Raw genomic sequence first — 68,490 nt, 5'->3', positions numbered from 1 at the left:
GCCGAAGGCTGACCCCTGCCCAGGCCGCCTCGCGCTGCGAGCTCCGGCACCTGGCCCAGGGAGGTGGCAGCATGCAGGTCTGCGAGAGGTGGGAACTGTTCTTTCGAGTCATCACTTTGAAAAGCACCATTGAGAGAGAAACAGGTGAAGAGGAAATGCATGACAGGCGTGACGTGGGACGAGAGGGTAGAACCGGGTGCCAAGGGCAAGTCCGGACCCCTGACCTCCTGCCTGACTTTCCGGAAGGGGCCGGTTTCTATCACCCACACTCCTCTGCTTCCCAGCCTGACCCTGTCCCAAACCCAGGCTGGATGGTCCTTCGTCCCAGAGTGGGAGGGACAGCGTCGCCCTGCCTCTGTGGCGGGGGGTCGGGCGGGGGCGCCTGGTGTGTGAGACGCGTGCTCCCTGGGCTGGACACCAGCACGGCCCGGTGACCAGCGGCCCGGCCCCCGCCCCAGCCTTCCCCCTGGCGAGCAGTGCCTGCCGCCGGCCGCAGGCAGCAGAGGGAGCTCCGTGGCCTTTGGTGGGAGGGGAAGAGTGAGCCCCAACCCAGCCGCGAACTGCATGCAGCCCCGCAAGGCTGCAAGGCTCTGGACGCGGAGGGGTCGGGGGCTTCTCCGGAGCAGTTCCGAGCTCGGTTTTCCAGTTTCTGTTTTAAGCCAGGTCGTTCGGCCTTCTTTACAAACAGCACCTTCCAGAAACTAGCAGGCCCGCTCAGCCCCTGTTCTGGGAGTCTCACCCAGAGGGGACCATTCCTGTCAAGAGCAGGGGGGGCAGTGGGGCGGCAGCTGCTTGCTGGGCACTGGAACCTCAGATGGAGCTGGGCTTCTGGTGAGGGTGTGGGGGCACCAACATAGGGAGGGGGCACCCCCAGGTGCTGAGGGCCCGGGGAAACTTGGGCCCTCAGGCCCCTCCCCCTCCAGGAGTTTGAATTAATTCAATCCCACCAGCACCAGCTGCGCCAGAAAAGCTGCCTCCTAACCGCTAGACTTGTCAGGAGGGGAGGACTCTCCCTGCTGAGTGGCCCCAAAGGAGCTTGGGGGGAGGGCATTCCGCAGACCCAGGTTTGAGGACCCACTGAGCCCTGAGCCTCCTGCCGTGATGGGACCCGGGGCAATAATGCAAAGCCCCAGGTGTCCTGTGGGGCTTGAGGGGGCTGCTGCTCTCAGCGCCTGCCCCCCAAAGTTTTTGGATGTTCTTTTTTCGCTTCTGGTTTCTCATGGGTGGCTCTAATGGGCCTTCACGGCCCCTTTGTCGCCCACTGCAGGCCTGCGAACGGGACGTCCAGTGCGGGGCGGGCACTTGCTGCGCTGTCAGCCTGTGGCTCCGAGGTCTGCGGATGTGCACCCCACTGGGCCGGGAAGGAGACGAGTGCCACCCGGGGAGCCGCAAGGTGCTGCTGGACCTGCACGGGCGCACGGCCAATGGGGCAGAGCTGGGGCTGGAACCTCTCTTCCTACTAAGTGCCTGTTGCATGTTTAAGCCTCTTTGCAGCCATAGGTAGAAGGCTCTGTTACTAACCCATTTTGCAGATAATAAAGTTGAGGCTAAATGACTTGTGAATCGTCACACAGCTGGTAAGTGGCAGGTCTGGGGTTTGCACCCAGGCAGTTGGACACTAGCTATGCTCTTCATTGCTCCTGTTCGACGCCCCCGAGGGACCTCGGCTGCTTGGCATTCCTCCGGGTGTGCATCTCAGGGCAGAGACTGCGTCTGTCCTGTCCAGCGGCTTTCCCAGCCCCCAGCGCAGCATAGTGGGTGAATCATAAGACACATTCATTCAAGGAATGCGTGCGTGAGCGTGTACGTGCAACTGTGCTGGGGGCTGGGTCAGCGAGGGACAGGCGGTGTTGGGGGCGTGTGGGGGTTCAGTGTGGGAGATGAACAGCATTGCGCTGTGGCCGATCCTAGAGTCCTGGGAGCCAGATGGCCTGGGTTCAAACCCTGGCTCCTCCACAAACCAGCTGTGCCATCCTGGCACGCTGCTTGGCCGCTGTGTGCCCCAGCTTCCTCCTCTATCAGGGGTGCTACTGTCGGGTGGGGGCGGGGCCATGCGACCCTGGTCAGGGCTGGAGGCCCACGTCCCTTTGGCGAAGGTGTCCTCCTCCTCCTCTCTCCCCAGATCCCCTTCTTCAGGAAACGCCGGCACCACGCCTGCCCCTGCCTGCCCAACCTGCTGTGCTCCAGGAGCCTGGACGGCAGGTACCGCTGCTCCATGGACTTGAAGAGCATCAACTTTTAGAGCCTGTCTGGTCGCAGGACCCCACCAGCCTTCTTGCTGACGCTGCCTGGGATGGCCTCTTATGGACTTTTCTTTCTGCCACATGGCCCTGTCCCCGCCGCCCCCAGCTGCCCCCGCTGCCACGCCCCACACCGCTTACCTCGGTCCCTCCTCCCAGCACACACACAGCCCGCATGCTGACACACTCTGCCCAGGGATGAGGTCTGCTGCGCTGGCCTGAGGGTGTCCCAGTGCGGCTGAGGCTCCGGAGGTGGCCTGACCGGTTTTCCTGGCCCAGGCTGCCTGAGGGGCTGTAAGTAACTGGAAAGGTATTCTCTCCCTTGTCCTTGCCTGGCTGCCCTTCTGCTCCTCAGAGGTGAGCATCCTCCCAGGCCCTGCCCTCCACCCCCCGCACATGCTCTCCCGCCTGAACCCCACCCAGCACAGACCCTGGAGTGCTCGGCGTCACCGTCTGGCCAGAGCCTCGGGCCCTGCGTGAAGCCTGAAGGGGTCCACCTGCGGTCGCCTTCCTCTGACGCACTAGTTCCTCAGCCCCACCCAGAGGGGCGTGGACAGTGACCTCGACGCAGACTGAGGAGCCAGGGAGGTCGGTGGGCCCGCAGGGTGGCCTGCCTGCTAGGCCAGAGTCACAGGGCCTCCAAGGTCCCCGTGCGCACACTTTGCGGGTTCACAGGGACGTCCCCAATTCCCACTGCCCCCCTAGGAGGCCAATGGTGGGGTTCGATCTGATCCGTATTTGAGGAGGTAATTACGTAGTTTCCTTAAGCAGCTCCTTTCTAAGGCTCAGGCCCTGAGAGCAGGTCTGTGACCTCGAGGAGGATGGGGGGGCGGGGGGGCCAGACAGGGGTGCGGGTCTGGGCCCACAGCCAGGACGCACGGGCCCCACGCCCGGGTACGCGTCTTGCTCTAGGCAGCAAGGGCATCTGAAGCTCACAGCGGCCTGCCTGGGAGCTGTGTCGCTGGCGCCCCCTCTCATCTAGACCCCCAGCCCCACTAAGCACCTCACATCATGACCCGGCCCGAGACTCCCTGGGGACAGGGTGGTGACACCAGATGCTGTGCTCCCTGGCCTGCCCGTTGCGGAATAAAAGCATAAACAAGGGGAGAGTGTCCGTGGTGTTCCTGCTAGGACTGTGTGGGGCCTGGGGGCAGGGATGGCTGGGCCCGGGTCGGGGGGACCCATGTCACGGTGCGCCTCCGCCCAGCCAGGATGGTTTCTTGGAGAAAGCGGATCCGGTTCTCTCTGAATGTAGGATGAGAGGCAGCTCAGCAGTTCGGGCTCAGATGCGGTGATGGGGAAGGCGGGAAGGGAGCCATGACAGAGACCTGGGCGGGGGGGGGGGGACCCCATCGGTGACACCTGGAGGGGGCGCAACCCCACTTCTGCACCTTTGTCCCTCAAGCTCAGTGTCAAATACGTGACGCCTCCACATGTGCAGGAGGAAGTTGGTCTCCAGGATGCGCGCGTGGGGCCCTGAGCCTGTGTCTGGCCCCAGGGGCGGGAATGTCCCTGAGTGCCCTGCTCTGGGTCCCCTGGCTCCTTCCTACTTCAACTTCTAGTCTAGAAAAATGCAAAACGTAGGGCGAGGCGGAGTGTCTCCCTGTTCCTCAGAAGCCTCCTGAAGCTCTGGTTTCGGAGGCCCGGGGCGTTTCTTTGTTGGGGGCAGGGGATGCCCGGGCAGACTTTACTCCAGGGCCCACTCAGGCCGGGCCTGGGCCCCCACGGGCCGCCTGCCCTGCCGACCAGCGCCCGTCCTCGGGGCCTGTGAGTCTCGCTTTCAGGCTCAGGTACCGGATGTGGGTTCCTTTTCATGCCAGGGGTTCCCCCAGGGGCTGCCGGCGGCTGCGGGTCCTGCCGTGCTGGGTGCCCCCTCTGCCCGAGCAGAGCCGCCGGGCGGGGGGCACGGGGTGGGGGCAGTGGCGCCCGCCTCAGCGCAGCAGACGGCAGGTGTCAGTCGCAGACACAGGGCGCCTGTCACCTGCTCTCTGGCCAGTCTGCAGATCCGTCCACGGGCCGAACCACACGTGCGTCCTGACCGGGCCGGGCCCCACATTTCTGTGTCAGAATGTCGAGGTGTGGAGCTTTGGTTTCTGCCCCAGGTCCTGTTGCTTCTCCTGAAGATGGAAGAACAAAGGGGGGCTGGGAAGCTAAGAGAAGTTTATTTGTGTGAGTTCTTTATATTCAGGACTATATTTTTCATATGTGTAGATATAAAAAGAATCTACTTATAAGTAAAATATTTCCATAATAAGGATGTATCTTAGAATAATTAAGTTAACTTAGGATTGCGTGAAGTAGACACCCCTCAAGATACAGGCCTTGACGCGCGGTCTCCATGCACCCCAATCCTTTCACCCCAATTGCGGGAGTCTGGTGCCATCTAGTGGCTAAAGGGGAGATGGCGCAGAAAACGCAGAAAATGGAAAAAACCGAAAGCTTCAGAAGGACGCAACCTTCTCAAACCAGATGGGGACCTGTCCTTGGATAATCCCAAGAGTTAGACTCGCTCAGAGGTTTAGAGGGGCAATGCTTCCACATGTGGAAAGAGGCTTCCATTCTAAGGAGCACAGGAGAAATGCTTAATTGCCCCTTTGGGTCCTGCCCCACGCTGGGTACTTCTTAGAAGCCACTGTCCTCTTCTGGTGAGACACTGCACACCCCTTCCCTAGGATTAGGAAAGTGGAGGTGGGCGTGGTCAGACAGTGATGATTGGGTGTCCCTCCCCATCTATCTGTGTGCTAGGCCTGTATGTTAGGGTCTCCACCCCCCCTTCCCCATATCCAAGTTCAAGGTCAGCCTAGATTTTAATTTCTCCTACTGTCCCTTCTTCCTGAGCTGCATGCCACAGAATATTACTTACCCACAAAAATGGAGCCAAGCACCTTGAAAACACTATGCTAAAAAGCCAGACACCAAAGACCACATCTCACCTGATTCTTTTTATGTGAAATGTCCACAAAAAGCAAATCGATGGAGACAGAAGTAGCTTGGCGGTTGCCTAGGGCTGAGGGCAGGAAAATGGAGAGCGACTATTAAGGGGTCCAGGGTTCTTTCTAGGGTGGCAACAATGTTCTAAAACGGTGTCTAAATCCTAAAGACCATGGAGTGATACATGTTGAATGGGTGACTTGGTATGGAATGCGAATTATATCCCAATAAAGCTGTTTAAAAAAATAAATACTAAAATCCACACATTAAAAAAAAAAAAAGCTCTCCAATGTCGGCGGGCAGGGTGAGGCTCATGCTCCGAGGCTGGAGAGCAAAAGGCCTAAGGCCGGAGCCTGTCTCGGCACCGCTCTCAGCCCGATAGATGGCCCATCTTTAGTGGAACCGGGGCTCAGCTCTGGGGACTTTGGGGCCTCCAGGCACCCGGGAGCCCCAGGTCTTCGGTGCAGCAGGTCTGAGGCATTGTGGGCTGGCAAAGGGTTTGGTGTCCCTTTGCGCCCTCTTAACCCTGGCTTTGTGGGCTGGGGAGAATGAGGTACCAAAGACTGCATTTGCCACGTGCGGTCTTCTATACCAGACAACTTGAATCCGTTTACAACATCGGTAATAAAAAACCCCTCACCGGCAGCACAAAAGCGCTGTACCGGCACTGTGCCCTTTGGGGCTTCCGTCTGATGTGATGGCTTCTTAAAATGTGTGTCAGTTGGCCTGGACGGACAGCTACGTTGGTGGGAGCATCATGGTCCCGTACACTGAAAGGTCTTGGGGTTTGATCCCCGGTCGGGGTGTGTATGGGAGGCAACTGATCGATGTGTTTTCCCTCTCTCGCTAAAAAGAAAAAAAAATCAATAAAAACATATTCTTGGGTGAGGATTTAAAAAAAAAAAGCGAGTCAGCTGGCGGCACTCAGAGCCCGTGGAGCTGCACCTTGCGCCCCGCAGGTGTGTGCTGGAGGCAGGCTGTCTCCTGCAAGAATGTTTTCAATTTTCCCACGGGGAGGCACTGCCCAGCTGGCCAAGGCAGAGTAGTTCCTATGGTGGCCACCGGGGACTGTCTGGGTTTCTTTATGAATTGCACCCTGAACCAATGACCCTGGGGAGGAATGAGGTTGTTGAACTAGGCACCGACCTCTCCTCATCCCAACCCCCTCAGCCCTCCTGAGGCGCCTCTCAAACTTGACAAAGCCGGTACTGAGGCCTTCCACTCACAGTTCATAAAGAAGGTTCCAGAAGGAGCCTGCGACCTGCCACAAGCCTGAGGGAACCATGCTGGGGCCTTAAGAAGACCATTTGGCCCAGGCCGTGGAGGCATGGCCTTCTGTCCAGAAGATTCTTTCTTGTCTCAGCTGTTGGCTACTTGGAAGGCTCTGCGGCCTATGGTCACAGGGGCATTCCTTTCATTTGTGACTTGGAGGAAAAGCATGGGTGTGGTTCTTACAAGGGATCAGAGCTGCTGGCTCCCCGCCTTGTACAGGGCAGGAGAAGTCTCTGGCCTAGAGAGACAGAGGGGACTTCATCTTGAGGTCAAAGATCAGTGAGGAGGGTTAGCTGGGCCTAAACAGAGAGACACTCATGGGAACGAGGCCGCGAGCAAAGTTCTGCCTGAGACAAGGTGCAGAGGGGCCTGTGACATTCCATCACAAAACAGCCCTGAAAACTAAGCAAACACATGTGTCAGGTGGCAGCGTGACAGGGTCTTGTCATTTTGCATTTCCCTCGGTTGACATTTCTCATGGAATTACCAGCAAAGTCACCTTGGTGACGTTGTCCCATGGGTGGGTTGCCCAGTGGTTAATAGCTCAGACTATGTGCGTCTGAACTCTGCTCAGGCCTCTTACAAGGGAGGACTTGGACCAAGTGACTGAACCTTTCTGCCTTGGTTTTCCCATCTGTCAAATGGCACTAATAACAGTAACCCTGTCCCCTAGGGTGGCTGTGAGTTAACTCGTGCATGCAAAGTACTTAGGATGGGCCCAACACGCGCGAGAGCTATTGGAACGTATCGTGCTTCATTTGGTTATTTATGAAGACATCGTGGACAGTCAGCACTGGGATTCCTGGGCCTCCGGGAGCTGGCCCATATGCCAGCCTCACCTGGCGTCTCCTCCAAGTGGGCAAAACGGAGCAAGCTGCCAGGAAGTGACGAAAGCCTTCACGTGGGGGCGCTTCGAACCCCCAGAGTTCACACATGGTGGAAAGAAAATTGTTGCATGTCCAGATTGTGTCCTGTTATTGTTAGGAAGTCTGGAAGCACAGGTTTATGTAGGCAAAGCTCCAAAACCACTCCGTTTGGGAACATAGATATGCCAATCTTATCTAAGTGCCTCTCGATACCTTGCTTAAACACATGAGTCATTGTAGCGTAGTAAAATGGAAGTGTTTGCTCATGATCTGAATCCTGCGCTATTCAATTTCTTTTTCTAGAAAAGACAGAAGGAGAGTGGGCTCTGAATTCTCTCCTAGCTCTTCTCGGATTGTGTTCAAATTAAACCTGTGAAAGCGCGCATGTCCCCTCAGACAGGCGTCGCCGGGAGGGGTGGCTGTCCCCCCGGAGCTGGAAGTGTCAGGAAATGTCTGTTTTCCAAACTGTCGTGTGCAGGAAGCACCAGAGCAAGGGCCCAGGGGCTGATTGCTGGGTTACTGCAGAGACTCCGATTCAGCGGGGCTTGGGAAGCGCTCTCTCAGCTGTGACAGGTGCAGGTGGTCCCCGCGCCTCCGCCCTGCGAGAAGCATCCCTGCCCCAGCTCCAGAGGAAATCAATTAAGCAGAGAATAAAAATCCTTGTTTTCTTCCCAAGGGGTAGAGAGGCAAGTTCCCATCAGAAAAGGCTCCAGTCAAGCTAGAGTGTGGTCTTAATGTTAAACCAAGAACTAGCAAGACAGGAGAAGGGGGCAGGCGGCGGAAGGGGGCGTGTGTGGCTGCACCTGGGTCTGCATCCACCCAGAATTAGGTTTCAAAGGGCGGCGACTGTCCCTGTGGACACCTCGATCACCGAAGTGGCAAAGTGGAAAAAGGATACAAAGGGAGGGAAGACCGTGGAGGAGAGAGAGGAGGCCCCCCTTAGGGGCCATCATTTCTGCTCGCAAAGGCCCACAGCTGGGCCAGCAGCTGGGGGCTGCAAAGACCTGCAGGTGGGGAGGCTGTGCTGGCTGCCCCGAGGCCCCAGCCAGCGGGCAAACATGTGTCCTAGTGGGTCCCAGCTCCCATCTGAGGCCCAGCTGGGATGCTCGGAGCCTGGAGGGGGTGTCAAGGAGTCAGGGCTATAGAGAAGGGGCCCATTTCCCTGGGCTAGGGGCTGCCCTGCCCTGTCTGGGGGCTGCTGGGGCAGGTGAACTGGTAAGTGGCCGCACAGGCAGAAGCGGCCCACAGCTCCCTGCCAGCCAAGAGCTCCCATGGCCAGGCTTGTCCTACCTGGCCTCGTTGGCCCCCAAGGAGAGACACTGAGCAGAGGCTCTCAAGTGGGGCCAGAGGAGGAGCCACACGTGTTCTTGGGGAGCTGAGCCCTTGGGAGGCCTGGTCCCAGCAGGGCAGCTGAGCTCGGGGCGGGCGGGCAGGTCCTCGCCTCGCTTCTGCCACAGGCGTGGGTGGGCCACATGGGCCCAGGGCTCTTGCAGGCCAGGGGCCTGTGAGGGTCTCTGACCGGGGGGAGGGGAGGCTGCCTGGGGCCACCGGAGCCCCGACAGCTGACACCCTCCCAGGAGCCCTGGGTGGGGGAGGCCCACGGAGACAGCCTGACTGCAAAGCAAGGGCTCAGCAGGGCTTCGCCGGGCGGCCCCAGAGACGCCCTGAGCCCTTGGGGACCTGGGGACAATCAGAAATGGGGCCGTGTGCTGCCCGCAGCATCTCCTGCCCCCCTCCCCAGACGCTGCCTTCCCACGCCCCACCTGCGTTCTCCCCGCCACGGGGGCTCTGCCCTCGCCCTGCCCTCCTCCTGGCGGTCCAGTCCCTCCTGTGGCGCTGGGGACAAGGTTCAGAGGCTCAGCTCCCTGAGGCCTGGGCGGCTCTCAGAGGCTGTTTCCACATCTGACACGCAGGGACACTAATTCCTGCCACCTTGTGGGGTTGTCATGAGGGGTCCCCATCACACTGGTCGTGGGCACCTCCTGGGGTGCTTGTTAGGTACCCAGAGGCCTGTCTCCCGTCCCAAAGCTGCTGGATCCTAATGGCTGGAGAGGGGGCCTGGCGCACTCTCTTTTTTAAAAAAACATATTAAACACCCCCTCCCCTACCCCCGCAACAGACTCCTCAGGACTTCACTGCACAGTGTAACCACCTTCATTCTGCAAACCGCGGCACAGAGCCAGCCTGTTAGTTCAAGGTGAAGGTTTTTAACTCGGGCTATTTATAATTCCCGCCACCCCACCGGTGTTAGTTTCAAAGCCATCACGCCAGATGTCGACTCCGAGGTTGAGAAGGAGACAAACGTTCTCATAAATTAATATTACCAGTGACTAACACTTGATATTTTTAACGCACGTTCAACGCAGAGGGGGAAAAAAATCCTTTTTTGATTCCCGCTGGGTTTGCGCAGCCCTCCCCTTGGCGAGGGATCCCTGAGACCTTTGGGTGTCGCTGCAGGCGAAGGCCCAACGAAGGAGATGAGTGAGTCCCCAGTCGGAGGCTCTCGTGGGGCCTCCGGCTCTTCCTTCCCTCCTCCCACCCTTTCTCCTTGTACCTCACACTCCCGTTCCCGCGGGTCCAGGCTGGAGAGACCCCTGGTTAGCGACATCGGGCCTGTGAGCCAGGGTTCACATTTCCTCGGGGCTCTGCCCGCAGGTGAACTGGCTCATTCCAGAGGCCGCCACTGGGGGGCGTGCTGGAGCCCACCACTGGGGGACTGGCCGGCAGACCTCTCATTCTCTCCGCACCTTGTAAAAAGAAAGGGTTGCCCTTCTATAAAAGTTGGTGTATTTCCCCCGAAGCCGCATTTCCTGTGTCTCTTGGACAGTGGACAGTCCTGGCGTCCCGGGGTCGGGCGCCCACAGTGACACTGACTGACCGTGGTGGCGGCCAGCCGTTGGTGGTAGTTTGGACGGGCCTGAACCTCCACCTGCCACCACTGCCGGGCGCCCAGCACACCTGCCTCTGACGGCCACCTGGTGGTTTGGCTGGGGTTTGCAGCCGCCCCGCAGATAATTTGTCTGGTCCACACAGTGTGGCGCGCATTATGCATAAAAAATTTCGAAAGTTCTGCCGGCCATATGGCAGCGTTTCGAATGTCTTATGTTTGATCCTCTCACGACCTGCTCAGGATCACTGTCTCCACGGAAAAGGAAACTGAGGCACCCAGAAGTAAAGGGACTTGCGCGAGGTCACAGCACCATGTGGCGGACCCAGGGTTTCAGCTCACGATGGTCACACCTGCACTTTCCAGCCAGGGGCGGGGGGCCTGTCTCTTCAGATCACTGCTCCAACCTGTCCCCACCCGACTTGTGGGCTCCCTAGGGGTGGAGATAATGTCGGCTCCACGTCTCAGGGCCCAGCGTGAGTTTGTAGAAGACGCTCAAGACACCGAGTTGAGCTGGCTGCGCCGCTGCTCAGGCCGAGTGGCGCTCACGAAGGCTGGGTACCCAGGAGAGCTTGTCCTGGGCCGTGACTGTGTTTTAGCCGCTTTTGTGGGCCAGTCCCCAGGCACCAGGAATCTAGACTAAGTGGAGGCGTCCCCATCTGGCGCTGGGTGATCAGTAATGAAATCTTATCGTGCTTTTCTAAAAGCCTTTGCAGTCTTGGCCTGCGCCCCCGCCCTCCACCCAAAGCCGTGGCGCGCGGTGCATTGTGGGGCCGCGTTCCCGATAGCGGGCACTTGAGTGCGGTTAGAATGATCCCAATCTTGTGAACAAACACAGAGCAGCCGGTGCCAAGGGGCCTTTGTTTCTTGGTTTTGAGGGTCACCTTGCAGGGGGAGAGGTGGCTGAGCCTCACTTCCAGGGTTCATTGCCCAGGAGTGCCTGCTGCGGGGTCAGCCTGGGTCACCGCGACAGGGAGCAGAGCTCCTGCCTGGTGTCGCTGACCCCCGAGGGTCCCGGCCCCAGAAGGGCCCGCCGCCCATAGGTACGGCTGTCCTAGGCGATGTCCAGAGGCTGGGAGGAGTGAGCAAGGGGCAGAGCTGTCCCCGGACTTGACACTGTAAACTGATGGAACTCCCGGTGCGTGCTTAGCCCTGTGGGTTCCGTCAGGGCAGGAGCCTCGTGGCCGTTCAAGCTCTTCTTCATGACGGACAAGCCCTTTAACCTCTCTGAGCCTCCCTCTTCTCATCTGCAGACTCAATAAATATGCCTCAGGAGGGGAAACACGGTTCATCGATTCACTGGCTTAACCCAACATTTGTTGAGCATCTACTACTATGTGTCCGGCTGGGTGCCCGTGTGTGGGAGGAAACCAGCTCAGACACAGGGCAGCCGGAACAGGGAATGCTCCTTGGGAAGAAAACAGGAAAGGAGCAGTGCCATTCAGCGTGTTTTCCCCAGCTGCTTCCCTGGCTTCGGCAAAGGGCAGGCGTCATGAATACAGTAGCATGGGCTGCGGCTGCTTCCAGGGCCTGCAGAGCCGCAAGGTCCTGGCTGTGGGGGCAGGGCTGGGGTTGGGGCGCTGCGACAGCCAGGATCGACCCCCCTGGCTGCCTACGTCCTGTCCTAAAACACTCAGCTCCCCGATGACAGGCCTCCTGAGGCTCCCTCCAGAAGCCCTCCCAAGTCAAATGCTGCAAACTTCCAGTCTGTCCCTTTCCGTACCCCTGGTCTGGGGGCCCCGCACGTGCCCCCCTGCCCGGCTGCCCAGCCTGTCCTCTCTGCTCCAGGTCTATACGTGCCTCTTCCACCGCCACCAGGCCTCCTTGCCAGGCAGACGTCTGTCCTGCCGGGGTCACAGGCCGGCACTGTGGTCCCCTCACACCGTGGTCTGAAAGCCCCTGCCTTGTTATCCTGACTTGGCCCTGATTTCCAGTTTATGGCCTCCCCTCACTTCCGTGAGGTGACGTCCACTACAGCCTCCTGGCTCAGTCTAGTTTCCCTTCTTACCCTATTCTCGGGGTGCAGGTCTGAGCGTCTGTCTGGCCCAGCCCCCTCTACTTGTGAGTGTCCCAGAGCTGGACCCCTGTCTGGGACTCGGATGCCACGTCTTGGCCTCACCTGTCCCTCCTTCCCCACACGTCCACCTCCCCATCACCTCCGTCACCTCCTCGGTCCTCCCAACAGCTCATGGGCACCAGCATCTACCCCTCTCCTTCCCAACTGGGGACCAAGGGCCACAGTCCTAGGGGTGCAGGAATCATGGATTTGCTGTCTCTCTTAGATCCTGGCGACAGACTGAACACTCTCTATCTTAGATGCCACTTTGGGAGCAGACTGAGTGTCCCCTGGAAAACAGGGGAATTCCTGGACAGGCCTGGCTGCCGGCTCCCGTGGGATCAGGCCCGGGGGTGGCGGGAGGGCAGCGAGGGTGGGCATGGGGTCCTTTGGACCAGGGCTCTTCACAGACCACAAGGTGGAGCACGAGAAGACGGGCTTCTGCAGGTGGCCGCACCTGTGTTAGCTTAAGTCTTGTTTGGAAGGGGAAGGCGGATCAGGGAGGCTTTGAAGTCTGTTTGCTGTGGAATGGGGGCCTTATCGGAGTGGGTGCCGTCTTAATGTGTTTGTGGAGCGGCCTGAGGTCCGGCGCTATCGCCGCGGCCTGGGCTTCCGGCCAGGGGAGCCTCGCGTCCTCTATAAAGGCTGGGTGGTGGGCGCTGGTGGCAGCAGTGTCCTGCTCGCCGTCCAGGATGAGGAGCCTCGTGGTGCTACTCGCAGTCCTCGCTCTGTCCCAGGGCAGTGGGATCAGCAGGTGGGTGTCAGGCTCCGGGGCAGGGGACAGGCATCTCAGGCGTCTGCCCTGGGTGGGTCTCTCCCTGGCCGCGCAGCTATCGGGCCCCCTGGGGAGTCTTTGGGGGAAACGTGGCAGGTCCCCAGGATGAGCACTCCTTGTCAGTCTTACTACTGCATTTTGGGACCTTTTCCTCTCAGTGCCACCTCAAGGTCGGGCAGGTGGGGACAGCCCGGGACATTAAGGCCATGACTTTTGAAGCCAGCGATCAGATCCTGGGCAGTCCGATTCAGGGCTTCGGGGAGCCATGGGAGTGCCACAGACCGGCTCCCGCGGTCGCCCCGGTTGGCCCTCCACCGTCATCCAACACCTGAGCTCTGCTGGGAGCTCCCCAGGGACCAGGCTCAGTGCTGAATCCCTCGGAAGGGTTTCCTCCCACCGTGCGCCGCTCAGAGAGCGAGCAAAGGGTGGGAGTGTTGTCATAGCATTGGCTAGAGTGTGGGGGACAATGTGCCTTATTCACTGTTGTGTCCTGGTGCCCTGTATAGTGTCTGGCACATAGTAGGTGCACGGCAAGACTTTGAAGACTGAGTGATCATGTGTTTAGTGCCTCTTAAACCTCAGAGTTGCAAAACTCATTAGCTGGTTATAAAATACCTCTATTGAGTCTCCACCAGCATTAAAAAAAGAGAAAGAAATAGAAAATAGAGGGCGTTGCATTTACTAAGGGTAGGTGTTGATTTGTGAACGGAGGGGGAGTATGTATTTTTTACTCTGGGTTATGAGAAGTAGCTGGGGGAGTGGATTGGAGAGCCCAGAGCCTCCGGGCTCCTGCTGGAGGCCAGGCAGCCCTGGGCAGCGCGCACCTGCTCATGCATCCTCCCGTCTCCTCAGGATCCCTCTGCACAAGGCCAAGTCGATCAGGAAGGCCCTGAAGGAGCACGGGCTCCTGGAGGACTTTCTGAGGACACACAACTACGCCGCCAGCAGCAAGTACTCCAAGTCTGGGCAAGTGGCCAGCGAACCTCTGTTCAACTACCTGGATGTGAGTGACCCTGACAGCCTCCCAGCAACGATTGTCACCAGGGGGTGATGGACACCTGCAGCCCCGCCCAAGCCCCCACCTCTCAGTTGCACAGACCCTCGGGCAGCTTCGCAGCGCCGGGCTCTTGCCTTCAAGGCTCTCAGTGTCGCTGGTGGAAGGGTCTGAGCTCAGACGAGCTTCCTGTAGACAACACCCCTCGGTCGGTCTCCCGCTCCCACATCCCCGCTCTCACCTGCCTAGGCTCACTGGCCTAGGGTCTCCTCGGCAGGGATGGGGCAGCTGGTGGCCGGTCCACAGCGGCCCTGACGAGGCAGGAAGGTCCCTCGCTCCCGACCCCTTCCGGGAGCCCAGCTCTCTCATCTGCCGCTCGTGCAGGAAACAGCCAGCCTTCCGTTCTGTGCTGGCTTCCTCATCGAGGTCTCCCCACGCCCTGCCTGGGCTCCAGTTCCGACTCACAGCGAGAAGGCACTGCTGGGTGGGACTTGGGGCTTGCACCTAGCTGGTCTCTGTCCTTGCTCCCGGCAAGGTGGCCAGTGTCCCTCCCGGGCGGGCCTTGAATTTTGGTCTAACGTCCGCTTCTGGGGCTGATGCCCTCAGTGTTGCCGGGCTCCCAGGAGGGGCAGGCCAGGCGTGGCCGGGGTGGGTGCCTGGTGTGGGGGCGGCAGGCCCCTCCCCAGGGAGCCTCCTGTTTCTTCCCCCTTGACCTTCCGGGTCTCCGGGTGGAAAGCACATATCCTCCAAAACTGAAGAGGCTCCTTGTCCAGCGTCCGCCCTCACCTGCACGCAGCCCCTGCCCGGGCCCCTGACCCTGGGCCTTCTGTCCTCAGTGCCAGTACTTCGGGAAGATCCAAATCGGGACCCCGCCCCAGGAGTTCACTGTGGTGTTTGACACCGGCTCCTCGGACCTCTGGGTGCCTTCCGTCTACTGCAAGAGCGAGGCCTGCCGTGAGTGACCCACTTCCCCGAAGCCCACTCTCCACGCCGGGGCCCAGCAGGGGTCAGGGTGGCCGGTGGGCCACATGAGGTCACGGGAGAGCTGGCTTTGACGTCCCAGCCTCCCTGTGTGTCCCATCTGCTTGCTCAGCCCTGGCGAAGGGCCGCAGACCGGGAGGTGTGCAGGTCCCGGGGGGGGGGCTGACGAATGGAACAGCAGCTGGCAGTGAGGGGGGCGTGGTTTTGTATTGTCCCCATCAGGAGCCAAGACAAGGGGCTTACTCACCCGGGCGCTCGGTTTTTCTTTCTATAAAACGGGGCCACCACCTGCCAGCAGGTGCTGGGCGAGGGAAGTGAGGAGGCCTCTTACTGCTGAGAAAAGACGTCGAATAGATGTTATCATTTATTTCCCAACAAGCCTGGGAGACCTGTGCTCTTTTCAGCGCCATTTACCAGATGAGGCAACCAAGTTCAGAGGAAACAAGAGGCTGGTCTGAGATGGCAAAGCTGATAAAAGGGAAATGTCCCGGGAAACCACCGGGATGGCTTTTTTTCTTTCTTATTTTTGTTTGGAAGCTACACAGGTAGCACTCAGGGTCAGAGAGTTGGGCTGAAAAGCAAAGACTGATTTTCTTTATCAAACCCCGTGGGCTCAAGGGAGAACAGGCTGCCTGTTCTTCACCAGAGAGAACGGTCTGTGCTCGGGCCGTGTTCTTACGAGGCCCGGTGAGGCGCCCCCTCACCCTGGGTCTGTGTTGCAGAAAAGCACCGCCGCTTCAACCCATCCCGGTCCTCCACCTTCCGGGACCTGGGCGAGCCTCTGAGCATCCAGTATGGCACCGGCAGCATGGAGGGCATCCTGGGCTCCGACACCGTCACGGTGAGTGGGGCCGAGCCAGCCAGCGCGCACCTTCCCCTCCCCACCTGCTCTTCCTCCCCAGGACCCTAGCTCGGGCGGCTGCCTGCCCCTCGGGCCAGTGCTGGGGGGGGGCCCTTTGGGTCCTGCCCTGCCGCTGCCAGGGGCCCAGTGGTGGGTAAGAATTCTGAGAAGGATTTTGGATGCTTTCACTTGCCCACTGCGGGCGGCGTGTGGGACGAGGAGCCTCAGGTGGGGCCAGGCCCCGCTCAGCTGTCTCCCCAGAAGTGAGGGCAAGTTGGGGCACCTGAGGAAAAGAAGGAAGACTGATGTGGGGGAGTTAAGGGGCAGAGGAGGGAGCAGAGGTGTGAGAAACAGGAGCAGAGCACCAGGCACCCCAGGACGACGGCTTCGCCCTGAGTCCCACGCGGAGTCTCCGGAGGGCTGTAGCAAGCCGTGACGTGACTTGACCTCCATTTTCAAAGATCGCTTAGGCTGCCTGTGTGGAGGATGGGTCACTGGGGACAGAGCGGAAGCAGGAGCCACGGAGGTGGCTCAGAGGAGGCTGAGGACGAGTCACCCTTCCAGAGACGTGGGCAGCTTAATAGGCTATTTTGGAGTTAGCACTCCCTCAGCAGTGTCAATAAGTGTTCGATGACCAAACACTCAGCAAGTGCCGGATATGTGGTCAGCATTAGCGTTGCTCAGCGTGAGCACTGCCTGGAGAGGCAGGTGTTACTGTTCCATGACACGTGTGAAGACCGAGGCTGCAGAGGCCTCGTCCCAGGCCACCCGGCGCATGCACATGAGGTCTTTTACAAGCAAAGAATGCAAGGAAACACATCCGGCTCTTTTAGATGCAAAATGCGAGTGTGCACTTCCCGCCCACTCTCAACTGTTCCTTGGGAAATGTCCCAGAAGCAGCTGATCGGATGCCTGCCCGTTGGCCGGGGCCTTGGAGCAGCCCCCCGCCCCACCCTCTCCTTTGGGCTCTGTTGCCCGCCCTCCGCCCCATTGAACAGATCCCCTAAAACCAGAGTGCAGAGCTGGGAAAGGAGGGGCTTCCCTGTACGTGCACAGCACCCCTCCGCCCCGCAGAGGGTGACCGGGGCCCTGCTGTGTCTGCCCGGAGGGCCCCCTGGTGCAGGTCTCCGTGCCCCCTGCAGGTCTCCAGCATCGTGGACCCTCAGCAGACCGTGGGCCTGAGCACCCGGGAGCCTGGGAGCGTCTTCACCTACTCCGAGTTCGACGGCATCCTGGGGCTGGCCTACCCCTCTCTGGCCTCCGAGTACTCGGTGCCCGTGTTTGACAACATGATGAACAAGCACCTGGTGGCCCAAGACCTGTTCTCGGTTTACCTGAGCAGGTAGGGGCTGCACCCCGCCGGCCCGGCTCCCACAGCCTGGCAGGGCCATGGCTGGGGACAGCGTCCACACCTCGGGGACGCTGCGACTCCGGGGCGGACCCAGCATCCAGGCCCATCCAACCTCTTGTCCAAAGGCCCCCAGTGCAGTCACTGATGGAGTGGGAGTCCCTGGGGCCGGAATTTAACTTTCGTTTCCGGCATTACAAAAAAAAAAAAAAGCCATCTCTGCATAGGGGCTTGTACACTTTTTTGCCAAAGTGGCAGGCCCCGGCCATCACCTGCTGATGGCACTGAGACTCACAGACATTTTAGAGCTGGCCACAAAGGAGCCCTACCTCTTCCTGTCACAATTTGGGAAATTGAGGCCGCAAGAAACAACTCCCCGGGATCTGGTGGCCGAGCCACGCCTGCAGCCCAGGGTTCCTGACCGCAGTTAAGGGGCCCCTGCGTCCCCACCTGCCCCTGGGGGGGCGCAGCTCAGCTGGACAGAGCGGCGGGGGCCGGGCCGGGAGGAGGCTGGTGTCAGGGGAGCCCGGGCCAGGGGCCGATTGGCCCACCATTCACTCACTCACTCACTCGCTTCTTCACTCAGTAGCGGACTGTGGGTCCTGGCCGTGTGCAGGGGAACTCTGAACAGGGGAAACAGACAACACACAGCGCCACACACGATTCTGACAAGTGTGGGGAGGACAGCGGGAACGTCTGCGTGTGGCAGAGGCTGAATAATGACGGGGAAGCCGGTCTCACGGAGGGGTGTGGAGGGGCCGGGAAGCCCCCTGGGGCCCCAGTGGGGGCTGTCCGGGTGAGACAGGGACAGCGCACTTCAGGCAAGGGGACAGCGTGTGCTGGAGCCTGGAGGTGGCACGGAGCTAGATGAGGTCTAAGAATGGGGACAGCGGAGTGGGAAGCTGGTGACTCCAGTGCCCGTGTCTCCTGGCTGTGACACAGCCTCGGAAGGAGCAGAGGGGTTTCGGCTGAGGTGGCAGGTTTCCTCCAAAGTGTGTGCGACTTTGTTGATGACCTTCATCCTCATCGCAGCCAAAGGCCCCGGGGCAGCAGGCCTTGGGTGACGGGGCTGTGGGGGATGGGGCACAGGGTGACAGCTGGGAGCAACCGAGGGCGCTCCGAGCGGAGCCTGGCAGCCCCGGGTCCCGTGTGGCAGCCTGCTTCCCAGCGTCCCCTCACTCAGCCTTGGCCGGGGGGCCACCGAGCTGGGGGCCGGGGGCCACCGCACGCCTGTCCTTGGTTTCAGGAACGGCCAGGGGAGCATGCTCACGCTGGGGGCCATCGACCCGTCCTACTACACAGGCTCCCTGCACTGGGTGCCCATCACGGTGCAGGAGTACTGGCAGTTCACCGTGGACAGGTGGGTGCGCGGCGGCGGGGGGTCTGCTCCAGGGCTGGGGCGGGGGGCCCGGGGCGGGCAGCTCGGAAGCCCGGGCCATCAGATCTAGGAGCTCCCCGGCCGTGGCCTCTGACAGACGCCCCCACAGGCTGGCTGCGCTGGTTGCCCGCTTACCTGCTGGGTGTTGGCTGAGCGCCACTACGACGGTCTCGACGGTCTCGTCTAGTCCTCACTAAAGCGCAGTGAGGTTTTATCCTCGTTTTCTGACTTTCTAACATTGAGTTTGAATGTTGCAACCGTCCCTTAAGGAAGTGAAGGACGCGGTTGTTAACGTGCCCGTTTTGTGGGTGAGAAGCCTGAGCGCAGGAAGGTGGGGTAACTTGCCCGAGACGCGCAGCAAGTAAATGGCAGGGAGGAAACTTGGCTCCTCAGGCAACTGACGAGCGCTCATTCCACCCCGAATGCACGTGCTTTTGCTGTTTTGGTGCAGTTCCTGCTCCACTGGACGTGGGCCGCTCTCGATTTATCCACTGAGTTGGGAGAAAACAGTTCCAGGTCTTTTCTCTGAGCTCAGGAAGTTACGGGGACTCCAGGGAGGGGCCCAAGGGAACAGTTTTGGCCAGGCTCCCGCCCAAGGGTCCTGGCAGGAGAGGCTGGAAGGGACCCATAGATGGGGGCCGGATGTGGGACACATCGCGAGGTCACCTGTCTGCCCTCTGCAGTGTCACGGTCGATGGTGTGGTGGTGGCCTGTCACGGCGGCTGCCAGGCCATCCTGGACACAGGCACCTCCATGCTGGTTGGGCCCAGCAGTGACATCCTCCACATCCAGAAGGCCATTGGGGCCACGCAGGACCAGTTCGGCATGGTGAGGCCGGGCCCTTACGCCCCTTCCCAGGTGCCCCTGAAGAGGGGACCCCTTTGCACGTGGGAGACATGACAAAGGGAAAGGGCAAGGGGCCACGGGTGCCAGGGTGTCTCAGGAGGCCTTGCTCCCAGGGCTCATGGAGCCGTCGGGGCCTGACCTCCCGTTCCCTGAGCCTGACCTCTTGTCCCCAGCTGAGGTTGGTCCCCGGGCTGGCTGACAGCTGGTCCCCCTCCATGTGACTCTTTGAGGACCGTGGCTTGGGACCAAGCCCCAGCCAGAGAGCCTCCTTGGGGCCCCTCCCGACCGCGTGGCTTTCAGCACAGAGGACGGGGTCCCAGCCTGGGACCTTCTCTGTGGCTTCCAGTCACACCCTCTTCCCTTTGGAGAGGACGTCCCTCTGGTCTTTCTAAAAAATAATTTTAAGTTATTTATTAAAGTCTAGTTGGCATACAGCATTATATTAGTTTCAGGTGTAAAACACAGTGATTCGACACTTCTCTGCCTCACGAGGTATTCACCTCAATAAGTCTATGCCCATCTGTCGCTGTGCAAAGCTATTACGATATTAGTGACTGTTTTCTCTATGCTGGCATGACACCCCATGACTTATTTATTTCATCATTGGGAGTTTGTACCTCTCCACCCCCTTCGCTGTGCTCACCCATCCCCCACCCTCCCCTCTGGCAGCCGTCCACTTGTTCTCTGTGTCTGTGAGTCCGTTTTGTTGGTTGCTTTGTTAGTTTGACATCAACTGCGGGAGCCTGAGCCGCATGCCCTCTGTGGTCTTTACAATCAACGGCAAAAAGTACCCACTGCCGCCCTCCGCCTATACCAGCCAGGTACGAATCTCAGTGGGCGGAGCCCCAGGCTCACCCAGCCCCACCCCACACTGGCCTGGAAAGGCAGCGAGGCTGGTGATTGGTGGCTGGGCCTGGATGGAGAACGAGGGACCTGTGTGTAGACCACCTGGCCCTTCTGGGGGGCCCCATGGTCCTTGGGTCTCCTCTGTGGCTGCCGCAGCCTTGTCCTGGGAGAGACGGGGCAGACGGGAAGGACAGAGCCCACGGCTTGTCGGGAGCAAGCAGGGCCATCGCCCCCGGTGGGAACCTCCACCCCCTGACCTAGCTTCTCAGCCCAGGGCCTAGAGGTCTGTCTGGGATTTCTTAGACAGCCTGGGTTTTGCGGGGACCCAACCCTCAGCCCCGCCGATCTGCTTCGGCCTAACCTTAAGCACCCAGACTGGCCAGGCCTCGAGCCCCAGGCCTGCTCTGGCGGCCCCAGGGCAGCAGGTCGGTGCTGAGATCTGGGAGGCGGGTGCTGGCCAGAGCAAATGAGGGGGAGGGGGGTCATTCCCGCACTGAGATCTTGGAACACCGGCCGCTTCACCTGTTGGTGAGATGAATCCGATACTTGATTGCCTGCCTTGGCAGGTGGTTCCAAGGCTGAGAGGGGATGGCAGACGAGGGAGCGGTGGGGGCGGGCGAGGGAAAGGCCTACCTGCCGGCCCGGCACGGGGCGGGCCCAGCCTCACCGCGGCCTTGCCTTTCCCAGGACCAGGGCTTCTGCATGAGCGGCTTCCAGGGCGACGACAGCTCCGAGCAGTGGATCCTGGGGGACGTCTTCATCCGGGAGTACTACAGCGTCTTTGACAGGGCCAACAACCGCGTGGGGCTGGCCAAGGCCATCTGATCGCGCCGCTGGCTGCGACCCTCGCCCCCCCCCCGCCCCCGGACACACGTGCACGCGCATGCCTGCATGCTTGCACGCACGCGTCCCCACATACAGATCAGTTCTCAATAAAAACCATGTCTCTGCAACGCCTGGCTTTCCTTGGGGCTGAGCCCTGCCCCGTTGTGAGGTGTGACTGTGGTGTGGTGTGTCTGGCAGAGCTGGGACCCCGAGGGCTGGGGTGGGTGTGGCTCGGGGACTCTGTTGACGGGTGAGACTTTCACCAGGGGACCGGCGGTCTCCTGCTTGGGTCGGGTAATAGCTCCCCGTCCTGCTCCCCTACGCTGGGTCTTTCTGGGGACAGGACACAGCTGGGGAGCCTGCGGCAGGACGCTTGCCACTGCGGAGCAAGGGCTGGGGGCATGGGGCTGAGCAGAGGACTCGGACCGAGAGGAAGACTCTGGTCTGTGAGGACAAGGCCTTGCCGCCTCTGGGAGGAGAACTTGGGGCAGTGGGCAGAGGGTGTGCAGGACAGCGGAGGGTCCTGAGGTCCCCGGGACCTGGGGTGGGGGGCACAGTCCCTCCTCAGTTTCAGAGGCTCTGCACCAGACCCACCCGCGCGCAGAGCGCCTCCCTGGCTCCATGGGAAAGGCTGGTCTTTCCTCTCACAGGAGACAGTGCAATCCCTCCGGCTTCTGTCCCTCCCGAGTCCCTGCCCACAGGGGCCCTGCCCGCAGCTGCGGAGCAGGCACGGTGCACAGCAGCCTCGGCCGCCTGAGGCCACAGGTTGGCCCGCTTCTGGCGAGGTGTGTGCATGTGTGTGTGTGTGTGCGTGTGTGTGTGTCTCCCAGCGGGAGCTGCAGACGGATGGGGGGCCAGGGTCTGGGTGACCGGTCCCTCCAGGGGCATCTTGTGGGGTCGTTCTCAGCTATGCCTCAGGACAAACAAGAGGAGGGGCCTCGGGCAGAGATGTTGTCTGAGGTGCCAGTGCCGGTCACAGGCAGGGGGACCGCTGCCAGGGAAGGAGCAGGGCTGGCCGGGGGGAAGAGGGGCTCCGCTGCGGTCTCCGGGGAGCCCAGGATTCTGGGGTGGCTTCTGGCTGAGACCACAGGAGAGGGCTGCGGACCCCCAGGATGGGGGACAGGGCTCGCAGGGTCGGGGGGCACGCGTGGGCCAGGGAGGGAGCCCTGCCCTTGGGTGACAGCCCTAAGCCTCACGTGCCTCATCCAAGACCAGTGCTGTCCGTCCGCCAACAGTGAGACAGAACTGGGCCACTTTCATTATTTTTAGGCTTCTTGTAGATTTTTAAAAAAGTGCCAAACAGGCTCACAGAAATCGTGTTCTATTTCAATGATTTATGCTTAACAAATCGTGTTTTAAACATCCGGACCTCGACTGGAGATAGAAAGTCTAACTATGATGACTTCCATAAACCAGGAGCTTGGGCCAAGTGGCCCCTCGCCGCACCTCGGCCCCCCACCCCCTGCCCCCGGGGCCCTGGCGGCGCCCTGTCCTGAGAGGGCGCTGACCGCACCGTGAGGCGGCTCCTCCGGAGCTGACGGGACGTGGGCAGCCCCATACTTTGCTCCTGAGGTCTCTCCTGGCTGCCGGGAAAGTGCTGCCTGGAATGTTCTCCACACCCCAGCCCCTGTGACCTTTAATTGTCCTTCAACTCCCCCCCTGCCTCGGTCCAATCTCTTCAGGATGCTCCTGGCCAGGCTGGGGCCTCCTGTGCTCAGTGTCCTAACCTTTGTGTCCTTGTCTGTCTCCCTCCTGGGGACCGTGCTCCTCTCGTTGGGTATCCTGGGGGCCTAACTCACGGGAGGCCCTGACTCAGCTACGGTTGGAGGAACAGATGAACGAACGAACGAACGAACGAGTCACTCAGGGAGGTCCCTGGGAGTCCCAAGGCTGGCTGCAGCCGCTCGCCCCTCTAAGGCCCCTGTAACTGCACCTCCCCTTCCATCCCTGAGCCCGGGACACGCCCAGACCTGGAACATGTCCCTGGGCGATGGCTTGGTGCGCTTCAGGAGGACACAGCAGGGGAGAGAAGGTGGCTGGGCTGTCCCCCCGGTTTTAAGGTCCTGCCAAGAGGCCCTGCCCCTGGCGCAGCTGCCTGCAGGGCCTGTGAGGGAGCAGGGAGCCTCGGGAGGGGCCGTCAGCACACCTGCTACCTGCCCGTAGAGAGGGGCAGCCCGCAGGCCCGTGGGGGCCGGAGGGCCCTGCTGGCTGGGCTGACTCACTGCCCCGTTCCCCACCAGCGTAGGGAGAGGGCGGCCCGGGGCGCCTCGTGGTCAGTCTCATCCACCCCCAGCCCCGTGCATTTGCTGCCATGGAGCTGCTGCCATGGCCGCACCGAGCGCCCTGCCTGGCTGGCCTAGCGCCTGGCTCAGGCCCTGTCCTTTGCCCGGTGCTCCGTTCCACTCCCTGTAGCCTGAGACCTGCTCCCCACCCTCCAAGACCAGCTCTGTGTCCTCTGAGGCAACACCCCTCTTTCCACCCGACTCCCCACTTCCCACTGCCTAACTGCTCAGCATTTGTCCTGCCCGAGGGTCTGCTGGACAGCACGCCCCTCTGTCCCCTGCGTCCTCAGGACCCAGGAGAGCTCCCGGCTGCCCTTGGAGGCCAAGTGGCCGCCCAGGGGGAGCTCATGCCCTGTGATGGGAGTGGGCAAATCTCCGCTTGAGTGGCGGGAATCATGGGTGCTGAGAAACATGGGATCACAAAGACACAAGGACACACAGACACGCAGAGACACACATAACATACAACACACACACACATGCACACATACAGAAATAGATACACACACATAGACGCACATATGCACACATACACAAATGTAGGCAGGCAGACACACAGACAGACAGACACACACACACAGTGCCCCACCAGTGCCTGCCCGCCCAGCACCTGCCCTGCCTTTGCAGAGACGCCGGCGGGGGCCTCGGTCCGGAGCCCCCTTCCCCGCCTCCCCCTCCCCATCACTCATTCTTCCTGCCAGTTCCTCCTGCCGAGGAGAGGAAGCATTTGGCCAGAGAGCAGCTTGGAAAGGAAGTCTTTGAAATGGAAATGTTATGACAAAATGATGGATTGTTTTCCGAGCTGCGCAGTTTGTTTCTTGCTCACAGCGGCAGGAGAACGGAGCTGAGACAGGTTGCCCGAGTCGGGAAGCCCCCGGCAGCGGAGACTGCAGGTGAAGCGCAGGCGGCAGCAGTGGGAGCCCAGGGTGGGGGACGAGGCCCGGCTACCGTCCAGCAGCCCGGCTCGTGCCGGGGGCCCCGAGCGGCCGCGTGTGCAGCACCCTCCAGCTGAGGGGCACCTGGTCTGTCCTGCCACAGCCACACCTGCAGGGCTGGCCTCGGAACCTTTGCTCCTGCCGCCCCCCTGTGCTGCCCCTGCCCACTGTCTCTAGCCTGGGGACTGCTCCTCATCCCTCAACTCCAGCTTCGAGGTCGCCTCCCCTGAGAGGACCTCGCTGCATGTGACACCCACTTCACCCAGACCCTTCAAACCACAGGGGAATTGCTGGTTGGCTCCTGGCCACCGGGTTTACTTGGGACTATTTAGAATGGCCACCGGTCTTATTTATTAAAAAGTATGTTTTGAGTCCCTACTGTGTGGAGCACTGCGCTGTGTAGTGTTCGTCAGAGAGCACAGAAGAGGGAACGCCCCTCTCCCAGGGTGCCGGGGGGGAAAGGACAGTGGAGGTGATCAATGTGTGACATGTCGCATGGCTTTAAACATCATGGGAAGGAGCAGAGGGGAATGAAGATGGCTAGGAGCGCTGAGGAGGGAAGGCTCCAGGAGAAGGTGAATTTGAGCAAAGACACTAGAGGGTGAGGTGTGCAGACAGATAAGACAGGAGGGAGAGGGCATCACAGGCACCGTGTGGGGAGGTCAGCCCGCATTTCATACACAGAAGTTGCCAGTAGCCAAACGTGGATACGTTATTTTTTGTTGACATGTCTCATCATTCTACTGAGATGACCCAGTCGCTGAGGGCAGGGGCTACATAAAGACCATTTTGTAACCTTCATAGCACTTAGTGCGCAATTCATTGCTCAGTAAGGGTATTTGAATGTGAGGGCTGCCAGGACTCAGCGCTTGTCCTGGAGCGCCCTCTGGTGGTCAAACCTCAAACGCCAGCTTTGTACGCCCTGTGTTTACATCCTGCGCGTTCCTCCTCCCGACCTGGGTTCCCAGGGCAGGGCCAACGAAGAGGATTCGCTGAGTGACTACTGTACACAAGGCTCAGGGTCAGCTTGGGCAGGAGGCACAGACCCAGAAGACATGGTGCCGGCCCTGGAACCCTTCACTCAGTGGACATCTCGCGGGTTAGACTTTTCTCTCTCTGTCCTTGTTCCCTGCTGTCCTCCCTCTCTGATCTTCCTGGATCATCCGCGATACCAGACTTCGAGTTCGGACTAGAGCTGCCCCGGCAAGGATGGCCTGCCGTGTGTGCCAGAGGGGCTTGGGGGCAGCGTTAGCCCCCCGAGTTGGTGGAGTGGCCCTGTGCCCCCAGGAATTGCAGCCCCAGGGAGCTTGGAGAGCAGCCAGACCGGGTGCATTAGACACGCCCTGCAGTTTCGTGGCTGAGGCTGGTGAGGTGCAGACCAAAGCAGGCTCCCCGTTCTGGCCGGTGGAGCTGTGCCTCCTTTTCGGGGACTGCTCACAGCCCGGCCCCCTCCTCTGAGCTGGCGGCCTCAGTTTCCTCAGTGCCGGCGCTGAAGCTGCCCCTGCAGGCACCGAGCCTCTCCCACCCTACGTCTTTGTTCTCTCTCCTCTGGCCCCAGCCACGAAACTTGAGAGTCCCTTTCTTTCCCAGGGCCCCACTAAGTACGGAGACCAGAATAACTATGTCCTAGGAGCTTTATTTTTAGGGTTTGTGGGAGGAAACAAGGAGCCTCTGGAGAGAGGCCTCTCGCGTGGCAAGAGGTGTCCTGTGGGGAAGCAGCCACACCTCCTGCAGCTCTTAACCGTGGCCTGGAAAGTCCTGCAGGATCAGCCCCAGATCCTAGCAGCCCCCGAGGCTGCTCCCCGGGGGACATTTCTCATCGAGGGAGAGTCGTTCATAAGCAATGAAGGGTTCTGCGGGCAGTCTCGGTGTCCAGATGGGCAGGCCTGCGTCCATGGGACTCCCCGGGTCACTCTGGGGAACTTCAGAAATCATTGCCTTGGGCCTGAGGGCCGGTGAAGGAGCTGACTGTCAGGTGGGTGCAGGAGGGACCGTGCAGATATTCTAGTTACTTGGTGGCAGCAGAGCTCTGGACTTGGCCTGGGTTCCAAGGGTTTATTTAGACCCAAGTAGAGAGGAAGGGTTTCTCCTGCCCAGGGGCTCCTCCCCGGCAAAGCTCACCAGGCCCCTGTGCCGTGTCTCCCGGCCCCTCGCTCCTCTGACCACTCTCACTTCCGTGTCTTCCTCCTTGTCTCTGGTGGTATGTTAGTCAGTCTGGCGACGATAAGACAATACCACCGCTGGGTGGTATAATCAACACACATTTACTTCTCACAGTTCCGGAGGCTGGAAGCCCAAGATCGCGGTGTCGGCAGGGTGGTTCTCTCCGAGGCCTCTCTGCCTGGCTCGCAGACGGCCGCCTTCTCACTGGGCCCTCCCGTGGCCTTTCTTCTGTGCCTGCACAGCCCTCCTGTCTCTTCCTCTTATGGGATTAGGGCCCTGCCTTTATGACATCAGTTCATCTTAATTGCCTTTTTAAAGGCCCTGGCTCCAAATCCAGTCATGTCGAGGGTTAGGGCTTCCACATGCGGATTCTGGGGGGATCCAATACTGTCCAAGGAGGGACATCCTTTGTCCACGCGGTCGGTCAGCCCCACACCACCCTTCTGCCCCTTGCTCGTCCCCATTTTGTGCTGAGAAGCAGCCCCGCCCCCAAGGCTAAAGTGGCCCAGGCCCGTTTGGAAACACCCCACTTGTTCTGGGACTGGCTGGGCCCCGAGGGGTGTAAGTCCTTGGTGAGATGCAGCACATGTTTCCCTACAGTGGCAGAGAGTCACCAGGCAATCCCCTGCCCCCGGGGAGGTACCTGAAGTAGACAAAAGGGGGTGATGGGCGCCCTCTGATCTTCCCCGCACAGCTGGCCTCCCTGGCCTGTGGCCGGGGACAAACGTGTTGCGCCTTTGCGTGGATCTTACTGAACTGAGCTCTCTCTCATCAATGCCTTTGAGTGCACTTAGCACGAGGTGCTGCAGCCACAGTGGGGAGCGAACCACGCTCTTTAGCCCCACAGAGCTGTATGGGGGCGACAGTCATGTCATTGGGAGCCTTATTATGGAGAGATTTGCTGGGAGGGGCCATAGTTTAGACTTTCAATATTCTGTTCCTTGACTCTCTTGTTTGATTGCAGCATCCTAAACAAGCTGGTCATTCTGAAATCAAACTCTACCTGCCAGACGTTTTCTTACACCAATGAGTGTTCTAGGTTCTGGTCCAGAAGGTATGATCCCCCCTCGGCCTGTGTTCCTGAGCCTCTGGGGAAAGGGAAGTGGCCCCGGGCACCGGGAGACCTTCCCCAGTCAGTCTTTGTGGCCTTGTGAAAGCCTGTCCCTCCCCCAGGCCCCTCTGCCCCAGACAAGCCCTCTGGACTTCCCAGCTTCCCCCGCCTCCGCCCCAAGGGGCGGCCTTTCTAGTCCCAACAGGCCATGCCGGAGGATCAGAGAGCTGAAGCCAGAGGGCAGCCACGAGCTGTGACGGGCCAGGGATGGCGGGAAGGGGGGTTGCCCAGGGCTGGCTGCACAGAGGCTCAGCAGGGCTCCCGGGCCAAAGCTGAAGGCTGGCAGGGGAGAGGCACCGTCCTGAGGGCTTGCCCTTGAAGCTTTGACTGTCTCCTTGGGTCCACTAGTGGCATTAAAAACAAGACAGCAGGCCCCAAATGGAGCCCCTTAGGCTAAGCTCCAGGTCGGTCACCAAACGGAGACTTGACTTAATGACAGTTTTGGCTGTCCCAGAAATGGGATCTTAAACCAGTCCATCAGGAACCACCAGGTTAGCACTAGTGAAGGGGACCTGCCTGAGAGTCCCCTGCCATCCTGTAAAGGACAGGGACTTTGCGACAACCAGCCTACTTTCCACTACTGTAACTTCCTATTCCCTCTCCCTTCTGCCTATAAAAGTCTTCATTTGTGTGGCTCCTCGCAGCCTCTTCCTGTTCGCTAGATTGGAAGCTGCCCAATTTAAATAGACTTTTGTTCAAATGAACCCTTTAGAAAAGTTTGAAAAGATGTCTCAGTTTATTTTTCTTAACAGTTTGCAGCCCCCAATGTCTAGGGCCGCAGAGCTGAGGACTCTCTCTGGGCCACCGCCGGGGGATTTTGTGAAGTGGGGGCCCCAAAGGCCGCGGCTTCTCTACTGGATGAAATAAAGGCTGGGCCTGCAGGCCAGATGCGGTCCAGAGGCTCTCTCCGCGGGGGCTGGGCCTCGCAGCCAAGACACCTCTTCTTCGGGGGCCTCTGGGAATGCCCTGCCGTCCCCACATGGTTCTGTGAAGGGTGCTGCTGCTTCAACTCTCTGGCTCGAGTGTGGGTGCACAGCTCCAGGGCCTGGGCTCTGGTGACTCAAAGGGGCATGAACAGAAGGGACATGTGCCCAGATGGTCAGATATTTATTTGTTTATGTTTAGGGGGAGGGGAAAGGGGGAGAAAGAAAGGGAGAGAAACATTGATGTGAGAGAGGAGCATTGATCTGTTGCCTCTCGGACGTGCCCCATCTGGGGACTGAACACGAAACCCAGCACAGGCCCTCGCCGGAAATCAAACCGGCAGCCATTCGCTTTGCGGGACGATGCCCAACCCACTGCGCCACACCGGTCCCGGCTCCTAGCGGATTCTTTACAACAGATGCCAGCTATATTAGTTTTCTACTACTGCTACAACAAATAATTGCAAACTTAGGGTTTTGCAATGACACAAATTTATTATCTCAGCTCTGCTGCTTTCTTTTGGGGGCTTACCGGGACCAGCCCTCCCCTTGCCTCTCGTTTCTACAGGCTGCCCCCGTTCTCTGCCACGCGGCCCCTGCACTGCGACCTCTGGCCCATGTCCCAGCTCTGGCCTCTGGCTTCCCTCCTGTTAGGACCCTGTGATTATCTTGGGCGCACCCCCATAAGCCAGGAATAAACTCCCACCTCCAGATCTTTAACCCAGTCACATCTGCAAGGCCCCTTTTGCCATGTTAACAAAGTCGAAGGTTTCGGGGACCAGGCTGTGGGCATCTTTAAGGGATCGTTATTCTGCCTCCCATGTCATCTCGCTGCCTTCTGCCCTGAAGCTCATATCCAGACAGTTCCCTGCTTGGGGTCGAGATGCAAGACAGGGAGGTTCTAGCAGAGGCAGGGGCTCCCCCTCCACCTGCCCAAGGCCCTCCTCTTTGGGTGACTGACACCAAGAATCCACTTCCTTTAGAGTGCACCTGGTCCTCTTCCTCAGGGGGTGGCCTTTCTCTCTGGCTGCTGCAGGCAAGTTCCTCAGAATGCCACTCAGCGTCTGCAACATCGGTACTCCTCCCTCCAAGCCACAGCAGGAAGACCTCCTTGAAAAAACTCAGAGAGCCAAGGACTGAAGCCAAGACATCACAGCCAGACACTTGTCCCCCCGCCCCCAGTCCCATGCCCTGCCCACCCAGCCTACTGTCTTCTTTACTGAGAATTGTTTTCACGAAGGGAAGGAGAGTGCTTGGCTTACAGACATCTATGTTGAGTAGGAGGCACTCCTGCAGGGGGGAAGAGACAGAAGGAACCACCTTCACGCCCTGAAGCTGCGGATGCCAGGGCCCCCCCTGAAGTCCCAGTTGAGACTTGAGGCGACTGAGCTCTGGCTGACATCATGGGAAACTCTGAGCCAGTGGGTCTAGCTGAGCTGCCTGGACTCCTGACCCCCAAAACTGTGAGATAACAAATGCAGGTGGTCTTAAGCTGCTAAGTCTCGGGGTGATTTGTTATGCGGCAATAGCTAGCTCATGCACACTGCAAAATATCAGTCAACACCGAAGGATCTCAGTGTCATCACACTTTAATTCAGTAAATCCCACTGAACGTCAGCTCTGTGCCAGGCACGTAGTACAGGGGTTCTAAGGCTGCAGTGATGGGCCAGGCCAGACCAGACCTCGCCCTCCCAGAGCTCCCAGTGGATGGGCAGGGAAACGGAGCACAGGCAAGGGGAGAGCAGAGCTAGCGTCCGGAGGAAGGGGCATTTAGGGTGTCTTAAGGGATGGCTAGGATGTCAAAAGGTAGGAAACCCCCTGGGCTCAACCATCCAGGCTCCCCTGAGACAGTGCTGTGAGCAGAGGTGGCTTGGGGCAGAGACCTGCACTGCAGACCTGCAGCTTTTCCTCTGGGTTTGCATCCCGCCCCACGCCCTTGCTAGCGCCGTCTTGGGCAAGTTCCCAGACCGCTCTGTGCCTATGTTGCCTCATCTCTAAGACAGGGCTCAAATAGGTGCTAAGCGAAGTTGGTTCATTTACAGTGAGCACCTTAGCACTGTGCCTGGCATACAATAGATGGAAGTTATTGTTATTTTTTCAAGGCACACAGTCTGATATTTGTGCCATGTCTAGTTTTCTTATTCTTTTTTTTAAAATTTTTTTTATAAAGCTTGATTTATTGATTTTTTTTTTTTTTGAGAGAGAGAGGAAGGGAGACAAAGGAAAGGGAGAAGGAGAGAGAAATACCGATTTGCTGTTGTGCTTATTGGTGCATTTGTTGGTTGCTTCTTTTATGTGCCCTGACTGGGGATCAAACTCACAGCGCTGGCACATCAGGATGACGCTCTAACCAACTGAGCCACCTGGCCAGGGCTCTCCCTCCCTGTTTTCCTTCTTTCATTTGTTGAGCATCTGCCGGGCACCATGCACTTCAAGGCACCGTGTGGCCCTTGAAGGGCTTACCACCTGCGAGCCAGTTCTCATCGGCCTCATCTATATTCACCCTATTTTGTATCCATGTTGTACCTTTTGCTACAGAATTTCATATATTATCTTATTTAATCCCCACGATCACCCGGGCAGCCTGACGTTATTATTTCCATTCTATTCGCATGCATTATGTCTGTTACCGAAGAACAACAGGGTGGCGGTGGAGAGGAGAGGCCCGGCGTGGCCCTGCGGGCTCAGAAGAGAAAGAAGATCCACCCAGAATTCCTGATGAGTTCGCTGTCACCCTCTCAGAGTGCATCTGACAGACACCTCAGTGACAGTAAAGCAACGTTCATTATCTGGTGACATTTCGCAGGCGGCTTTCTCCCCCTGCTTCCCCTGAGAAGCGGTAACAAAAGTTCGTCTGATCTTCCTGGGCCCACCTCCCGAGCCTGGCCACCCCCATTCCTTTTCATCCTGCGTCTGAGGCAGCCGCTCTCTGTCTCCAGGATCTGCCGCCAGGCGACACAGTGGGCCCTGGGGAGCCCAGGGCAGCTTCCTTCCTCGCTTCAAAGGCCTTTGGAGAGCTGCCCTGCGTGGGGTGAATGCATTTTATTTCCTAGGAGGCTGGGCAGCTGCCGAGAGGGGCAGGGGCACCTTGGGTATCCCCCTCCCTCCATCCCCAGGATCTAACAAGGAGGAAAAAAGGGGGTAAAGGCTGGGACCTTGTCACTGCTGTGATAGTGGCTGAGCAGGACTTCCCGGGGGCCAGACTGGGCCAGTGCGGGGGGCCTGGCTGGACAGAGCCTGGGCTCCGGGGAGCTGTCCACGGGACCCTGGGAGGCGGGACTTCCAGGACGCTGGTGGAGAAGGGCGGCCTTTGGAAGGCCCAGGTGTTCCCCTGGGAAGCTGGTGAAGGGGGCTGGCATCAGATCTTGCTGCAAACAGGAGGCTGGGTAGGCAGCGGGCGAGGGGCCGCCGTAGCCCGGCGCCGCAGGCTGCCTCGGTCCTGGCGTGCAGGGGCAGGAGCCAGTCCCGCGGCGGCAGGGGCAGGGGATTCTGCAGCCTCACCGCCTGGGACTGGCAGAAGGCCGACCGACTGGCCCCCTGGAGGTTGTTCGGAGGGCTGGGGGCTGTAGCGTGGTGTCTCGCAGGGTTGTGTGGGCGGCGGAGCGTGTTCCTGGATTGAGTGTTGTGGCGTGTGATTTGGGCCTTGCGGGGTTACGCAGTGACCGGAGGTCGTTGTCACCTGTGAGGTGTGGCCAGATGTTGAGTGCTGGGCCCAAGGAAGGCAGAGGGCCTCCTCCCTCAAGGGAGCGGATGGGGAAGGACGGAGCGCAGGCGTCCCAGCTCCATAGCGCCACTCCCTGCTCCTGGGAGCTGGGTGGGCCGAGCGGGGTGCTCTCCCAACAGGGCAGTCCCCCGGGGGGCCTGCCGCAGCCACCCTCCTCGGGGAGGCCCGGCCTCAGAGCACACGTCCTGGCCTCCTGCTACCGCGTCCCCGCTGCCGCACAGGTCAGTCCCTGATGACTCAAAGGCACCGAAGCCCGAGGCAGAGGCCACGACCGTGTTCCCGGGGCCGACCTCCAGGGCACGAGGTGGACAAGTCTTCCTCCTCCTCACAGGAGGACCCAGCCTGTGCGTGAATTCAGGGAGTGTACCAGGGGAAGAGCGTCTGGAAGCGTTTCTGCTCAAGGGAGGAAGCGAGGAGCTGGGGGCCAGGCAGGCGCTGCCTTCCCAGGCTGTGCGCAGCCATGGGGACCCCCAGGGACCAGATCTCCTGCCCGAGGAGGGTGCTGCCGGAATCCTCCAAACACAGACCCCTCGGCCCCTCCCCGCAGTTCCATCGCATCCATTAGTGGGAGGAGCACTAGGCCAGTAGGTAGAGTCCCTGGTGACTTTCAGTGATTGGCTGCCCTTCGTTTGTTCATCTGCATAAGTGTTATGGGGATAGTAATTGCCTCTGCTCTACTGGTCATTTTTTAATCCTCACCCAAGGACACGCTTATTGATTTTAGGGGGGAGGGCAAGGAGGGAGAATGAGAAGAAGAGAAACATTGATTGGTTGCCTTTTGCATGTGTCCTGATCAGGGACCGAACCCAAAACCCAGGCATGTGCCCTGACCAGGAATTGAACCTGCGATCTTTAGGTTTACGGGACAGCGCTTCAACCAACTGAGCCACACTAGCCAGGCTGTTCTACTGGTTATTTTGCGATGCAGTGAGATAATGTAGGGGAGAGAGCTTTAGAGAATGTACGCAATGCCACACGGAGGGAAGGTATTATTGCTAAACCATCCTGAGTGCTTCCTCATGGCTCATGGGAGTTCCCGGCCCTTCGATGTGCTTCCTCCAAGGAAGAGCAAACCCAGAGCTTCTTTATCTTCCTCATGAAAGTGAGTCACCTGGGAGCTGGTTAAAATGCAGATTCTGAATCGGTGGGTCCAGGCTGGGCCTGGATTCTGCCTCCCCCCACACCCGGGTGATGCCTCTACTGCCGGGCTCAGGACCTGCCGGTGAGTAGCAGGGAGTTGAAGTATCCCCCTCCCGAGGGAGGAGAAGGAAATCTTTCTGTGGTGAGTTGACGAGAAACAACTTAGAAAATGCAGTGGCAGAACATGTTTATTGAAACAGCTGGCAGTTAAGGATGGCCTGTCGGTCACAGCCCATACACGTTGGTCTTAGGAAAAGCAGAGAGCAGGAGGCAGGGGGAGGGAGAGAGGCAGAGAGACACAGGGGGCCAGGGAGCTCGGGACAGATCACTTCCTAGACTTCTCCGCAGAGCAGCCACCGTTGGTCTTACCGAGAGAGTCCGTGCTGCCCATTTGTGAATCCCTGCTGTGCAGGATTTTGTTGATTTCTCTCGGGATGCTGTGCCTCTCCTCGTTTGCCGTCTCCCGGTGGTAGAAGTAGTTGAAGTTGGAGACAATGACGGGCACGGGGAGGGAAATGGTCAGGACCCCTGCGATGGCACACAGAATGCCCACTATCTTGCCTCCTGCAGTGGTGGGGCACATGTCGCCATAGCCCACTGTCGTCATGGTGACCACTGCCCACCAGAAGCCATCAGGGATGCTTGAGAAATGGGACTCTGGCTCGTCCACCTCGGCAAAGTAGACGGCGCTGGAGAAGAGGATGACCCCGATGAAGAGGAAGAAGATGAGCAGCCCCAGCTCCTGCATGGACGCCTTCAGCGTCTGCCCCAGGACCTGCAGCCCCTTGGAGTGGCGGGAGAGCTTGAAGATGCGGAAGACACGCACCAGCCGGATGACCCTCAGGATGGCCAGGGACATGTTCTGCTGGGCCGTCGGTTCCGTCTCCTGGACCAGCTCGGTGATGACAGTCGCAAAGTAGGGGATGATGGAGATGATATCGATGAGGTTCATGATGTTCCTGAAGAAGCCCGTCTTGCTGGGGCAGACCACGAACCGCAGCGCCAGTTCGAAGGTGAACCACACGATGCAGACGGACTCCACCATGAAGAAGGGGTCGGTGAACACAGAGTGCGAGAGGGCGGCCTTGCTGGCATTGCGGCTGGGCTCCCGCACCACCTTCAGCTCCCGGTCCTCTCGGAACTCGGGCAGGGTCTCCAGGCAGAAGATGGTGATGGAGATGATGACCACCAGCACGGAGACCGTGGCCACGCCACGGGCGGCGCTGGAGCTCTCGGGGTACTCAAAGAGGAGCCAGAACTGCCGGTGGAAGTCATTGCTGGGCAGCGGCGTCTCGGGGTCTTTGATGAAGCCTTCGTCATCCCGGAACTCGCTCATGGCCTCGCTGCCCAGCTCGTAGAAGGTGATCTCATCGGCGAAGACGTCTATAGGGACGTTGGCCGGACGCCGGATTTTCCCACCAGATTGGTAATAATATAGGATTCCGTCAAAACTGGGCCTGTTCCTGTCAAAGAAATACTCGTTCCTCATGGAGTCAAAATACTGCATCCTTTTCTCCCGGTCTCCCAGCAGGGTCTCTGGGAACTTATGGAGGGTTCGGAGCTGGGTCTCGAACCTCAGCCCAGCGATGTTGATGATCACCCGCTGGTTTCCTTCGTTCAGGGCTGCCGGCTCGGGCTCGGCGGGGTCGGGCAGGTCGCCTGGGAGCTTGCAGAAGGCTGTCTCGTGGCCAGTGCTGTCACTGATGAGGACCCTCCAGCTGGGGAAGGGGCTGCTCCCAGGCCGGCCTTTCAGGCTGGTGGGGTTCAAATCTGCGGCGTAGCCTGGCCGTTCCTGGATTTCGTCTGAGTTATCGAAATCCACCAGAGCGACCTCCATTTCTTTCCAGCCACATGCATCCATCCTGGGGGACTCAGGGAAGCAGCATCAAGACCCGCAGTCTTCCCAGCCTGCTGTGAGCTGTGGAGAGGAAGAAGCCCGTCACACAGGAGCTGGGACAGGGGACAGCTGGCCCTTGACCGTTGACGTAAGGCATGTCATTGGATTAAGGAATGATTTCTGTTTCACTGGGGAAGAAACCTCATGGCTGTTTTGGCAACATTCCGCCCTCGGTACCAGCTCACCCCCCAGCCTCCCCCTGCCCCGAGCCTGCACGTGCTAGTAACTGGAAGGAACTGCGTGCAAAGAGCCTGGCTGAGAAACGAGAACTTCCTCCAGCTGAGGAGGGTCTCCACACACGACAGCACACCGAGGCCACAATGAAAGAGGGAGCTCATGTTTCTTTTTTTTTTTTTTTTACAAGATTCAATGAAAATTATTTGGAAGTTCATGTTTCCAAATAATAAAACATATAATTTTGCCTTTGCGTGAAGTCCTCCAGGGCACCCAGCGCTTTTGTGCGCGTCTCCCGCATGCCCTTCCTTCCTCTCACACTCGAACGCCCGGCCCTCACGTGTTCTTTTGGTGGTATCCTCAAACTCTGTCTAGAACACACTCATTTCTCATCGCCTCCGCCACTGCCTCTTGGGCTGTGCGGTGGGGCGGCGTGGGTACCTGGCCCCGTTTGCTGTTTCTGGGAAGGGAGGGCGTGAGGCTGCGGGCCAGGTGGGCGCCGGCCATGTCCTCCGCGGCTGCCGCTGTCCGTGCGCAGCGCCTGCTCTGCAGGGGGCTCCGGGGCCTGCTTTGAGCACACAGCGGATGAGGTAACATATATTAAATGCCTGGCGGGACGATCATCAAATTGTAGCTGTGGTTTGAGCCAGTTTCTCCACATAACAGGAAATTCAGAAGCCCAAAGGCATGTTTTTTTTTTGTTTTTTTTTTTTGCCTAAGTCCAGGATATTTATGGGGAATGATTTGATTTCTAAGCAATCATTTCAGGCAGGGGGGAAGTGGGCGAGTGTGCGTGTGTGTGCTGGGGGTGGTTACGGAGAGCGTGCCCGCTGGGCTAGGGTGCCCGCATCGCCCAGGGCCCCTTCCTCAGGTCCCCTCGTGTTTTGATTTCAGCTTCAGCGCACTGAAGGCAGGCCGGCCGGGCTGAGGGCTGCAGCCCGGGGACAGACAGCTGCCCTGACAGATGACGAGGACAGCCTGCAGCCTGGTGGTCTTCCCAAAGCGATGCCACGTCCACGTTCGCTTATCTTAGTACTACGTGACAGTAATCTACTAAGTGACAATAGCTGTGTGAGCCAAGACTGGAGTTGGCTCTGTCCCCGCTTCCCTGCTGGGCCCTGGGAGGAGCTGGGTGCTCTGGGTGGGGACACCCCGAGAGGGTGGGGCTGCGGGGCTGGGGCTTGGGGGCGCTGCTCCCATTGCGCTGGCCAGGGCCCCGGATGTGCTCAGTCTGCAGAGTGTGGGGTCCTTTGTGGCTTCCCCTGAGTCCTGCACTTCCTCCTCTGCCCAGGAGCCGAAGGTCTCACTGCTCTCGCCGGTACCCAAGGCTGAACTCTCCTCCACAGCTGAAGTGAATGCCACATTCAGGAATCTTCTGCAGCATCTGATTCCACTCAGACACCCCTTGCTTGCCTGGCACAGTGCAGTTGAGACCTTGTGTTGAGTTAGAACAACCTCTTTCCCCCTCTGAGCATTGTTGTATTTTCCTGTTTCCAGACCACTATTTGTGCAGGTCTAATGTCACCTGAAGATGACGCTCTCCCTAAGGACACCAGGTGACAGCAACCTTGCTCTCCTGAGAATCCCCAGACAGGGCTTTGACACATTGTTTGATCATCTCCCAGAGCTTTGTCATCTTTGTACATGGGGACAGGCTGGTCCGTGCACGGGCACAGTGGAGCTTACACCCCAACCTTTGCTCGCTCCCCTTCCCCTAAGCAGGTCTGGGTTTGGATCTCCGCTCTGTGCTCGCTGGGCATGTGGTCTTGGGCTCTGCTGTCTTCCTCTCTAAATGGGTCTAATCACACCTTCCCTCATGGTTCTCAGCGGGGAGGAGGAGGTAGTGTGCGTTGCGAATAGGGTCCCTGGCACACAGGAGGTGTTCCTAGATGGAGCCGCTATCCCTTCCAGCCCTGTTGGTCCTGGGAAGCTTCCCTGGCTGCCTGTGTTCGTCTCCAGAGACCAGTTGCTCCTCGTGCTCTGTCGCACTTCCTGTTTGGGATGCGTGGCATCGTGGTGCAACTTCCTGCACTCAGGGTCTCGCGGGGGCTCCATCGTGTGCCTCTCCCATAGCAGCTGTCCTGCAGCCATCCAGGCTGTACGTCTGGCCTCTCAAGGTCACAGAGCTATACGGAACATCCGTGTCCCGAGCCCCTCCCCACCATGGCCTTTCCCATCACTGGCCTTTGGTTGCTTAGCAACCTCAACCCCTCCTACACACTCAGGTGACTGGTCTAGAGGGCCCCAGGGATGGGGATGCACAGCTGTGCAGAGGGTGAGCCCAGAAGTCACAGGGCTGGTGCAGAGGGGGGACAAGAGGCTGGAAACTGGGCCTGCTGTGGGCAGGGGGTGAGTTCCCAGTGCCTGCTGTTGAGTGCAGGAGAGGACTGCGGGAGGAGGGAGTGGCTGGAAGGCCGACCTCGGGCTGGCCTAGGGCTGGAGAGCAGAGGACGGTCCATGTGACTCAGGCCAAGTGGCCTTCCTGGTACCTGCCTCCTAAGTGCGGGTGAGGAAGTGATGTTACCACATAGAAAGTTCACAGCGGGCAGCAGGTGCTCAGCGAGTGCTGGTAGCTTGTATCGGCGGGGCCACGGGCTGGCATTTGGGGTGGGGTGGCTGTTTCTTTGTTCCTTCTCCTGGCACTAGTAAAATGAGAGGTCACATACCTACCGGTGCCATAGCCCGGCCCTTTCAGAGGCTGTCCCTGCCCTGGCGGAGGCCACTGGAGGCTGGGGACAAGTTGTATGGCTTGAAGGCTCAGCTTGTCTGCCTGTGGTGAAGCTGCTTCCTCTGGTCACCCTGTCCCCTACACTCAGGCTGGCCAAGTGTCCCCACACAGGATCGGAGGGTAGCTGCGGGTCATCGTCCCCACGGAACAAAAGAGGAAACTGAAGTGTACAAGGCGTGAGACTGCCCAGAGACTTCAGCCGCTCCATGATGAAGTCATGACTCAAACCCAGGTGTTCTAGCCCCAAAGCCAACCTTCTTCCCAGTCAGTCCCGCAATAGCAGACCCACCACCACACACGGTCCATTCTCATCCAGCCCGGGACTGCGCCCAGGACACATACACACAGAGACGTGGATGCACATACGACCACACATGCAGTCACACACAGAGACACTCAGACACACATATCAAGATGGTGACACGTGCCTACTCACACAAATAGTCACAGCCACGTATGTGCTGCACATAAAATTACCACGACAGTGGACGCATGCATAGATCTGTGCTCGTGTGCAAATATGCAGAGATGCCTGTGGGCTCCGTGCACGAGCCTGCAGCCCCAGAACCCACCCTGGTTCACAGGAGTCTGTCCAGGTGGCCCTGACTCTCCCCTGACCCAGTCTGTCTACCTCTTGGAACAAGAGGGTGCTCATCACTGGGAGCAACTGAAAGGCGACAGGGAGAGCTGTGGCTTCCTTCCTGGTTAGAGGGGGGTGGCCCGGGGCGGGGTGGGGGGAGGGGCTTGTCTGTCTCTCTCCTTGCTGGTGGCTCAAGGACAGAGCCATTGTCCTGTAGAGATGGAATGACAACAGTTCTTTTGTTTCAAACCTGAGCAGGGGCAGCAGACGCTGAAAAGAAGGATCACAGGATAATTCACTGCAGCCCAGACAGCGGGCGGGCTTACAGCTTAGCCGTGCTTCCTCTCGGAGGCTGGAAGAGCCGCCTCCTCCGACCCTGGGGAACCGCCTTGGCTGTGAGAGTCAGCCCGGAGGCAGCACTCGCGGGCCTTTTCCCGACCTCCTGATTTTGTGCACCAGCAAGGCCTGGTATTGCTCTCCTGTGGGCGCATAACCATAGTTACAACCTTGACTCCGGAGTCTGCGGGCCTAGACTTGCACCTGTGACCCACTAGGCCTGGGCAAGGCATTTAGCCTGTGCCTCAGTTTCTTCACCGGTGAAACGGGGCGACTCCTGAGGTCACAGGCTGCCGCGATGATTCAGGAGTGAACGCTTGCGCTGAGCGAAGGTTGGTTCCGTGTGTTTAGGAGCCCGAGCCCGGTGGCCCCGGCAGCAGCGGCCTGGCCCTGGCCTGGTTTTGAGAGCCTAACGGGGACCTCCCTTTGGGCTCCTGTTTCGTCCGAGTGCACGTTATCTTCTTCGAACCCCACGTTGTGCCCAGTCCTGTTCTCTGTTCAGGGAGAGGTATCCCTCTCCCCAACCTTCCCACCCCATCAGCCTCCTCATCCTGTGGGATCGGCTGGCCTCTGTGAGATCCTGTGTCCCCACCGCAGCCCTGCCCCTCTCGCAGGGCCGGTCGGCTCAGACCTCACCCCTGCCCGATTGCTGCCGCAGCTGCCCCACGTGGTTACCGGATGCTCCTCCTCATAGGTGGGTCCAGTCTCCCCCGCATGAGGCCTCCAGCACTTCCTCCGCACCCCGATCAAAGCCCCCACCATCCTCAGCCTGGGACTGTGTGCGCCTCTTTTCCTCCCAAGCCATGGCGGGACCCTGGCCTCATCCAGTCTCTGCAGGGAGTTGGGGGTCTGTGGCCCCGCGTGGTATCCTTCGGGGGGCTGGAGTGGGGAGGGGACCCTGCTCCAGCTGGCACTCACCCACCGGACCCTCCCCCTCCCCTCCCTTTCCTGCACAGGCAGCCCAGGGCTGGCAAAGCAGGCCTTGTGTTTAAATGTTGACACCGGACAACAAAACGTCACATACCCGCCTCTCCTTTCTTCAAGCGCCCCTGGCCTTGAGTTATTTCCTTGGGATCCCCTCCCTAAGGGACCACCGCGGAGCTGTGTTCCAGGATGTACTGCATTAAGCTGTATGGCCTTCGCAAAGTTTCCCACGCTCTCTGTGCCTCAGTTCCTGCGGTAACAGCAGAGTCTACAGGGAGGCTTGGGGACGGATTCCTAGCCTGTGTCACCCCAGTACCTGCTATGCTGCCTTGCCCATGGGAGACCCTCTGTCAATGCGTGCTGAGTCATTCGTTGATGGGAACACGAAGGCCCGTGTCGGGTGGTGGCGCCAGCGGCCTGTGTGCCTGACAAAACCCCAAGGAAGTCAGGGTCTGCTCTCCCGGCGAAAGCCCTTCTGCATCTGCCTCTGGGCTTGTTCTTCCATTGGCTCTTATGTGAGCCACTGAGCAGTGGGGACGCTGGGGCCTCCTTAAGCCCAGGAAGGCTCCAGAATTTCTGGAGCAGAAATGGGCAGAGTGGGTGGGGATCTGAGGACAGCCATCCTCTGATGCAAAGACAGGGCCCCGGCTCTGGCGGGAGACGGAACCTGGTATTCTAGAAGGCTCTGAGCTGCATGAGCTGGGCATGTGGGCCATAAGAATAACACGTCTCCCTGAGAGCATGCTGGGAACTGAGTCTTTCTGGGTAGCTCATGCTTGTTGCTACGCTCCCAACTGAATTTCCCCAGCACGCGTCAGGAGCTCGGGGAGAAAGGTGCGGGGCCCTTCGAGAGGGAGGTTCGGATCCAGCCGCAGGGACGGGGGAGTGACGTGCAGCCAGCTACTCACCGGCAGGGCAGTGGAGGAGACAGCGCTCCCCGGTGGGCCGTGGGCGCTCCAGCCGGGTCCGCTGTGGGTGGCCGAGGGGACCTGCCGGCGTCGGGGCAGGCAGGAGCTCTGGCAGGAAGAAGCCTGCCAGCTGATGCCTGGATTCAGAAACCCTATCCCGCCGCGAAACAGGATCGCCCTCGCCATCTGTCTCTCGCTCTGGAGGGAGCCGAGAGGGGATGGGTCACGGTCGGTGGGCGGGCGCAGGGTGTGGGGCATCGGGGCAATGTGAACTCAGGGCAGGGCGACCCTGCACCCTCACAGCGGAAGGAGCACAGACCAGGAGGCTGGATTCGCTGCTGATTCAGGGCCCGTTTCCTAAAAGCTGGTGAGCACGTGCTGGCACAGAGGGCGGCGGTGGGGGCTCGCGTCTCCCAACAGCACCCCCAGCTTGTCGGAGACCTGGCCCTTAAGTGGGTGGTTGAGTCCATCCTGGCTCTGCTGGGGCTCCTCGGTGACGGGTCCCCAGCACTGCAGCACTTGTGACAGGGGCCTCGACCGGGTCTGGGCCTCTCCCTTATACCTCAGAGCAGGGCCAGTGTAGGGGTACAGCTGGGGGCTTGCTTAAACCCCACTGGACCTGCAGGGCAGGACCTTGGCCTGACCCACTGGGGACAGGGTCCCTTCTCCTGCTCCAACTGGACACCCTTCAGGTTCTCTGGGAAGGTCACGGACGGGAGGCCAGCTGGTGTCAGGGAGAACACTGCAGAGAGAGGACCGCTCGCTCCACAGGGGACAGCAGTGTGCTCCCTGACCTCACTGTCCCGAGGGGCTTTGTCTGCCCAGGCAGCAAGCTGGAGTAAAACTGCGCTGGTGTCTTGAGACGTGACATGGCCTTTCACAACGTTCGCCGGCTGGTCGCCCTCATCACAACACACGGCTCAGCACAGGCCCTAGAGCCGATCGCCTGCCTCCGGGTCGCGCTCGGCACCCAACTGTGGGACCTTGGGCAAAGTCCCTCACCTCCCTGGGTCTTCATTTCCTCATCTACAGCGTGAGGATGAGAAGAACATCGGCGCCGGCGTCTCCGCAGCACCCTGAGGTTGACTGATGGACCCTGCGGAGAGCAGCTGGCCTGGGAGGCAGCGGAGGGAAGCGCAGCTCAGGCTTTCAAGGCTCCGCACTCAGCGCCTTCCCCCGCCAGGGCCTCTCGGGGTGGGTGTTCGGTGGCCCTGGGAGAGACCTTCCGCTGTTTTCTCACGGGGGCTGGCCGGGCAGCCTGTGGGCGTGATGGAGCGGCGAGAGTCACAGCTAAACGATACAGTGCCGTGAACACCGACATTTATCTTTTTTTTAAATTTAAATTTAAATAATTTTTAAAGAAATACTTTTTTTATTGCTGTTCTATGACAGTTGTCCCAAATTTCCCCCATTGCGCTCCCCTGCCCCAGCCACCCCCCACTCCCACAGTCCATCCCCGCCCTGCTGTCCACGCCCATGGGCCATTTATACTTGCTCTTTGGCTACTTCCCTTCCCCTTTTTCCTTCCCTTCTCCCCCTCTCCCCTCCCTTCTGGTGCCTGTCAGTCTGTTCCTTGTTTCCATGTCTCTGGTTCTATTTTGCTCGCTTGTTTTGTTGATTAGGTTCCACTTACAGGTGAGATCATATGGTATTTGTCTTTCACTGCCTGGATTATTTCCCTTAGCATAATGCTCTCCGGTTCCATCCATGCAGTTGCGGAGGGTAGGCGTTCCTTCCTACCTTCTGCTGCGTAGTATTCCATTGTGTAGATGAACCACAGTTTTTGATCCACTCATTTACTATTGGGCACTGAGGCTGTTTCCAGCACTTGGCTGTTGTAAATAATGCTGCTGCAAACACGGGGGTGCATAGAAACACCAGCATTTCTATGGGTAGCAAAAATGAGACTCCCCTGATTGCTGTAAAACTATTTTAAAAATCATCTTTCTCATTTTTTCCTCTCTTCCCTACATTGCTTCTCTTCTCTACTCTCATTGGCACAGGAATCTGTCATTTTTGTCCAACGAGTAAATGGAGACAAAAATGCAAATAAATATCCTTGGTGGGTGGGAAAGCCACAGAGTGGGGAAGGTGCAGGGGACAGGCCTGGGTGCTGGACCACGGGGACATTTACAGCAGTGCCACTTATTAAGGGCTTACCCTGCCAGGTCCAGATCTTGTGCTTCAGGTAGGTCTCACCTGATCTTCCCAGCAACAGCAGTGGATACGAGGGCTATCTCGTTTGGAGAAACCACATCACAGGGATGTTTGTTTGCTCAGGGTCCTGAGATGGCAGAGCTGAAAGGTGAACCTAGACCTGCAGACCCTGCCTCAGCGTTGCAGGTGGGCGCCACGGCCGCAGGTGGGGGAGGGGCGTGTGGGTGTTGGTGGACTCACTCTGTCTGAGGAAGTCAGGGAGGGCTCCCGGGGGAGGTGGTATTTGAGCTCAAGGAGGAGGCTCAGGCCGAGAAAAGGACATGCAGGTGACGAAGGCCGTCCACGGACAAGGGACCTTTCAGTGTGATGGCGTGAAAGCTCCGAAGGATGTCTCGTGGGAGATGAGTGGGGGGCTGGAAGAGAGGGGTGAGTCAGGGAGCGCGTGCACGAGCCACACAGGCTGTAGAGTGATGCTGCAGATGCCGGGGGTGCCTGGGAGGGCGCTTTCCCCGCTGGGTGACAGGGAGGCAGAAGGAGTTGAGGTCCAAGGCACAGGGCATTCATAATCCAGGGCAGGGCGAGTCTTCCTCGCTTCAAAGGAAATGTTGCATGAATGTTCAACCCGTAAAACAAACAGACAGCAGCTGCTCTGCTTGAGGTAGAGGTGGGGTGGGGGTCTTGAGCCTGCCTGCTGGGCCCCTGAATTCCCTGCTCCTGGGAACCTCCCCAGGTCCCTGGGACACAGCCTGACACCCCTCGGCTACAGTCCTGTTTCTCATGCTGCCCCGCCGAGGTCTGACCTCCCAGTGACCCTGCCCTTTCCCCCACCTGGACATGTCCTCTGGCCCCTTCTCCCCAGTGTGCAGGCTAGCGACGCAGTCCAGTTTGGTCCCTGCCCATGAACTTGATCTCCTTGCTCTCCACTCCGACCTCCGGCTCCGTTGCCAACCCCGGCCGGGAGCAGGGGCCAGGGCCGGGGGCCTCCGCCCGATCGAATGGACACCGAGCGTTGAAAAACAAACTCCCTTATCACATCCTGGGGCCTCTCGGGCTCTGGCCTGGACTTGCCCTTCTGACCTAAACTCCTGCGCTCGTTTCTGGGGGACAAGGACGAGCAGGGCAGTGCACACTCAAGGGAGCCTCGATCCTGAGCCATATTCATGGCTCACCCCCATCGACCCTGGGACGAGGCTTGGCAGGGAGGGAGAGCGCAGCAGCCCAGAGCGGGGGAGGGTGAGCCAATGGGTGCAAGTGAATAGAAACTGCATCAGGCCTGAGTGGCCCAGGCTCACATTTCCACAGCGAGGACCTGCTCCATCTTTCAGCACTGAGGACAGCAGCCAGGCAGGTTCTCCTGCTGTGAGGCCGGCTGGATCGCTCAGCACCTGGTGTGTGCCCCTCACCGTGCTCCGTGCTGGAGACACAGATGTAGTGCGGGGATGGGGCCAAAAGCAAAAAGATGTGGACGTGTGACTGTAAAGTGGAAATACCAGGAGCTGCCTCCCAGGAGGCGGAGAGGACTCGGTGGCTACTGGACGCACAGGACATAGCTCTGAGCCGACCACGGGCAGGGGTGGGGGGTGCCTAGAAGCCTGTGCTGTGGGAGCACAGGGAGGGAGAGCTCACTCTCACCTGGGCTGAGTCTTGTAGGATCCTGAGGGCGCAGAGAAGAGAGTACGAAGAAGGGCATTCCAGGCACATGCAAAAGAGCATGTGTGAAGGAAGGCTGAGTGCACGTGAGAGCCTGGCTGAGTGCACGTGCAAACTCCAGGCTCAGGAATGCCCTGCCGATGTGAGGCACGATATCGAGATCCCTTCCAGGCAGCGTCTCACAGTGGAGAGCTGCTCTGGGCTCAGATAGTCGTGGGCTCCTCGCGGTGTGGCGCGGGGGCTTTTCTGAGCCCCTCTGAGCTGTGGGTCCACGCCTTTTTGCTTTTGGCCTTTGTGAGTTCCCCAGCTGTAAAGGGGAGTGTGTTGTTTACCTTGCTAGCTGCTGTCATACCAGGGAGAAGTGGAGTGATGCGGTCACAGGACAGGCTGCAGGGGTTTGCTCCTGCCTCTTCTGCGAGGCGCAGAAACAGACTGGACATTCTGGAACCGGGAGATGTCGGGAGGGGTCCGCGGCAGCCCCTTCTCAGGGCAGGCAGCCGCGTCCTGCAGCACGGCCAGGTGGCATCCGGACTCTGCAGGACACTTCTGGGCTTGGGCGAAGGCCACTGGCCCCCACAACGCTGCCTGCAGCCGTTCGTTCCATCTCGCTCGATGCTGTCCCCGGGGGAGAGGCGACAAGGACAGCGATTAGGAATCGCGACCACTGGTTCATAGATGCAGAGACTTAGACGGGGCCTTGGATGTCCCTGATCCTAACCTCTGAGTGACAGAGATGCTTGGTGACATGCCCGAGGTCCTGTCCCCTCCAGGGAGTTCCGGGTAGGTGTCCCGATGTCCCCCGGCAGGGCTGTTCTGCAGCAGCCTTTGGCTGAGCTGACTGCAGCCTAGTGACATCGCAGGGAGCCGACCAGTCCCCGCGGGCTCTGCCCCGGGGATTAGGGCTGCGTGCTCGGGGGGGTCCTGCACTGAGGGTTGCTTGCCCCTCCCCTCTGCCCTGAAACCATGGAGGTGTGGGATGGACCAGGCAGGACCGAGTGCTGGGACTGAGAGCTTTTCCTTGCATAATCAGAGACACTGGGGCCGAAGGGCCAGTTGGGGGCCAGTTGGTGGGACCAAACCCACTGGGATGAGTTGAGCTGGCAGCCGCTTCAGGAAGACCGTCATGCTGAGGAGCCCAGAGGGTGTGTGACTGTAGCTAAGAGGTACTGGAGGCTGGACACAGGTGGCTACTGTTCCCACAGGGCGGAGCCCAGAGCCCCATGGAATCATGGCATTTGGCGGAGCCACCAGGCAAGACTCAGCAGAGGGGCGTCTCTCACTCCTGATCCCGAGGGACAAAGCCAGGCGAGAGCAAAGCCGAGAGCTGAGCTGGAGGAAGGGGCCACGCGCTAAGCTCCTGGGTGTGGGCGCAGGCTCTGGGGACCAGTCAGGGCTTAGCTGTGGCCTGGCTGAGGCTGCTAGTAAGGTCAGGGGGTGCCGCTGTGGGGACAGGGGCTGGCAGCACACAGACGGTGGGCAGGCTGGGCCAGGGAGGGGCAGCGCCCGCAGGTGATGGCTCATGGTGGCATCGGATTAGCGGTGGGACAGAATGACGGCAGGGCGCCTGGAGCAGCTCTGCACTGTGGGCTGTGACTCAGGCTATTCCTTCTGCCTCCCAGAGCCTTGGAGTTTATCTGCAATCTAGGGACGCTAAGCCCTGCTCTGCCCGCCTCGCAGGTTCTTGGGGGCATCAACACGAAAGCTGCTCAGCCTGGCACTGAAGCAATGAGCTGCCGCCCCTCTTGCGTGGAGGTCCTTCCATCTGTGAGTTCCCCGCCCCGGCGACCTGACTCCCTCTGCGTCCCTCAGTGTTTGGGACAGGGCCGTGGCCCGCCGTGCACACCGAGGGTGAGGCCAGGCCGCAGCCGAGGCCAGGCCGCGGCGCGGCGGTAGGCAGGGCTGGGGGGAGGGAATCCTGGTGATGGATGGCGCAGCCGGCCCTTGCCCATCTGGCCACCGAGCAATTTGCATAAAAACAAAGACAGCTCCAGAGGCATGAAATATTGATGCCCGGAGGCTCTCCAGAGTGGCCGGCCGGTTTTGCTCAGCGAGGGCCTGGTGGGAATGGTACGTCCAGCCTGTGGAGGTTTATTCCAAAAGGCTTCAGGGAGAGAGAGTGCCCCTGTCCAAGGAGCCGCCTGGGAGGCCTTGTGGACACGTATTAGTCTTGGGTTTCAGGTGGTACTGACTTTAATTAAACTGGTTTGGAAAAACAACAACAACAACACATTAGATCAGGTTCTGAGTGGCTTGGTTTCTAGTCTGTTGAAGTCAGAGGGGAGCCCAGTCCCTTCAGGAGGCCCCGCCTCCCTCTTACCCTCACAAAAAACCCTACTGACCAATCTCTCAAGAGCGACGCCTTTTGAGAGCGATGGGGGTGGAGGGGAGGTCGGCCCGAAGGAAGCACTGAGATGGGAAGGGTGTGATTGTGAGGCCTGCGTTCTCATCAGCGTCCTGGAGGGGGTGCTGTAGTGACAAATGCGCACACAGTCCAACTAGGGTAGGGGTTGGAGGCTGAGTCCCGAGTGGAGAGGGGACAATGATTTAGGAACGGGTGCAGCACTTTGGGTCTCTGTCCTCTGGTCAGGCCCAGGATGGCGCATATCTCTAGTGTGGCTTCTCCCAGACGGTGGTGGCAGTGGGGGGTAGGGAGGTGGTGGTAACAAAACCCCGTCTTTGCTGTGTCCTGGCGGGCGCTGCCTTCTGGCCCAGGCCCCTCCATCTCCATCTGCCAAAGGCGTGTGAACACTCAGCTCCAGCCAGATCCCCACCTCCAGAGCAGGCCGGTCCTGAAAGGTCTCTCGGTGGGAGCACCTCTAGGCTGCGAGCCAGGGCTTAGTCATCTCTCGATCCTCAGCCCCTGGCACCCAGGAGGCCCCTGAGAAATGGCTGCTGGAATGAAGCAAGTGTTGGAGCGCGGGTGGGCAGGGCCCAGGGCTGAGCAACGGGGCAAAGGGCGTGTCCATGGGCCAAGAGCAGTGTCTGCAGGCTCGTGGCAGAGGGGCTGCTGGGGGAGAGGGGGCTTCTCCTCTGCCCGGTGTGGTTGACAAGGGCCCGTAAGCTTCCTCTCGGACCAGGCGCCCCACCTGTCATCCAGCTACAGCAGGCCAGCATATTGGGTTGTCAAAAAATGTTTTTGAATTTTATTTTCCTCTTATTTAAAAAGAAACACACATTCACAATAGAAAAATGGTAAAAAAAAAAAATAGAAAAGTGTCAAAAAAATCCTACAATGTCTCAGTAAGTCGAGCCATTTCTTAAACATTCTTATTCTCAACATGGCTGACGTGGCTGGGGTAGGGGTTGGAAAAGTACCCCCATCCCGTGAGCAAGGGGTGCCGACCCTGCAGCCGCCTGCTCACCCCACGCCTCGCGGAGGGAACCTCTGGACCCGGTGCTCCCCACTCCACTGGACTTAGAGCAGAACCGCCCGCCTGTTCTGGGCGGGCCCGGCACGGTCTTTGTGAACAGGCTGGAGAACCCAGACCCATTAGGGTCACCCTCCTCACCTTTGTCTGGTGACCCCGCACTGACAGTGCCTCCCCCGGTCAGGGCCAGGGTGCTGGCGGGTCCTTTCCTCCCACTGGGGTGCGGGGAGGGGCTGGAGCGGGGGAGGGGAGGGCAGGCAAGGCAGCTGCATGGGAGAGTCGGTTAAGCTAGGCCTTTCCCCAGAGAGTTCGACCCTGTCTGAGGGCTCACGTTGCGTGAGACATTGTTCTGAGCACTTCACAGTGTTAGCTTATTTAATCCCTCATGATGATTCTTCCTGTTTATTTATTCATTAATCCTCACCTGAGGGTATGTTTTTAGAGGGGAGAGAGGGAGGGAGAGAGAGGAAGAGAACGAGGGAGGGTGAGTAAGAGGGAGAGAGGCACTGATGTGAGAGAGAAACATCGACCAGTTGCCTCACATAAGCGCCCTGACTGAGGATCAAACCCACAATCCAGGTACGTGCCCCAAACGGGAATCAAACCCAAAACCTTTTGGTTTACGGGGTGATGCTCCAAACACCTGAGCAACCTGGTCAGGGCTTCATTTATTTTTTCATTTAACTTTTTAATAAAAGTGTATTGAGCATTGCTGTTGTCGCATTGCTGTTGTCGCATTGGAAGCCGGGGGTCGTTTCTGGCTGCCTCCCACGCCCACCCCCGGTCCTAGGTAGTCACCCTCTCCTTTCACTTCCTCTTCCCTGGCGTCTCCCCTTTCTGTCCTCATTCCTCCTCGCCTTTCTGGCCACAGGTGCTTTGAAGTGCCCTTTGCACGGTCTCCCCTCCTTTTTCCTTCCCGTGCTCTCTCCACACAGCACCCCAGCGACTGTTCTGCTTGCAAATCACACCTGTCGCTTCCCTCCTCAAAATTCTTCAGACTCACCATCTGCTCAGGTGCAACACTGAAATTCCTTTTATGGGGTGGGGCTCGTTCTCCTTGAATCTTGCTTCGCCCTTCTTGCTTAATAACATCCTTTTTGGCTACGAGGTGGCAAGAACAGAGACCACATTTCCCAGCCTCCCTGGTAGCTCGGTGTGGTCATGTGACCAAGGAGGAGGTGTCATTACCTGGCAGCTTCCCCTGGGGCCTGTGCTAAGAGTCTGCGCTCATACGCTCCCCGTTCTCTCTGCCCCTTTCTTACCCCGGCTGCCTAGAACAAGATGTTCCTTCTTGACCACGAGGTCAAATCCACGCACAGGGAAGAAACAAGATAGAAGGAGCCTGGATCCCTGTCAGCGGACTCCAAACCAGCCCCGGTCACAGCCTGGCCTGTGTGTAAGAGAGAAATAATATCCTGTCTTTCCTGCTCTTTCTCCTGGTCATGCAAGGCTGCTTAGGCCCCCCCTTCCCCTGAGCTCCTACAGAACTAGGTACGTTCCTCTGCATGGCAGTGGCCGCGTTGTAATTGCCCTGTCCCCTCTTCCTACACCCAAGGACTGTGTCTAATTGATCACTGCATCATCTCTGACTAGCACACGTTTGGCAACCAGTAAGTATCCGGTTGATTCTTGTTGAGTCCATGACTACAGGTTTCAGGAAAGGTCCAGAGGCGGTGGGACCTCAGGAAAGGTGCAGTCCCCAACACCTGATGCCTCTTCCCCGTGAGTTTGAACTGTGTCCTTGCAGCAACAGGAAGGGCTGGAAGGCAGCTCCGAAAAGTGTGGCCTGAGAGGCTGGGCCCAGATTCTTTGCCGTGTAGGACAGTTTTAGCATTCCCAGTGCCCCCCGGCGTCTCAGTCTGTGGTGCATGAGCTCTGGCTACTCATAGGAAAGGCAGCAGCAGCAGGAGGGGCGAGGGCCCCTGCGGCCCAGGACGTGCCCCAGGATGGTGGGCCAAAGAGAGGGTACACTACACCCCTGCCAGGTCGGGCCGCGTGGGCGCTGGGTGCTGGCTGCTGGCTGCGGTGGGGGAGGGGGCTGCGGTGTGGTGGAGGCAGTGGGGGGAGATGCCAGACAAGGACCTCAAGGAGTCAGCTGGGGGTTGCGGACTCAGAACTGGGTGGGCAAGGGTGTCCAAGGAGCACAGGAGGTGCCCGACTCTTCATCGATGCCCCGCGGGGCAGGAAGAAGCTGAGCAGCAGGGGGAAGAGCGCATGTCTGGAGCCAGGTGACCTGGACTCAGGTCCCTTCACCTCGATTCACCAACATCCTTCGGGGGCGCAGTTTCCTCATTCGTGAAGCAGAGAAGACAGCAGCCCTAATTCATGAGGTTTCTTTGAGGACCAAACGAGACAATGTGCCTTCAGGTGTTCTCAGCTAGGAAGTACGCTAACGACGTCAGTGGTGGTCATGCCTGTCGGGGGTACACGGGACAGGAGCACAGTGCCCGCGGCAGGTAAAGAATGTGTCACTGGCCCCATTCTTTACTCCTCTTTGTATCTTTGCCCTTTGTCACCTGCCTCTGTAGTTCCTCCCAGCCCGTGACATTGGGTTCAACCTTGTGACTTCTTTGGCCAACAGGAGAAGGAGGAGGGGCAGCGTGACAGTGAAGCCGCAGCCGTAGGAGGCCTTGTGGGCTTCTGCCTGGTTTTCTTCAGCTGCTGTCGCTTTGAGAGGAGCAGGGCCCAGCAAGCCTGCCAATCTGAGGAGGGCAAGGGCCACGGAGACCAGAGCGGCCTCAGCCGAGCTTGACTCAGGTTGCAGGATTCCCAGCAGACCCCCAGCCACAGCGGCAGACCTGGCCACGGGCAGCTGACCTGCAGTGCAGGGGAAATTGCAAAGGACTGTGGTTTTGAGCCTGAGTCCGAGGGTAGTCTGCGATGTTACGGTATCCAGTTCCCAAACTGCGATGTTATAGTATCTATTTCTCAACCTTGGCCAACAGGTAATAGTCAAACTACTGATCAATATATGCTGGATCAGAGCAGTGACACAAAGTAGTCTTAAAGAAAGAGAATTCCAAAAAGATTAAAAAAAACTCCATGATAAATACGTTGACGCACATACACACACACCGAGAAAGTGTCAGTCAGAAGAGAAACTGGTCACAAATGGAAGCAGAGGGAAGGAGAATCAGTCAGGCAAAAACAGTGGGGCCCATCCACCCCTGTGGGCGGAGCTTGTCTGGCAGGTGTCGGGAGGCCGGTCTGAGGACAGGTGAACCCCAGTAGTGGAGACGGTAGAGCAGGAGAGCCTGATGCCATGAAGCAATCAAATAATTTAATTAACTCATCTTGGCCGACTCCTCAATGTTTCTATAATTTGGCTCCCGTGGAGAGAGTGCATTCGGCCTGAGTAAGTTTCCAACCTATTTGAGTTACATTGCTCCTTGTGATGTAATTGGCATTCGGGCCGTTGGATTCACATAAGGTTTATGAATGTACATCAGTATCCCCAGATTTGATCAAATTTGATTTACGATCGTAATAGAATTTGAGTTTATCAGTCTGGAAGGGTGAGTGCTAGAGTCTCGTTGACAGCAAACTCATCAGAATAAAAGCTGCCTTCTGGGGTCCGGCCAACTGGCCTCACGTAGCCTCCGCACGGACACCCACCTTTCCCTCCCATCCCATGGTTACGTTGTTGTCCAGGCACGTATGAATCTCTGGTGAGATCGGACAGGTGATCACTGCAGGTTAGTAGGGAAAGTTGGGTGGAGGTGCTGAGATTCATTACTTAACAGCATCTTTCCGGTCCCCTGAACCTCCCTTAGAAAGGCCATCCTGAGATGGAGATCCAGGAAGGATGCTTCTAGATTGTCTAGGCCAAACCCACTCCCTTTATTCTGTTGGAATCGCAGGATTGGAGCGTTTGTATGTGTGGTCCCATTTCATAGTCCCCTTTCCAGTCCCACATGGGAGGACCCACATTTGGGAGGGCCGAGGATCTGTCCTCACTGTGGTGTGGCTGACGGAGCCGGCCTGAGTGCATCTCTGAGGGTGGGGGCCAGGCCTGCTTAACACCCAGAATTATGATTGTGTACGCCTGTTGGGGTCTCAGTGTGGGCTGCTGACCGGCTGAGGTTTGGGAGTCAGGGAACGGTCTCTATACCTTGTCCTCAGTCCTGGGCTTGGCTGGCCAGGGCCTCCCATCTGCCATCCATTCTCTCAAGCTGTGACCTTGGCAAGAGCCACCCACTTACTTGTGCTTCATTACCTGTTCTCTCTTTCCAGCTGGTTGCACTCCCAGAAGGTAATAAGCAAAGTGTTCCCGATTGAGGAGCTATGGACTTTTCTCTTTCCTCCGTATTTTCTACCTCTCTCTCTCCCCTCACATACATTCACTCTGGACACTAAGACTAACTGGGTTCTGACTGCTCAGGGAAGCGTCAGGAGAGCAGCAAGAGGATGACCTTAATCTGACCCCAGGTCTCAATATGTGCAAGGGAAGGGCTCAGGGCTGGGAGTTAGGGGGCTGAGGTCTAGCATTCTGGCTCTGGGATGTTCAGTGGGCTGTTTGATTTTTTTGGCACCCAGATTCTTCATCAATAAAATGAGAATGTTGAGCTACTCAATTGTTTCTAGTATTAATATTCTGAAGTTTCATTTTGAACTTAGAAAAATGTCTCGGTCTGCAGAGTTGAGACGCTGCACACGATTCTCCCATCAAGAGAGCTCTGTCCTTGGTGCTGAAGTCTTGGGTACCACGTGGTAGGTCGTATCTGGGAAAGAAGAATCCGTTTCAAGGAATGCGGGTGATGTGCACTTTTTTTGACAGCAAGGATTTAGACTCTAAAACATTGCTCCAATAAGCAGGCCACAGAGATGGGGCTTGAAGATTTTTCATAAACCTGTTGTTACAGAATTTGATCTATATTTTCTACGACTCCAGGATGGTTTGGCAAAATCTTTCATGAACAGTCTGTATTTTGATGGTAGAGCCATACATTGGGTTGGCAATAAGTCTGTATGTTTTTTTCCATAAAATAAAAAGATGCATTTTCAAATTTTCACCAATAAATTTATTGATTTGAGTATTCTGAGTATGCTAGCTGTCTCCTGCATGTTGTAACATTCATTGTTCTCAATTAATGTCTCAATTTTATTGTTCTCAACTTCAATTAGTCTACCTGCCCATGGAACATCGTCCAGTGAGAAATCTCCAGCACAGAACTTCACAAACTGCTTTTGACACATTCGATCAGTCATAACACCTTCTTCATACACTGCACAAATCTTTTTCTGTCTTTCAGTTGCAATTTTACCTTTCTTGAAATAAGACAGCATAATATGCCAGAAATGTTGCTTATTTTCTTCCATCTTCAATGTTAAAATGACTACACAAAAATTCACCAATTTTGGTAAGTTTTTAAGAATGCACACTCATATGACAGCTGTCACAGCACAATCTAACAAAATTGTTTTGAATGAAGTTACAGGCAGCTAAGTGCTACCAGAGTTATCATATGGAAAAAACCAAATGAACTTTCTAGATAACCCAGTAGATTCTGGATTTCTGCACTTTTGGGTAGTGTCCCAATTTCAAATATTCCATCACTTGGTTTCCATAAATCATTGCAATGTCCCTGCAATTCTAATATTTTGCCAAGCAGCCCACATCTCCGGGGTGTCTCTTGGTTATGGAAGTAGTTTAATCATCTTTTGTTTGAGTGTGTATCTAGGTTTCTGGCTTTGAAAATATGGCCTTGGCATTGACACAGTCTGTTTGCTATCTCTTATGTTGAGACTGTAAAGCCACCACATAAGGAATTGCCAGGACTCTTCTTTTTCATAAAATACTTTTTTGATTAGAGGGCACACCTAGGTTATGATATGAGCTTCCATTCTCTGGACAAAAAGGCAAAGAAATAAGAATTTCTGAATGGGTCATGCCTACACAATGTAATGAAAGAGTGAACAAGGATAAAACACACGACAAGGGAGATTTGGGTGTCTACACAGCCCCAGAGGGGGTGGTCTTCACCCCCCATCCCCCACTTACTCAACCAGTTGCTGTGAGGCCATGTTGACACAATAGTGATGACAGTGGGGAGAGTCACACAGGTAATGGCCACTCTTCTGGTCCTGCTGGAGAAGCTGCACGATGGCAGGAGGACGGTGACAGCCCAAGAGCAGCCTGTGGGTCTGGTCGGAGTATTTCTCAAAGGCACATAGGAAAGGGTCTCATCTCTGCTCCCCTCTACACTCATTCATCGAAGGCTCTGCTCCTCTGCCTCCATCAGGATTGAGTTTTCTCACTCTCCATAATGGGCGGAGCAACCCAATTCAAAGTTGACGCCAGATATTTAGTGCAGCAAGTGTTTACCGAGCACTCACCGTGTACCCATCCTTGTGCCTTGACCCACGTGGGCTGCAGGGGGCGGGGGGTGGGAGGGCTGGGGGGCAAGAGGACAAGAGGAGGACGATGCCTGGAAATCTCAGGAGCGGAGGCAGAGGCCTAATGAGTGTAGCGTCTACAGCCAGTCAGCCCCCTGTATAAGGCCCAACTTAGCCGCTTAATAGCGAGCCGTGTGACTCCTCCTAAACCTATACACATTAATTTGTAAAAGGGGGGGAGTATGAAAATATCATCCCTACCTCATAGGATTGTTGTTGGAATTAAATACTATAATTTACACACAGGGTTTTGTTCAGTGCCCACAAGTTCTCAATGAAAGGCTCAATAAAAATCTGTATTATATACATGTGATGTGTATACGACATGTGGTTTGCTTGGGAACAATAGCCAAGTACCTTAAGGTCCATGCTACCTGCCACCTCCCTCCTGCCTCCTTGGACTATGAGGTTGTTGAAGTGGGTCTTGCACTTTCTTCTTTTCCTCAAGGATATGTGAGCGATCTTGTCACATCTTGTCTTCGTTCTGGTGGTTGCACAGGGACTGTTTGGATGTTTGTTCCACATCTTGCTTGGTGCAGACAGTCATTGGCCTTGAACCTGGAGAGTTAGCTGGGCTCTTGGTGCAAGCGTTGTCTCAAGGCCACCCCATCAATGTCCTCAGCCGTGTGTCCCATCCTCTGGGAATCTAAACAACCCCTAAAGCCTCAGCCAAACACTCACAATTTGCTAATTGACCTCGGGAAGTAAGTCAAAGGGGCCAGACAGGTATGAACAGCTTCTACAAGGCCTTTCTTTGTTTCCTGTCCTAATCAAGTGTGATTTTTAGCCTTCCATCAAAGGAGGCACCTGAATGATAGGATTATTTATAGTTGCTCTTTTAAAATAAAGACAGCAGTTCAAAAAATGTTCTTGCTTTCTCACCGTCTGCTGTTCTTCTGTCATTCAGCTGGGTGGCAGGGGTCAGCTGCCAGGGGTGGCAGTGGCGTGGCTTCCCCCGCTCCTTCCTCCGGCTCCTTTTATACTTGGGGAATGTTTGCCTGTTTCCCTCTCTCCCTGGTGAGACCTCTCCTCCCTTTTCACACCAGCCTGTATCACTACACAGCTGAGACGTGTCCTGTTTGCCCTGCTCTTCTGCCCTTCGGAAGACACAGGGACCTGAGAGCATTTCCAAGTTTCAGAGCCCCCAGCACCCTCTGTGGGGTTTAGATGGTACCGTGCTGACCTGAGGACCGGGGCTGCGCTGACTCGGCCAACGCCACCCAGCAGCGATGGTCACACAGGCAGACTCCGTGCCGGCGGTGCTGGCCGCTCCTTCTCACTCTCCTTTGTCCCAAGCTCTCTGGGCTCTTACTGTGGGAGGGACCCAGGGCTCGGTCTCACCTCCTCTTTCCTGTCCGCATGTGATCCCCAAGAGAGCCCCCGCAGCCCTTGGATCTCCAGCCCCACCCTGGGGCTCCAAGGGATCTCCAAGGGAGTCACATGCAGACTCCCGCTCTGCATATCTTCTGTAAGCTGATGACTCCAGACCTATGTCCAGGCCAGACTGCCCTCCTCCCCTCCGGGCGTGGCTATCTAACTGCCTCGCCCCAGAATCTCCACTTGATGTCTGACCAGCATTTCAACCCAGCATGTCCCACCCTGCGTCCTGATATTTCCCATCAAACCAGCTTCTCTTAGCACCTTCTCAGCCTCAGTCAATGGCCACTCCAGTGTTTCCAGTTGCCCAGGCCCAAAACTGGTTCTCTCCTTGACTCCTCATTTTCTCACTTCCTACACCCAATCCACAGTGAGCCATAGAGCTCTTCCATAAAATGTACCCGGGACCTGACCTCACCTGGCCATGCCCACTGTTTCACCTTAGCCTGAGCCATTATGGTCTTTCCCTTAGATTATTCCAGTTGCTTCCTAATTGGTCTCTGCATTTGCTCTCCAACCCCCACAACACATTCTTCGAACAGCCGCCAAACGGAACTCGTGAAAACACCAGTCATGTCTCCTCTTCTCAAAACCCTCCAGTGATTCACATACCAGAGTCCAGGTCCAAGTCCTTTCAATGACTGTGAATAACCTGCCCCGATGACACCCTAGTGCTCTCTGGCTTTGCTCACTCTGTTCCCTTCTGGCCTCCTTGCTGTTCCTCAGACATGGCCACATGCTTTCTCCTCGAGGCCTTCTCACTTGCTGCTGTTCCCTCCATGTGCAATGGCATTTGGGCGGATGCCTGCGTGGGCCGATGCCTGCGTGGGCTGATGCCTGTGTGGGCCGACCGGCGGGCCATTTGGGTTCCCCATCCAGAAGTGCAGCCCCACCCCAGGGCTCACCCTTCCGCCTGCCCCATTGATCTCCTTAGCCTTCATCACTGTCATAGTTCTCATCTATTTTAAAAAACTGTATTTATTAATTGATTTTAGAGAAAGGAGGGAGAGAAGGGGGGGAAGAGCTAGAGAGAGAGATGGATTTGTTGTTCTACTTATTTATGCATTCATTGATTGAATCTTGTATGTGCCCTGACTGGGGATCCAACCAGCAACCTTGGCACATTGGGATGATGCTGTAACCAACTGAGCTAGCTGGCCAGGGACATATTTATCTTCTTAGTGTCCATTTCCTTCACTCCATGAGGGCAAGATGTTTTTCTGTTTTGTCTGCCAGACCCCCAGTGCCTGACTCAGCATAGACATTCAGTGGAAAGATTCATGCTTTTATCTGCTCAGTTTCCCTTGAGGGATAGGAGCTGCCCTGTGTCTCTCCCTCACCCCTAGGTCCCAAGGGACTGGGTGGAGAGAATGGGAGAGAGGCAGGGGCCTGGGGCCTCAGGCCTGCCTGCCCTGGCTTCTCCTCTGGGCCTTCATCCACCAGGGACTTTTCCCAGCTCCAGGACGAGTCAGGTGGCTCTGCTGGGCGCGTTTGCCACCGAGGCATTTTCCAGTGTGGGAAGGAGCCTGTGTTGGCCTGGAGATCTGGCCACCCGCCCACTCTGGCCACCTCAGGCCACAGGAAAGGTGTCCCAGGCTGACCTAGATGGTTGGCACCCAGACCTGGGTGTGCTGGGGTCAGGAAAGGAGAGCCCACAGGCCTGAGCCGCATTGTAGGCTGTGGAGGGAGAGTGGAGGCTCGGAGGAGACCAGGGTGGGGCTGGGAGGTGGGCCCGGAGGACCACGGGGGCGGGAAGGGCAGCTCGGGCCGCATCCTGCCTCCCCGGGCCTCCTTCACCTGCCTGTGGGGGGTGGGGGAAAGGCGGGGGCCCTTCCTCTTGCCCGGCTGAAGCCCACCTGAGTGGCGTGGGTCTAGTGGTGCCAGATACAAGGTAGGACGCCTGGTTAAACCTGAATTCCAGATAAACAATGAATGATTTTTTACTATATCATAGGCAAGTATGCCCGATCCCATACTTACAGTAAAAATGATTCTTGTTTGATCTGAAATTCAAATTGAACTGGATGTCCCATATTTTTATTTGTGAGATCTGATCATACTGCCTGGACCCTCACAGTACCTCTCGTGCTTCTCCTGGGTGGCGGGGGCCTTCAGGGCAGGCTACCCTTGACCATGAGTAAGTCCCCACAGAGCAGGAAAGAGGCTGTCTTTGCAGTGGGGCTCCGAGACCCGTCTGCCCTTGGGATGCTTTAGCCACCTGGCAGTTTGTAGCCTGGAATTTCGCGATTGGTCTTTGGTCAGCGACTAAGTATCAGAGGGGCGCCGACTAGCCTGGGGAGCAGCAGATCCGTGTAGGGGTCAGGTTGCCTGTCACCGGTCGGCTGTGTGGGAAAAGGCGGAGCATTCCCAAGCCCGCGCACTTCCTCCCCTGCTGAGAGGATAGACTATTTTCATAGCTTACAGTGACGATAGAAAGTACAATGTTTGTAGAAAGCACAGGGCATCTAGAAAGTGCTCAAAAGCCCTGGCTGAGTAGCTCAGTTGGTTAGAGTGTCATCCTGATACCCCAAGGTTTCAGGTTTGATCCCTCGTTCAGGGCACGTACAAGAATCAACCAGTGAAGGTATATATAAGTGGAACAACAAATCGATGTTTGTCTCTCTCACAAATCAATAAACAAAATTTTAAACTAACCTTCAAAAAGGGAAAGTGCTCAAGAAATATTAGGTGATGTCATGTTTCGTGCAAAGAGGAGAAAGCCACAGAGAACCTGGAAGGCGCCGGGGATGGAAGGAGCCCTACAAGCGGGACGAGGATACGACAGGAGGAGAAGCAGGACGTGGGCACGGCTGTGCCTCTCGCATGGGCTTCACGTGGCTGCTGCTGCGGCTGCTGCTCGGGGCTCCTTCTTAGGAAGGCTCAGCACTCACCTCGCCTCCTGTCGTCCAGAGGTCAGGCCCCCAGGTGAGAGATCGAGAGCGGGGGCAGGTGGACTTCTGTGGGACAGGGGACACAGGGACTTGATGCGTGGGAGAGAGTGACAGAGGGCTCAGGACCATCAGGGCTTGGCCATGAGATGTGTCGGGGCTGGGGGGACGAAGGCACAAAGGATGCAAAACCATGGCTACTGGGAGGATGGAAGGCCCCTTCTCTCTCTCTCTCTTTCTCCCCCACACCCCACGCTGAGAGAGAAACACCGGTTGGTTGCCTCCCGTATGCACCCCCAACCAGGGATCGAACCCGCAACCTTTTGGTGTACAGGACGATGTTCCAACCAGCTGAGCCACCGGCCAGGGCAGGACCATTATCTCTTAATAGCTCTGAGTGTCAGAAAGGATGAGGATAACATTCTGCTTAGAATGAGAAGACAGCATGTCCGCTGAGGCCAGTTTTAAGTATCGGAGATACTTCCAAGGAAATGAGAACTAGAAGCGACATGGCTGTATAAATACAAGAAAAATGCAATCGAGCGCTACAATTTGTGTCTAATGACTATGGTCCCTGGAAATGGTAACGACATCTCTTAAGCTGAGTGTGATTATGACGCGGGGCAGCTTTAGCCTTCAGAGTGTGAAAGAGCTCTCTTGTGTGGTCATCTGTGGATAAGGGCGCATGGTCATCGCTGGGCCTTTGCTCTGTAGTAGCAGGTGGTGGCCTAAATGTAAATGACCGAGAGAGAGCTCTGAGCCTTTTCTCTGAGGGACTCTTGGGCACAGTGGCAGGGCCTGGGAAAAGAGTGCCAGTGGGAGCCCATAAGCCATTTGTCTAAGTATTTTAAAGTTACAAGTCAAGCCACCAGCTTTACATAAAATACGTTCACTTCTTGCCTAACACGGGCCCCTTGGTAACAACATGGGAAGCCATGTTCAAATTCAGGAAGCCCAGGTTCCTCAATGTTCTGTGTCATACCTTGGTGGGATGTTCTGTTCCCCTGTCCCCACTCTGCAACCCACGCCCCTTCCCTTCCCACTCCTGGCTCCGTCCAGCAGCTCGAGGGCCTGTGTTCTATCGCTGCTGCAGCAAACTACCACAGACCTAGTCGTTTAAAGCAGGGGTCCCCAGCCCCCGGGCATGGCCGGTACCGGTCCACGGCCTGGTAGGAACCGGGCTGCTCAGCAGGAGGTGAGCTTGAATGTAAGGCAGGTGAATCACCCTGAAACCACCCTCCTCTCTTCTTCTGCCCCTCCCCTCTCCAGGTCTGCGGAAGAATCATCTTCCATGAAACCGGTCCCTGGTGCCAAAAAGGCTGGGGCCACTGATTTAAAGCAACACCGACTCATCGTCTTACGGTTCTGGACGTCAGGGGCTGGGTCTTGCTGGGCTAACCTCCAGGTGTTGTCAGGGCTGCATTTCCTCCTGGAGGCTCCAGGGGAGAATCTGGTCCTCGCCTTTTCCGGCTTCCAGAGGCTGACCACACCCTTGGCCCCGCCTCTTCCTCCTCCTTCAAAGCCGGCAGCACAGCATCTTCAAATCTCTCTCTCCTGCCTCCCGTCTTTTGTTTGAAAGGACTTTTGTGAGTGTACTGGGCCCACCTGGATGATCCAGGATAATCTCCCCATCTCAAGAGGCTTAATTTAACTGCAGGTGCAAATCCCTTTGCCATGTAAGGTAACAAGACATCACAGGAGATTGGCTGTGGACACCTTTGGGGGCTGCGATGGCTTCTCCCAGGGTCCTTGTGCACACCATGTGGCTCTTCCCCACTCTCCTGCCTTGGGGACTCATGATCCCCAAGGGGACTCATGATCTGCACCCGGGTGGCAAGGTCCATCCTTCAAAGGACGAATCAGGTGACGAGTAACATACAGAACCTGAAAGTGGGCCTGAATCTGTTTGAGCAAAGAAGCAAGGGTCCCGGGCACCTGGAAGAAAGATCTAGAAGGGGGCGTGGGAGCTCCAGGTGTGGACATCCTCTTGGCCTTGAGGACTCCTTGCCCCGGGGAGAAGGACAGGGAGAGAGAAGGACCAGAGTGGAGCCTTCTAAAGCTGGGGGCCCCGGGGAGGGTCCCCCCTTGGCTGGGTCTAAGGGCGATGTGTATTAACTTGACGTCAGAGGTCTCACTGAGATTGTGTGCAGAATCTTGTGTGTATGTGTATGTATGTACAATTTTTGGGGAAGTGGTTTCATAGTTTTCATCAAATCTTCAAAGTGACCCAGAAAAGCTAAGCACCCTACCCCTCTGATGAGTCTCACTGGGAAAAAGTCACCCGTCTGGGTCATTCCTGTGTCTTTCAGGCCACAAGGAGACAGATGCCGCCTTGTCTCTGAGACGTGCCCCGCCCCCCTGCCCGAGCCTCTGCCTACCCAGGGAGCCTTTGCAGTGACTATTTTGGGGTGCAGTGGGCGCCCTTGTGGGTTGACTGATCTGGCCTGGGCTGTGGCGGGAGGCACCGCCTGCGGGCGAAGGAAGGAGCTGTTCCTTTCTTTCTCCAGCAAACAGATGTTCAAAGGCATTTTCCTGGTCCCTAAACTCACCTGTCAAGCAGGACTCGGGGACAGCACCAGATGGGAGAGTGCAAATTGGCTCGGGCTGTCAGGTGGGCCTGACAGGTGGGCCAGAGCCAGCGCCCTGCCATCCTCAGGAGGGGACGGGAGGACGCGGAGACAATGGCAGTTTCCGCCGAGTGCTTTTTATTTTCCAAGAAATTAAGCAGAGTTTCTTCCTCCCAGTGAATTTCCTTAACAAGGATATTTTAAAGCCTTGGAAAACATTCTTGTCCTACTTTAATTGTGTAAAGACTGTGTGTGCTGGAAGGGAAAGAGGGGGAGAAGTGAGGGGGCGTGGTGAGAGGGGAGGGAGAGGAAGGGGTGGGGGGAGCAGGGAGGAAGGGGGAGCGGGGGGGGGGCGGCGGAGGAAAGCAGAGGGAGAGTGTATTTCAGAAATTACAGAGCAGCTCTTCCCTTACAGGAATTCTCTCTCCCAGTCTTCTCCCCTCCAGTCTGCTGCTGTCCCCAGCCCGGGGCTTTGTCTCCAGCGTCACGACTCAGCCCTGCAGGCCTGCCGGACTGCAGGAGGCCTCTTGGATAATGGGGCATCTTCCAGGGGGGTCTCCGAGGTGGGGGAGCAAGGCGAAGGCAGGCACCGGTGGACCCAGAAGCTGGACTGGGCGGTGCCGGGCGGGGTGACCGCGCCCAGCTGGAGTCCATGGCGGGGAGCTGCGCAGAGGCCTCTCTCAGCTCCGCGTCAGCTCCCTCCTCGCAGGGCTCCCCGACTGCAGCACCTCTCTTCAGCTCCACCCAGAGCCAGGCCCGTCAGCCCCAACTCCAGGCCCGTGAGGTTGGTCTCCTTCCGGAGAGCAACAAGGAGACACCACCCAGCACGGGAGGCGAGGAGTGTTCCACAGACGTTTTATCTTCTGAGGGGGAGCTTGAGATCCCCCCTGCCCGACTCCCTCCCAGGAACCCTTGCTTCTGAGGGAGAAAGTCACCTTGGGGAAACTGAGGCAGCTACGAGCTACCCATTGTACTTTGAACCTCCCCCTCCCCTGCCAACGATACTTTATTCCTTTGGTTGGTGGGCCAAAGAACTGGCCAGAAGCCTCCCCTGCTGGCCCCTGGTCAGCACTGACTGGACTTCTCTGTCCTCAGGTCACCCCGGGGCAGGGACAGGGCCCCATGGTGTCCTGCTGTCGTTGCTTTGCCTGTTGTGCCTCAGAAGACATGCGGAGAACTAGGTCGGGGGAGGGCAGAGGGAGAAAACGCTGGGGAAACATGACCGGACGGGAGCTCTCAGAGGGCAGGACCTTGTCCTGGTTCCCCCTGGGCCCTCAGCGCCCAGCCCAGTGGCCAGCAGAGGGGAGCCCAGGGGCTGTGACGTCCGGTGGGCACCCGTGGCCTCCGTCTGCTGCTCCAAAAAAACTTTGGGTCTAACTGAACCCGAGGTTCTTGGGTGTCACAGAAGAGAGTTGCTCTGAAGAGGAATCTATTGGCCTGAGGTTCTGGGGGTGGGGTTTAAAAGCCAGTGCTATCCTCGCCTGGGAAGGTGAGCGGTGGTTTCCCTGTTCCGTTGACAGCGATGTGCTGGGCAGTTGGCCCAGGCAGGCATGGCGCGAGGCCCTGGGCTTCGATGACGAGCCGGAAAAGCAGGGCCTTGGGAAACACATGGACGTCGTTTTAGGAGAAAAGGAAGCCACAGAAGGGTCGGAGTGACCACACTTTGCGGGGTGGGACCACGGTTGGGAGGAGGGAAGGGCGTGCAGCACCAGGTAGAAGGTAAATGCGATGGTTTCCATAGTGATTGGCAGTGGAGGTGTAAACAAAGGCACGTGTTGGGGGATTATTTAGGAGATAAACCTGATAGGCCTTGAGAATGGGACAGACTGAAAGAAGGATGATGCTGGCGCAGGAATCCTGCTCACAGTTCACCTTCTTTGGTTAGAGGAGCGGAGTGTGTGAGGACATCTTCCGTTCTAACAGAAAACTCAACTGCTCACAGAAAGAGTTGGCTAATTCAGGAGCTTCACAATACAACGAAGGAACCAAGTTCAAATCCCTGCTTTCCACTTTGTGGTGGGTGGAGGGAGGGAGGGAGGGAGGGGTTGACCTCAAACTCTCCCCTCACAGGTGCAAGATGGGTGCTGAAGTTCTGAACATCACATCTAGTCACGACTCCACCCAGGGAAAAGGGGAAGCGCAAGGCAACGGGATTACCAGAACGGACTGAGATGAATCAGGGTTAATAGCGCCTTCTCTGATGAAGGGACAGTTTAACAAATCTGGCCTTCTCTTACCAAAGGCGGCAAGAGAAACGAATTCTAGGAAGGCAACCAAGAGTATCTGCCAACCAGGGGCCATTCCCAAAATTCTCCCAAGGAGAAACAGAGAGAAAACATAGCCCTGAGGGACCAGGTGCCCTGCGGGGCTGCCCAGGAGGCGCCTTCCCAGCTGCACGGATCCCGCGCCACCAGCAGAGGGCGCTGCCTGGGTGACGATGCGGCGCGGACGCTACGCCGAGCGGGTGGTGGCCGCCCGTCCGCCCGCCCGCCCCACCACCTCGCGCAGGGGCCGCCCTGCCGCAGTCCGCCGGCTGCCGGCGGGGACGGCCGTGGTTCTCACCATTTGACCAAGGGCTACCCCGTGCTGTTGGCTGGGCCGCCGCGGGCGTGGACGGAGAGGGGGCTGCGCGGCGGGGGCCGCTCGTTCTGCGGTGACCGGGCTGGACCGGGCTGGAATTTTCCTTCCCGGGTCCTGATTCCCCCGGAAGCCAGAGGCAGCTAGCGACGGGCTTCTGCTGCCCTGGACTCGGGCGTGGACAGTGCCATCCGACCCCATCCCAAGACTCGTGTGCGTGTGGGGGTTGGAGAGAGCGGAGGCTCGCTTCCCTATCAATTCCGTGGGCTTAGTTTAGGGATTGGATTTTAGGGCACGAACACCGCAGAACACTCGGAGATAGCACGGAGGCTGAAGGCGCTGGCTGTCCCCAGACTGAGGGGGGCAGAGCCCTGCCCAGCCGCTTCCAGCTGGTCACCTTGGACTGCGGATCCCACCCCCCTGCCTGCCAGTCTCCTCCCGTGGGCAAGGGAAGAAGACAGCCCCTGGCTGGTGGGGTGGTGGGAGGCCCAGAGAGCCACCGCCACACGCACAGCGCGTGTTAGGGCCCCGCCTAGCACGGGGCGGGTGCTGCCGAGTGTTAAGCATTATTACTGTTGTTAATCAGCATCGCCCCGCCCCCCTCCTTCCAGGCCCGCGCAAAGCCCTCAAGGTGAGGACGACTCCTTTAGTCGGGCTCAGGCCAGGCTGCGGAGCCGTCTATGCCACTCAAGGCGCGGCGGGTGCCCTCCCAACCTGGGCATCAGGTCGGAGAACATGGTCCCACTGGAGCATCTTCTGGCCCCGTCATAGTTCAGAAAGGTTCAGGGGTCCCACACCCGTGGCACAGCGACCCCTGTGAGCCGGCGGTGCCCCTTGCCAGAGTCTGAGCGAGGCCAGGTGGGTCAGGAGGCTCGGCGGTGAAGGCCAGAGTGTCTGGCACGTCCCTGTTTCCTGCGGGTGGGCTCAGCCTCTGGCCACATCCTTGGAGGGCTCTGCAGGTTCCCTGGCGCTGTGGCTCCCGGGGCCTCCTCGGTGACCGCGTCAGCTGACAGGGCTCTTTGCACAGGGCCGTTTGGGAAAAGGGTGGCAGTTGGGGTGCTCTCTCAAGTGCCCTCCAGCGTCACCCAGCCCCCTGGGTGGGTGTGGGCCCTCTCTCCCGCCAGGAGCACGTGGCTCGGCTGCAGGCTGCATGCCAAGCTCCCGGGCACCGCCAGTCTCCCCATGCTGGGCTGCCCTGGGCTGCAGACTGGCAGGAGGAGCCCTGGGCCGGCGTCCAGAGGCCTGGGTTCCAGCCTCCAACGCTGGTGCTTGCTGGCGGGGTGTCCTCGGCCAAGTCTCTTCACCCCTCTGGTCTTAGGATCTTCATTTATAAATGGGAGGCAATGATAGCTTTCCTGCCTCCCCCCACCTCACCCCAGAGGTTCCAGAGAGACAGTGCATGCAGGGCTTTGATAGGAATAAAGGGCTAGAAGTAGGTCGCGTTCCGACTTCTAGTTCTTGTTGAGTTATTGGGCTGTCATCAGATGCTCTCACTGGCCGTTTCTGTGGGCAGCCAAGTGGTTGCCGAGCAGAGGGGGTGGGGGAGACCCAGATGAAGGGCCTCCTTGATCTTGGGGGATGCCTGCCCCCTTTTATTGGAGAAGCAGAGCACACATTCCTGAGGGCAGAGAAATGCATAAATATAGACTTCAAAGAAACCCACAAGCATGGTTTTAAATATCCATCTATAAACACTCAAAAGTTTCCAAACTCACAACAGCTGGAAATTCAAGTACTCCAGGATTCTGGATTCATCAGGCTCAGGGAAGGTAGTCTAGGAAGGCTTCCTGGAGGAGGAAATTTCTTTCTTTTTTTTTCTTTCTTTCTTTCTTTCTTTCTTTCTTTCTTTCTTTCTTTCTCTTCCTTCCTTTCTCTCTCTCTCTCTCTCTCTCTCTCTCTCTCTCTCTCTTAAAGGGTAGTGACTGGTGCTGGCAATGGAGGCCTAGGCCAGGACAACCGAATCTATAATCATATTAAGGCAGGAGAGATCTGAAGTGGCTTCTGGCATACAGAGACACTGAAAGCACCAGTGATGTGTTAGGAACAGCGAACAGGTCTCCCCAGCGGGACTGTCAAGTGGGAACTGGAGTTTGGATGGGAGGGTGGGCTCGTCAAGGGAGCATAACCACCCTAGGGCCCTGCTCAGTACAGCCCATGGTCACAAGTCAGCTTCCCAAGGAAACAGACTTGGAGACAGAGACTGGCATGCAGGAGGGTTACTGGGGAGGACACTTGGTAAGAACACTTCAGGGATATCAGGCAGAGGGGAGGTTGAACTGTGATCAGCAGCGGCAGAAGTCTTGGCTGGTCCCAGGGGGAGCTCTGCAGCTGGCCCGACCTTCTGAATTCCTGTGCAAGCCTGGGGGACCTCAGCCTATCCATCCCCCACCAGTCACTGGACTCCGGCTGCCCCGGGGTGTGCGTGACCTTGGGCAGGTGCTCCCTCTGCCCAGGGCAGTGCCAGAGAGGGCCTGGCTGTCAGCCGTCCGCCCGCAGCCTCCCCTGGCCTCCACCCTGAAGGGGGGACCCGGGAGAGGCACACAGCACTCACTGTGCCCACCACACTGCCCCTGACCGGGAACGTAGCCCCGTGCACGGCTCCAGGGCAGGATGATCCGGCCCTTCCTCTAACCCACCCTTTTACAGAGCGTTGGCGTTAGAAATGAGTTCGGGACTCGTGCAACACCCTAACCCTCAGCCTAGGTGAGGGTGCATTTCAGAACCTTCCAGAGGCTTTTTCAGACCGCCCTCAGGAGATCCCGACGAGGGCTGACCCCCTCTGTCCTCTGGGACTAGACGGCGAGCGCTGGGCTGTCGGGGCTCAGTCTCTGTTGGGCACAGTTCCAACACGGCCACCCTCCAACACGGCAACTCCGGGGGGAGGGACGAATGTGACCTCCGCCCTCGTCCTCGCCTCATCTCCTGCTGCTCCCCCGCCTGTCTGCCGTGCGGCAGTCTGCAGTCGCTGCGACCCCTCCTTGCCTTTGTGCACACTGCTCCCTCCGTCTGGAAGCTCCCTGTCGCTGGGATAGATGAGGTGACTTGACATATGTAAGTGCTCACAAGGGGGCCAGACACATGGTGAGCCCGACACGGGCACCGGGCGTTGCCATCCCCTCGTTCTTCTTTGACACGCTCTGCCGGTCACTGTCCTAAAATGGATCACTTTTTGTGTGAACGGCTCGTTTGCCTGTTTGTCTCCTCGGGGACAAACACGCATTGGCAAGCGGGTACCATAGCCTTAGCCTTGTCCCCTCAGCAGCCAGCGCGGGCCTGGCACCTAACAGATGCTCAGTAACACCTGCGGAGTGAGTGGAAGAGCCAGTCTCCGAGGGGGACAGTTTGAAAAAACCTTTAAAGCCTTTTTAACCAGGAGCTCGTTGAGTCACAGTAACTGATCCAAGGGTGACACCATTCCTGCCAGGATACACTGAATACTGAGTGAATGGTCTCACGCAGGAGGGGACAGAGCGTGGGTCAGGCAGGCGGAGCGGGGGGAGCTGGGTGGGTGGCTGGGATTTGGAAGCATCTGGGCAGGAGGGGCTTGTGCGTGGCACACTGGCCCCACCAGCCGGAGTGGGCGGCGGTGGCGCGGGCGTGGGAGCGCAACCCCTCTGACCTTGCCCCGGGGAGGCTCGGGGAAATGCTACTCTTGCGCCTTTCCACCTGCAGGGCAGGCGCTGGGGGCCATTCGTCATTGTGACACAGCGCTGAGGTCAGTGTCAAGGCCTGGCAGGCCCGAGGTGCGGCAGGGAGCTGAGTCAGCGGGGAGATGGGCTGCTGGGCTGGGGTCACAGGCCTGTGTCCCTCAAGGGGTTTGGCAGAGAACTCCCGAAGGAAGGGGATCGGGGCAAGTGAGACTCCCCCTGTCGGGGGGTGGGGTGGGGTGGAGAGTCTGTCACCCAGGAGAGCAGGCTGAGTGCAGAAACGTGCCCAGGTCCAGAGAGGCCTTGCTTTGCTCTGTCGGCCAGGCGGACGCTGGGCCATCTAACTGACCAGCCTGTCAGCCCGGTGGCCTGGCGGGCAGAGATGGCTTTGTCCGGCCGTCACCTGGATGGGACACTGGGTTGGCAGGTAGGAGCCGGTCTGTGCACACCTTGCTGGCTGAGATGAGCCCCGGGTGCCGTGGGCAGAGGACCTCAGTCAGGAAAGAGAAGCGAGGGGCCCAGGCGCTGCCGGGGGAGCCTCTCACGGTGGCTCTCAATGGGCCGGACTGTACGCTCAGAGGCCGTTGGAAATGGGAGGTGGGGGTATGGCAGGGTGTGGGTGCTGCACAAAGGGTCCAGGGCCAGGAAGACCACGTGTCCCACAAAGAAGGCTAATCCTACACACCCAAGAAAGGTCTCACTCCAAAGGCCAGGAGTGTCCCTATTGAGAAATACTGTGTTTAGTTAAATGGAACATTTCATGCAAATGATTTGTGCAGTTTGTCCCCAGCCTTGTTCCCTTCCACACACTCAGACCTCCAGTGACCCCTTCGCTCTCTCTTCCTTCTCTTCTCCTCTGAAGGCACAGGAGTTGCTCACTTGGAAAGTTCGCAGGGCGCCATGAGCTGCGGGGAGCCAGGGGGCAAGCCAGTGAGAAGTGGGGACACCGTGT

The 68,490-nt window shown here is 58.0% G+C and overlaps 3 protein-coding genes across 3 annotated transcripts in view; 2 read left to right on the top strand and 1 right to left on the bottom strand.

The window, feature by feature from the left end:
* The window catches only part of PROK1 (prokineticin 1), a 3,437-nt gene extending 1,195 nt beyond the window's left edge, over positions 1 to 2,242 (top strand). Inside the window, exons 2-3 of the mRNA XM_054564802.1 lie at positions 1,268 to 1,393; positions 2,123 to 2,242. Of these exons, the coding sequence (XP_054420777.1) occupies positions 1,268 to 1,393; positions 2,123 to 2,242 (246 nt within the window). The remainder of the gene's footprint in view (positions 1 to 1,267; positions 1,394 to 2,122) is intronic.
* Positions 2,243 to 12,944: 10,702 nt separating this feature from the next.
* On the top strand, positions 12,945 to 21,086 carry LOC129063643 (chymosin-like). Its single transcript, XM_054564685.1, has 9 exons — positions 12,945 to 13,006; positions 13,880 to 14,030; positions 14,858 to 14,975; positions 15,725 to 15,843; positions 16,986 to 17,185; positions 18,438 to 18,551; positions 19,253 to 19,397; positions 20,138 to 20,236; positions 20,949 to 21,086. Exons 1-9 carry the CDS (start codon positions 12,945 to 12,947, stop codon positions 21,084 to 21,086), a joined length of 1,146 nt encoding a protein of 381 aa, XP_054420660.1.
* A 12,603-nt stretch (positions 21,087 to 33,689) lies between these two features.
* Positions 33,690 to 35,225, bottom strand: KCNA10 (potassium voltage-gated channel subfamily A member 10). Its single transcript, XM_054565100.1, has one exon. It carries the CDS (start codon positions 35,223 to 35,225, stop codon positions 33,690 to 33,692), a length of 1,536 nt encoding a protein of 511 aa, XP_054421075.1.
* Between the last annotated feature and the right edge of the window lie 33,265 nt (positions 35,226 to 68,490).

This window comes from Pteronotus mesoamericanus, unplaced genomic scaffold (genome assembly GCF_021234165.1).
Source record: "Pteronotus mesoamericanus isolate MK-2021 breed Mesoamerican mustached bat unplaced genomic scaffold, CSHL_Meso_final scaffold_99, whole genome shotgun sequence".
Lineage (NCBI taxonomy): Eukaryota > Metazoa > Chordata > Mammalia > Chiroptera > Mormoopidae > Pteronotus > Pteronotus mesoamericanus.
The sequence above is the reverse complement of the archived record's forward strand: the minus strand, read 5'-3'. Positions and strand labels throughout refer to the sequence as shown.

Bases quoted from the DNA above. Each gene is read 5' to 3' on its own strand.
- LOC129063643 (XM_054564685.1), top strand. From the start codon at position 12,945: ATGAGGAGCCTCGTGGTGCTACTCGCAGTCCTCGCTCTGTCCCAGGGC. The intron at 13,007-13,879 runs GTGGGTGTCAGG...CCGTCTCCTCAG, and splicing joins CAGGGCAGTGGGATCAGCAG to GATCCCTCTGCACAAGGCCA. The intron at 17,186-18,437 runs GTAGGGGCTGCA...CCTTGGTTTCAG, and splicing joins TTCTCGGTTTACCTGAGCAG to GAACGGCCAGGGGAGCATGC.
- KCNA10 (XM_054565100.1), bottom strand. From the start codon at position 35,225: ATGGATGCATGTGGCTGGAAAGAAATGGAGGTCGCTCTGGTGGATTTC.